A 62,868-nucleotide genomic window follows, 5' to 3' on the forward strand; every position below is an offset into this window, starting at 1 on the left:
CACGGATCTAAATTGGGTATGCATGTCTTTGTACTCCAAAGTACCAAGCCGCAAACCATTCCTAAATTTGGTGATTTTGGGGACATTTCCAAAAATGACTTCAAAATTTCGACCCTGCAGCATCGTATTACCCACATACTTTTAGGTATCAAGACAAATCACCCCAAATATGAAAGCCTGGGGTCCTCTGAACAGTTTGATGCCCAATATGTATAGGTGTACCCAAGCACGTGGCGTATAGGGGCCCCAAAACGAAGACCCCCATATGGTCTGTCATTTCAGGTACTGCAAAATCAACACATTTACATTGTTTTGAGGGGGGAAAATGTAGAAAAAAGTAAGTTCACCCCAGAAAACCATATATTTTCGGAAAGTACACATTCCCACGGATCTAAATTGGGTATGCATGTCTTTGTACTCCAAAGTACCAAGCCGCAAACCATTCCTAAATTTGGTGATTTTGGGGACATTTCCAAAAATGACTTCAAAATTTCGACCCTGCAGCATTGTATTACCCACATACTTTTAGGTATCAAGACAAATCACCCCAAATATGAAAGCCTGGGGTCCTCTGAACAGTTTGATGCCCAATATGTATATGTGTACCCAAGCACGTGGCGTATAGGGGCCCCAAAACAAAGACCCCCATATGGTCTGTCATTTCAGGTACTGCAAAATCAACACATTTACATTGTTTTGGGGGGGGCAAAGGTAGAAAAAAGTGCGTTCACCCCATAAAACCATATATTTTTGGAAAGTACACATTCCTGCGAATCCAAATTGGGTATGCATGTCTTTGTACTCCAAAGTACCAAGTCGCAAGCCTTTCCTAAATTTGGCGATAAAAGCAACTGTTTTTACATTTCTGAAAATCGCCTAAAAATATTGCAATTGGCCGCATTTATCTCACCCAATTTCTTACATACAATTGTAAAACACCATAAATATTGATGCCAAGGGTCTACTGAACAGTTTGATGCCCAATATGCATAGATATACCAAGGCAGCTGGCATGTGCGGACCCCAAATAAAAATAGTGAATATGAGTTTTCTCCGCTGCCCATTCGCCTTCTGTGAACATAGACCCTTGACTTCATATTATTTGCCTCAAGACCCTCCTAACAGCAATGACCCCCCAAAACCATACATTTTTGGAAAGTACACATTCTGCCGATTCCAACAAAGATAACGACGTCTTTCTACACGAAACTACCAAACTGCAAAGCTTTTCTAAACATATAGGTTTTTACAACATTTCTGAAAATCGCCTAAAAATGTTGCAGTTTGCCGCATTTATCGGACACAATGTTTTACGTACAAAGAAAAATCTCTCTAAATATGGACGTCAGAGGTCTAATAAATAGTTTGATGCCCAATATGTATAGATTTACCAAAGTATGTGTTGTGTATGGACCCCAAATGAAAAACGTAACTATGAATTTTCACGCTAGCCAACTAAGCTGCAGAAAAGAGAACCCTAACTGTACGTTATGTGCCGTAAGACCCCCAAACTGTAAAAAGACCCCCAGAAACCCATATATTTTTGGAAAGCACATATTTTGGCGGATCAAACTAAGTAAAATCTATCTTTCTATACCAAAGCACCAAACAGCAAAACGATACTAAAGATACATAGGGAACAATAATGCAGGGATAAAATTGCAATAAAACCACAAAAATAGCGTAAATCAATGAAATAACAAAATAATTGTTCTGACAGCGTAATTAGTGGCCGAAATCGATTATCCAATAGTCACGCTGCCAAAATAACACGTTTTTAGGCAAAAAAAACAAAAGATAACAGTATAATGAATTCGTAAAAAAAAAAAAAAACACCTGTTTGTGTATACATATTTGTGCACTAATAAAAGTTATCTGAGTGTGCAAATACATGTAAATAAGTGTAAATAAGTGTAAATAACTGTACAAAAGGGACCAAGTGTGCTAAAATTAAAAAAAAAAAATTTAAAAAAATTCCAATCTTTACTAAAATGCATAAATGTACTGTAAGTATGTGTAGGTGCAGGTAAGTGTGTAAAAAAACGTGCACTTACCGTTTTTGGAGCAGGAGAATCGCTGTCTTCTTTGGAGGAGTCCTGGCAGCGTGTCTGCAGAGTTGCTGCGCAGCAGGAAGTGCGTGGGCGGCTCTGCAGGCAGGAAGAAGGTGAGTGTAGTAGCAGACGCTCCATGCGATGCGTCTGCTACTTTGAAGTCGGATCTGCGACAATCGAGTCGCAGATCCGACTTGACAGCCCCCCAGCCTCGTTGCCTAGGGGGCTGTCTTCTCTCCCCACTCTCTGCGGAGGCGGCAAAAGCCGCCGAAGCAGAGAGAGCGCTCAGCTGCTAAAGAACGTACAATGTACGTTCTTGGCAGCCTGAGCATTTGCCTGCCAGCACGTACGCCGTACGTGCTTGGCAGGCAAAGGGTTAAGGGGAGATATGCTAACTATGTATAAATATATAAGGGGATCATATAATAATCTCTCTAATGCTTTATTTACCAGTTGGTCTTTCCAGCTGACACGAGGTCACCCATTCCGATTAGAAGAAAGGAGGTTCCACCTAAATATACAAAAGGGGTTTTTTACAGTGAGAGCTGTGAAGATGTGGAATTCTCTCCCTGAATCAGTGGTACAGGCTGATACATTAGATAGCTTTAAGAAGGGGTTGGATGGCTTTTTAGCAAGTGAGGGAATACAGGGTTATGGGTGATAGCTCATAGTACAAGTTGATCCAGTGACTAGTCTGATTGCCATTTTGGAGTCAGGAAGAAATTTTTTCCCCCTCTGAGGCAAATTGGAGAGGTGTTTTTTTGCCTTCCTCTGGATAAACAAGCAGTTAGGCAGATTAAAAAAAAAAAGGTTGAACTTGATGGACGTGTGTCTTTTTTTCAACCTTACTTACTATGTTACTATGTAAAGGGTTTTCTAGTTGTATCTGGAGTATAGGGGAGTGCCAAAGTCTGTTCAAAATATTACAATATACAGGAGTATAGTACCATTGAAACACATACTGTAAGTGCTCCCTCCATCCTGGAACTTTGTGGTGGTCTCGGTAACTCCCAGGAGCAAGGGGTCTACTTGGTGAATTTTTATCTGTAAATAAAGACATGGATGTTCTTAAATCAAACACTCCACGCATGTCTTGTCTGCTACCGCCTAACACATCTAACAGGCCTACTAACTTTATCTCAAGTTTTCTAAGCCATCTGCCTTGGCCTTTATGATTGATTATGTGTAATATATGGCTCATGGTAATACTTTCATACAAATTAAGACTTTGATAGAAATATAACACAAAGAACTGTTATCAATGGTGACTCATAGTAATACTGATAGAAATATAACAAAGAACTGTTCAACCGCTGAACCCAATATGGTATACAAGACAGCTTTATAACCCTGTATAATGAGGCTTTGTATGAGGGAAACTATTGAACCCAATTAGTCGATGACCTAATACTTGTATTTGTTCCTAATATGTTTGTGACTTCTGGAAGATCTCATGGGGCTTTCCTTTAGGAAAGAAAATGGTCTAAAGTGCTACTAGTTGACTAGATAAGATCTATGCTTCGGATGTGCTTGTTGGGAGTCTGGCCAGATCCTGATGAGCACATGGGAAGCAAGATCTGTTATTAACCAAGTGGTTTAATGTATGAGCTCATTGTTTTTGAGCATATAAAAACTGGGGGTCTCCATTCAGCTGAGATCTCTCCTGTGGGGTAATGTGCATACTGCCCAAGACCTTGAGGATTGTTTTAGGCTTAAATCTGTTGACTACAGTATATCGGGATCTCCCAGTCTTGGATGCAGAGAATGGAAATGCTTTGCTCATTTGCTCACTCGGTAATGTATATCTTTTTCATTTATCTGTTATAAAACCTTTGCTTAGGTAGGTGTTGTGTGTTAATTGTTTCCAAGAGACTCTACCTCTAGACTACAACCTCTAGTAAAACACTGTCATGGATATGGAATGGTTAATACTAAGATTTTGACTCACCTTTCATCTTTTGCTGTGCAATCCCAAATCTTTTGGACATCATAACTCCCTGGGAGGTAACAAAACATTATGGGGTAAATTTACTAAGAAGCGAAAATTCGCCAGTGACGGCTTTGTAGCCATCGCAACACTTTGCCAGGCGAAAATTCGCTCAGACAGCGCTACTTTACTAAAATGCCAAGTTGCGTCCAGGGTGCCAAACACTGTCGAATTTTCTCTAGCATTACTTCAGCAATGCAAGCAAATCCTAGCGCACCTTCGTCAGCGGTCTTTGCTCAGGCTAATTTGCATATGGCGGGAAATTTAAAGTTGAATGGACGTATATGGTTAGGGGCATATTTATCAAGGGTCGAATTTCGAATTGAAAAATCGGTGAAATTCAAATTCAAAAAGAACAGCTCAAATTAAGTCAAAGTTTATTTTTTTTTTTTTGGTCGAATAGGTCCGTTGTTCGGCCGAATCGAAGGAATAGCGCATTTGATCGAATTCGATTCAAAGTACCCACAAAAATCTTTTCCCATTCGTGTTTTTATAGTTCGCATTTTTAAATTAATTTCATGACATTCATGGTTTTAGTATAAGTTGCCATGTCATGTAAATTCGATTGGGGTTATTTAATAAAAAAATGTAATATCTTAAACTCGCACAAATTTTACCGACTAGAAAACTTGAATAGAATTTGAATCAAATTTGACTAAGCTCAATTTGAGTTTTTTGTCCAAAAAAAAACTCAAATGTCAGGAAGGCTACTAACGTTCAAATTGGTCCCATTGACATATATGAACTTGGCAAGTTTAGGTTTGAATTTTCAATTCCACCCTTAGGGGCATATTTATGAAGGGTCGAATTTTGAATTGAAAAAACTTAGAAATTCGAATTCAAAAATACCAACCGAAATTAAGTCGAAGTTTTTTTTTGGGTCGAATAGGTCAGTTTTCGATCGAATGGGTCCGTATTCTCCCACAAAAAATCTTCGATTTTTCAAAGTCCACCAATTGACTCCAAGTAGGTTCTAGGAAGTCCCCCATTGGCTAAAACAGCAATTCAGCAGGTTTTAGATGGCAAATGGTCGAAGTCGAATATTTAAAGAGACAGTACATAATAAATTTTGATAATCAAATTTTTTTCAAATTCAAACCGAATTTGGACTATTCCCTAGTCGTAGTACACAAAAATAGCTTGAAATTCGAATTTTTGGAATTAGAAAAATTCACCTCAACCTTAAATCTGTTCCATATGTTAGAAAATGTATGGGGAAACCCGGTTACCCAAAAAAAAATTTGCAGGCTATCACTGCTATTGCACTTTGCCTGGTCTGAGCTGGCGATGGCAAGTCTGGCGAAAGATGTAACGTTCAGTAAAATCCACATCTTGATGAATTTGCGGAGTAACGTCCATTCGCCAGAGTGAAAATTCACCTGGCGATAGAGTGCAAATGACTGCTATGGTCTGTCTATTTCTCTAGCGAAGTTACGCCTGCTTCCGTTAGTAAATCGGCAAAGTGCCTAAAAACAGTAACGCTGGCGAATCGTCACCAGCTGTCACTTTGCCCTTTAGTAAATCTGCCCCAATGATTTGCTTCCTGCCTTCTCTGAACAGTGCTCACAGGTGCATCCGCATTTTAAACAATTGTCATATGGAAATACTGAATATCATGATTTTGAACAACCCCTGACATCAGAGTGTACTGGCATTGCCATTAATTTCAATGGGGCACAAGTGTTTTGGCTATCCACATGCTGAGCTGTAAATCTCGAGTGATAAAACATGCAGAATGGTTACACGTGTCAGAAGAGTAGTGCAATGCGAAGTAAGCAAGTAAGAGATGCATCAAGACTGAAAACAGAAACCCATGATTCCATTAGGTTTAAAGCAGAAACTATTTTTTAATATAATTATATGTACAAAAACACACATATATAAAATTAACAGATCTTGTAACCTGATACAAATGATCCATTTGTGTATTATACAAGTTTAATTGCTTAATAAAATCTGTGAAATCAATAAAACTTGTGCATATTGATTTTTTTTTTTTAAACAAAGAAGTTACATAAGGTCATATATTTATTTATTTATAGACATGATTAAGACAGAATATATTGATTCTTCCAGATAATAGAAATGCTTAAAGTAGTCTCTTTATGTACATTTGATATACAGATAAGACATAGTTGGCCTACAACCATATATAGTTATGGCTGATAAAACCTGCTGGTGGCTAAATACACTAGACTTGACCTATTCAGGTTCCAATTTAGGATCCTTAAAATGACTATTGGGAAGGGAGACATGACACCTGCTGCTGAAATGGTAATACTTACAACGTATCATGCCACTAGCTGACAGAGAAGAAACATTAACTCTGTAGCAGGTGGAAAGCAGAAGCAAAAATACTAATATTTAAATTGTTATGCAAATATGAAATATAACCAAAGACCCAAATATGTTGCTGCATCCACACACTAAAAGTGTTTTATTTGCTGCATCACCATCAAAGGATACACTAGGCTTAATTCTCAGCTCATCTTAAAAAAATATAATGTTCGTCCTATCCATAATAAAGAGGGAGGCTCTGCCAGCTATTCCTTTAGCTCTTCTGCCCACATTACCTATTAAGACCAGACACTGCTGTTTATTAAGTTTTGCTATTGATTGAACAAGCATTTGTAGTTCTTGTCACCTGACCTGCGTAGTGCAATAAAGCTTCTGGAAAGGAGTACAGATACTTTGGATTCCTCGGTTACTGCCGTTTCAAAAAATTCTTGGTGCTAAAAGCAAGAATGCCACAACTTTGACCTTTCAGCTGCACAATGGCAACCCCCACCAGCTTTTGAGTAATGACTGGTGTTTTGGTTTGACAGCAGCCAGAATTTTGACATTTCCTTCTTAAAATTTATATATTTTCATAATTTGCACTTCTACACCAATTCACAGCATTACAAAAGCACTAAATGTACATTTGGTGGGATGCAAGGGTGTCCATGAAAGGGCGTACTATATTATCTGTAGAAAAGTAGAAGATCAAACCAAAGGTGATAGAAATCGGTAGGGCAGGGAGAGCTTTCTTGAAAACTGCCAGCAACAACAGCGTCAGACATAAACCCTGTTAACATGAACAAAGGAAGGTTAGATGTATCACATTCTCTTTAGACAGCGATCCAATCAACTATTTTATTTAAAAATAAGGAAAAATTAACAGCCAGATTCCAATTCTTAGCAGGCAAAAACAATTCAGACTCACCCCCTTCTCCACTTGTTAAAGGGATACTGTCATGGGAAAAAAAAATTTTTTCCAAAATGAATCAGTTAATAGTGCTGCTCCAGCAGAATTCTGCACGGAAATCCATTTCTCAAAAGAGCAAACAGATTTTTTTATATTCAATTTTGAAATCTGACACGGGGCTAGACATTTTGTCAATTTCCCAGCTGCCCCTGGAAATGTGACTTGTGCCTGCACTTCAGGAGAGAAATGCTTTCTGGCAGGCTGCTGTTTTTCCTTCTCAATGTAACTGAATGTGTCCCAGTGGGACATGGGTTTTTACTACTGAGTGTTGTTCTTAGATCTACCAGGCAGCTGTTATCTTGTGTTAGGGAGCTGCTATCTGGTTACCTTCCCATTGTTCTGTTGTTAGGCTGCTGGGGGGGAAAAGGGAGGGGGTGATATCACTCCAACTTGCAGTACAGCAGTAAAGAGTGATTGAAGTTTATCAGAGCACAAGTCACATGACATGGGGCAGCTGGGAAATTGACAAAATGTCTAGCCCCATGTCAGATTTCAAAATTGAATATAAAAAAATCTGTTTGCTCTTTTGAGAAATGGATTTCAGTGCAGAATTCTGCTGGAGCAGCACTATTAACTGATTCATTTTGAATTTTTTTTTTTCCCATGACAGTATCCCTATAAGTAATCAGGCAGACTGTAGAGGATTCAGTGTGCCTATGCAAATGCAGAGCTCCTCTTGTTTCAGTACATCAGAAGCAAAAAAGAAAAAATTTTAGAGCTCATAGCCATAGCCGAAACTTTTTAAGAATTTATACCAAAGCAGCCACCTGTGTTTTTTGTGGATCAATAAACAGTGGTTTTATATTATGAGGCAGTGTGCTCTACAATTTTTTTCTTTTTTGCTTCAGATTCAAATTCGCAAGAAATGAGCGGATTTGTGATGCACCAAAACCATTTGGTTGCATTCAGCTCTGACCAAACAACTTCACATTTTTAGGTCATCTGTGCTTTGCCCTTGCATACGATCTTAAAGGGGTGGTTCACATTAAAGTTAACTTTTAGAATATTATAGAATGGCTAATTCTAAGCAACCTTTCATTTGGTCTTCATTGTTTTTATAGTGTTTTAATTATTTGCCTTCTTCTTCTGACTCTTCCCAGTTTTCAAATGGGGGTCACTGACCCCATCTAAAAAACAAATCTGTAAAGCTACAAAAGTATTGTTATGGCTACTTTTTATTACTAATTTTTCAATGCATGGTTGCTTGGATAATTTGGATCCTAGCAAACAGATAGCAAAGTGTTGAATGAGCTGCTGAATAAAAAGCTTAATGCGTCGAAAATCACAAATAATAAATAATAACCAACTGCAAACTCAGAATATCACTCACTACATCATACTAAAAGTTAACGTATAGGTGAACAACCCCTTTAATGACCAGGCTTGAACTGGGCAAGGAGCACAACAATAGCGTGTGTATAGGAAGCTTCTAAAGGTAAAACAAAAACTTGTGAAATGTTGTTTGTAATAACAAGGGAGCCTCAATGGATACCTAGGACCTTATTGGGTATCTAGGGCTCCACCATGGCTATATAACAGGGCCGGAACTAGGGGTAGGCAGAGTAGCACGTGCCTAGGGCGCAAAGGTGGAGGGGCGCCAGGCACGTACTTACTGCTACCCGTAGTCCGGTCCCTTCTCTGCCGAATGCCCACTTGTTCCAATCGCGCGTGCGCAGAAGTGTCGTTTCGCATATACGCAGAAGCGTCTTTATGTGCAGAAGCGTCTTTTCGCGCATGCGCAGAAGCACGCAACCAGCCGGCGCAGCAGCTGGGCAGGCTGCCTAGGGCCCGGCTCTGCTATATAACCTGTAGGCTGCAGATTGTAAGATATTGTGCAAAAGTGATTGATGAAGTCACGTAACTAGTCTTTTCCTTAACTAGTCATTTGCAGTGCAGGCGTGGTCACACAACTGCAGACTCGTTTATTTATCTATGAAAAACTGCCATCTTATAAAGTAGACGTATTGGGCCAGATTCAATTCAGTGAAAAAAAGTTTTCATGGTTTATCACGTGAAAACGTATAGACTCAACTCAAGGAGAAAAAAACTTTTCCTAATTCAGTTCCAGTTCTTTCCCATAGAGTTTTCATGTGATTAACCTTTTTCTGACTGAACTGGATCTGGCCCATTGTGTAAAAAAACAAGAATGTACCAGTACATTAAGGGGATTTTGTGATACTCACCGTTAAATCCTTTTCTCTTCAGAAGTCTGTGGGACACAGGGACCTTGGGGTATAGCTTCCACCACCAGGAGGCAGGACACTAGAGTAGAATCTGACTCCACCCCTCTCATGCTATACCCCCAATCATACTGGAGGACTAACAGTTTTGTATAACCAAGATAAGACTTGTAACATGAATATAACTATGTACAAAAAACTGGTTTTTAATGGCTGTGCGGAGTTCAGATGGCCCGTTTCCAGGGCGGGAAGCCCTGTGTCCCACAGACTTCTGAAGAGAAAAGGATTTAACGGTGAGTATCACAAAATCCCCTTTTCTCTTGCAGGTGTCTGTGGGACACAGGGACCTTGGGGACATACCAAAGCTGTCCCAATGTAGGGCGGGAGGAAACGAGGCCACTGTTGTTTAGATGACTGCGGCCTGCAGAACCTTCCTGCCAAAAAGAGCCCCAGATGCCGCAAAGACCTCGAATTTGTAGAATTTTGTGAATGCGTGTAAGGACGCCCAAGTGGCTGCTTTGCAGACCTGTTCTGCTGAGGCTCTGTTCCTGAAAGCCCAAGAAGTACTGATACCTCTTGTAGAATGTGCTCTGAGATTCACCGGAGGACTTTTTCCCTTAGCCACATAAGCTCTGCGAATGGCCTCTCGAATCCATCTAGAGATAGTAGTCTTGGACGCTGGGGAACCTTTGTGGGCCCCTGACAGTAACACAAATAAGGACGAAGATTTGCGGATGTCCTTGGTACGGTCCAAGTAGAATTTCAATGCCCGTACGGGATCAAGGGCGTGAAGTGCAACTTCCTTCGGTGACTTGGGGCGTGGACAAAAGATGGAATGGTAATGTCCTGATTGATGTGGAACTCCGAAATCACTTTAGGTAAGAATGAAGGAGTAGTACGGAGAACCGCTCTATCCGAGTGAAAAATGAGGAAGGGCGATTGGCATGACAGTGCGCTCAGTTCTGACACTCTGCGAGCGGATGAAATGGCAATAAGAAAAACCACTTTCCAGGTTAACCATGTCAGGGGAATCGTCGCCAGGGGTTCAAATGGAGGACCTTGAAGTGCTCGTAGTACCAAATTGAGGTCCCATGGAGGGATAGGTTCCCGGTATGGTGGGGCCATGTGTATGGCACCCTGTAGGAAAGTACGGACATCCGGAAGATTTGCGATTTTCCTTTGAAAAAGGATGGAGAGAGCCGAGACTTGTGATTTAAGCGATCCTGGAGATAGCCCTTTATCCAGACCCGTCTGAAGAAATTGCAACAGCCGAGGTACTGTAAAAATTGTGAAGGAAAGTTTTTGTTGAGCACACCAATCTCTATAGCAGCGCCATACCCGGTGATATGTCTTTGATGAAACAGGTTTTCTTGCAGCAATCATGGTGCGAATCACGTTGTCCGAGAACCCTTTCTTTTTGAGGATTAGTGTTTCAACAGCCATGCCGTCAAATTCAGCATCCCTGGGTTGGGATGCCGAATTGGCCCTTGTCGTAGGATATCTGGACGAGGGGGAAGAGACCACCAGTTGTCTCCCGCTAGCTGCGTTAGTTCTGAGAACCACGCTCTTCGAGGCCAGCGTGGTGCTATGAGAATCACCGTGCATCTTTCTCTTTGAACCTTTCGTATCACTCGTGGAAGAAGGGCAAGTGGAGGAAACACATATGCGAGTCGAAATCTCCATGGTGTGGTCAGTGCGTCGACTGCTAGAGCTAGAGGATCTCTGTACCTCGCTATGAATTGTTGAACTTGTCTGTTGGATCGAGACGCCATCAAATCGACGTCTGGCACGCCCCACTTCTTGGTAATGGTTGAGAAAACTTCTGCGTGGAGTGACCATTCGCCCGGATCTAGGGTCTGACGACTGAGGTAATCGGCCTGCCAATTGTCCAACCCTGGAATGTAAACCGCTGATAGGCGAGTGTTGTTCTTCTCTGCCCACGTCAGAATGCGCCCTGCTTCCTGCAGGGCTTGGCGACTGCGAGTGCCCCCTTGATGGTTGAGATAAGCCACTGTGGTGGCATTGTCGGACTGTACCCGAAGATCCTGGTTCAGCAGCCGTGATTGCCAGTGTAGCAATGCTAGGCGTACTGCCCTTAGCTCTAGGATATTGATGTGTAGAAGAGTTTCTGGCTTCGACCAAACACCTTGAGTAGTCTGATCCTGAAATACTGCACCCCAGCCCTTCAGGCTGGCATCCGTGGTGAGAATTTTCCATTGCGGATCCACTAGAGACCGACCTTGAGAGAGATTGTGATGATTCAACCACCACGCTAGGGATACTCTTGTTTTCGGTAGCAGGAGAATTTTCTGAGAAAGACTGTTGCGTTTCCATTGAGTTAGGATATTCCACTGTAATTCTCTCAGATGGTATTGAGCGAATGGAACTGCCTCCATGGACGCTACCATGGATCCTAGAACTTTCATTGCGAACCGAACCGAGATGTGTTGAGCGCTCAGGAGCTGACGGACCAACTTGTGTATGTTGGTGATCCTGTCTGGCGGGAGGAGTACCCGTTGAAGACTGGTATCGAATATCAGACCCAAGAAGGTGAGACGATTGCTCGGAACCAGGTTGGACTTCTTGTTGTTGATGAGCCAACCGAGTTGGGTCAGAGCAAAAATTGTGTGGGACAATGTCTGTTGGGCTTTCTGTAGAGACGGTGCCTTCAGAAGGATGTCGTCCAGATAAGGTGTAACCGATATGCCCTGAATCCTGAGAGGCGCTACCGCAGCTGACATCACCTTTGTGAACACCCGCGGAGCTGACGTCAGGCCGAATGGAAGGGCAACAAACTGGAAGTGTTGACCTCCGAAGGCAAACCTCAAGAACTTCTGATGTTGATGGAAAATTGGGATATGTAGGTATGCATCCTGGATGTCCAGGGAGGCCAGGAATTCGTTTTGTTTCATCCCTGCTATGACCGAACGAAGAGACTCCATCTTGAAACGTGCCGGTCGGATGAATGTATTGAGTTGTTTCAAGTCCAATACTGGTCGATAGGACCCGTCCTTCTTCGGCACAATGAAAAGGTTGGAGTAGAATCCTTTGAATTTCTCTCCTTTTGGTACTGGAATGATCACCTTCTCTAGTAGTAAGTTGTTGACTACTGTGAGATAGGCTGTTTTCTTTTGAGGTTCTAGTGGGACTCTTGACATGAAAAAACGAGGAGAGGGAAGGGATGAAAATTCCAACCGGTAACCTTGAGATACTATCTTGTGAACCCAGGAGTCTTGTGTATCTTTTAACCAAATGTCCTGAAACATCGACAACCTGCCCCCGACTGGATAGGGAACGGGGGAATGGTTGGGATTGTCATGCTGAGGAAGATTTGTCGTTAGGCTTAGATTGATTGCGCCTGTTTTGCCAGTTGGGCTTGAACTTTCCTTGAAATCTGGCTTTTGAAGAGGAACTGTGTGAGTTAAAGTCTCTTGAGGTAGAACTCTTGTTTGTGCGTGAGGGACGAAAGGAACGACCTCTTTGGAAGGTGGACCTGGGTTTAGCCTGTGGTAGTAGAGTGCTTTTACCACCTGTTGCTTGACTAATGATTTTATCTAGATCTGGACCAAACAGGAGTTTTCCCTTGAAAGGAATGGAAGTTAAGGATTTTTTGGAAGAGAGATCCGCTGTCCATAGCTTGAGCCACAGAGATCTCCTTGCTGCTACTGCAAGTGCTGAGGTACGACCTATGACCTGAGTCGTATCTAATGCGGCCTCCCCAATGTAGTCTGCCGCCTCCTTAATTTGTAAGGCGGTTTCCAACAGTTCGTGTCTGGGCTTGCCTGCTGATATGCCCTCCACTAGTGAATTGGCCCAAGATTGAAGTGCTCTGCTCACCCAAGCTGTTGCGAGAGTGGGTCGAATAGCCTCTCCCGCTGCTGTGAATATGGACCGAAGTAAGCCTTCCAGTTTCTTGTCCATTGAGTCTTTAAAGGAGGCTGCATCCGGTACCGGGAGTGCCGTCTGTTTTGAAAGACGGGAAACCGGAGCGTCGACTGATGGAGGGTTAATCCATTTGTCTGTACTTTCCTTTGGAAAGGGATAAAGTCGTTGAAAACGACGGGTGGCTTGAAATCTCTTTTCGGGATGGTCCCATTCAGTTTGAATAATGTCATCCAATTGTGGATGTGCCGGAAAAATGGATACAGATTTTTTCTGTCTCTTAAAAAGTGATTGAGAGGACTCCATAGTGGAATCCGGTTCTCTTAGATTAAGGCATTTGAGGACCGAAAATATTAAGGTATCTAATGCCTCAGATGAAGACTTGGGTAGTTCTTCCTCCTCCTCTCCCTGTTGTGAATTAACTTCACCCTCACTTAGAGATGGATCCTCATCTAGAGGAGTATTGGGAATGGACTCGCCGTCACTGAGATCCTCTGGGGAGGATGGAGGTGGGCGCTTTTGTGATCTAGCTTTTGGCTCTGTAACATTGTGTTCTAGCTTGTCGAGTAGTTTGTCTAGACAAGCAGCCAATTTTGGTATGCCTGAAGATAGTTGTAAAGCCCAGGCCGGAGGAGTGTCCTGTGTAGGGTTAGGTTGGGTAGTAATGGTGGCTTGAGGAGCCACATCTTGTGGAGGCTCATTTGTCACCGAATCAAGTACTTCTGGAATATCAGTCAGGGACTCAGCAGAAGTAATTGGTAGGCAATTAGTACAGAAGGGTTCTTTCCCCCCTGAAGGTAGGCGTTTGCGGCATTTTGAGCAAGCTAAGTATCTCACTTTAGACACTTGTTTAGATCTGGTAAATAGCCCATCTGAACTGCCCTCCGCCATTGTGGCCAATCAAGTGAATAGGTTTACAATGCCCAATATGCAGTTAACCACACGGAAAGGGGAACCCTTTTCTGCCCCTAGGTCCGTCTCCACAGAGATGCCTTGCTCCCCCTACCCCAGGTCCCCGTGTCTGACCGTAAAAGTAGAGTCCGAAGTCCCCGTGTCTGCACGAGCAGTCTATGTAACCGCTGCCACGAGGAGAAACTGCGCAGAAAGAACGCTCGTCGGCTGACGTCACTCGGTTCTGGCGCGAACAGAAAAAGTCAGAACGAGGCGCCGCAGCACACCATGCGTTCCGCAGTGGAACGCAGCTAAGACCGTGCGTGTATCACAGGATCTTTGTCTGTAGAAAGTAGCAGGGACCTTGGAGCATGCTAATAGGGGAGGCAAGTGGACCGCACCTAATCCCTCCGGTGTCAGTTGGGCTTCAGTAGTATAAGGGAGGAGGTAGCAGGCGCTCAGGAACCCAAGGTATAGAAGAATAACCGGGTTCTGAGCGATAAGACACAATCTGTTAACACTGTTACTCACGGTTATTGTATGTGTCTGGATGTTCCGCGTACACTTAATAGCTGGGTTCTTTTAGAGAAGAAGCCCCTAGTGCTAGTCGGCTTGCTCTCAATGGGAGTCTTACTAGCCTTAGTGTAGCGAGCCCACGGAGGAGGCAACTACTTGGTAATCCCTTCTGTTACAGAAGGTGATACCCCGTTGCCCCAATACCAAGACTAGTGTCTGGTTAATATATTCTTGTGTCGAATTTTCTGAGGAATTTTCTTCCTGACGTGATCCACGTCCTGTCTCCTTGAGGACACTAGAAAAACTGTTAGTCCTCCAGTATGATTGGGGGTATAGCATGAGAGGGGTGGAGTCAGATTCTACTCTAGTGTCCTGCCTCCTGGTGGTGGAAGCTATACCCCAAGGTCCCTGTGTCCCACAGACACCTGCAAGAGAAATACTATTTTAAATATAGAGGAATGTGCTTAAAAAAAATCTCCATCTTCACAGACAGAAATCCGCCAAAATACCACTTTTAATTTTTTAGTGAAAGAAATATCAGTTTAAGACACCTTTGTGAATATGTTGTTAAAACAACAAAAACAAAAGAAAAAATATTTTTAACATTTTCTCCCAAGATTTTTAAAATGGAGCTCAGTGTAACCCTTTCACCCTCCTTCCTCTCTGCATTATTTCCTTCAGTCTCCATCAGCTGTTCAGCCTGAGTATTTCTGCGGGCTGAGAGAAGCAGATCTGCTCTGTGCCCCTGCTCCATTGATCTGAATGTGTCTGGCCTGCGTGTGATCACATAGAGTGGAGCTGAACCTGAGGTCGGCCAAGAAATGTCTCCTTTTGCTCTTGTGAGCAGTATGGAGCACTAATTAGCATATTCATGGGGGTTAGCAGACTATTGTCAGGATATAAAACCTGTTTTCTGTATAACCATAAAAGAATAATAGGTTTATAAAAAAGAAAAACTGTGTATTTTGTAACATTTTATATATATATATATATAAGTAGTTTATTGCCAAAATAAAATAGTTGACAAAAACATGTTTTTACTTATTTTGCTGAAAAAAATTGGGGCAATGTTAGCATTTTGAGTAAATATATATTATAGCTCTTTAAATAAAAGTGAAGTAAAGCAACCCTGGCAAATTTCATTTTTGTACCAGTACATAGCCCACAACCCATACTGCCCAGAACTACAGGGCTGCTCAGCAGTGTTGGCCCCACATTTAGCTGTGTCCCTTCTGTTTCATGTGTCCAGCATCCATCTTGCTGTTCATTGAGCAGGTACAAACACACTGGAAGCTAAACTGGGATCTTGGGCTATTACACATGTTCCTAGGTGAGATAAATAATGGGAATGGGATATGTAATAAAGTGTGTTTTCTACCATATTGACTTTTTAAAGTGACAGGGTATCTCTTCTCCGAAGGCCACAATCATAAGTATGGGGCAGATGTACAGCTGCAAGTCACCTAAGGACAGACTGGCAGGCTTAGTATAAATTCAGAAACAATGTCAGTATAATGACATGTGCGAAAGAGAACATTTGGAAACTGTTCTGTTTAAAATTCACAGAAGTGGAGGTAGAGGTTTGCAACCATTTTGTCTTCACTTTTATTTTATTTAAATATCACCACTTTTGTGAATTCCCCCATTGAAAAAGAAAAAAATCCAACCTTAGGTAATATGTTATAAATGATCCAGTACATTTTAATACCATACAATTTGTCAATTTACTTCATTTTACTTACTATTAAAATGGCCACAAAACAAGCCAATGTGGTATTCCAGTCTCCGCTTGCAGTTGCAGCTGCTTTTCCAACTAGCACACTGTAGAATATGAAGTCTCCAAGACCAAGCTTCACTCCTCCTATACAAATAACAATTCATGCATGTCAAAAATTAAACAATTACAGTCCAACATTGAAAGAGAAACTCCCACCATCATACTCAAAACCCTTACTGTATATATATGATTACAAATTTCAGCCAAATTCCTAACTATATGTAGGCAAATGCTTTAAAATAGCATTGTATGATCCCATGTTATTATCCTCATATTATATCACATTGCTCAGTGAATATGTGGCGCTCTTTGGAAATTAAAGGGTGCAAGTGGATACAACGCTGAAACATTAAACATACTGTGTTATTCCTAAAATACTTAAAGCTGTTATTGCTAAAAAAAAAAAAAATTTAGTTCTACAAAATATTAAAAGACAAGGAAAATGCTAATTTACTAAAAGGTGGCAATATATTCAGCATTTCCCAGCTGATCTTAGCAAGATTACATTCTGAGCCATAATAATAAATATATTCTGAGATCATAATCAGCCCTTGTGTAAGCCCGTTGGGAGAGGACCACATCAGTGTGTCAATGCGTTACCCACCCAACAGGATTTTCAATCCTGAGCCCATATACAGGCTGATAAGCTTCTGACATGGTCAGAAGGGGCCAATTTGTCAGCTTCTCTCTTCCTGTTTACAGCCAGCTTAAAGGAACAGTAACATCAAAAAATTAAATAAAAATAGAATGCAGTTTTGCTCTGCACTGGTAAAACTGTTGTATTTGCTTCAGAAACACTACTATTGTTTATATAAATAAGCTGCTGTGTAGCAATGGGGGCAGCCATTCAAAGGAGAAAAGGCTCTGGTTACACAGCAGATAGGAGATAAGCTCTGTAGAACATAATGGTGTTATTTTTTATCCACTATTTAACCTGTGCCATATAGCCTTTTTTCAATTTCCACCATTGCTACACAGCAGCTTGTTTATATGAACTATAGTAGTGTTTCTGAAGCAAACACAGCATCTTTACCAGTGCAGGGCACCAGTGCATGATATTTTCATTATGCTTTAATTTTTTGGTGTTACTATTCCTTTAAGTCTGGCCAAGGGCCTGGAGTGTACAGGTAAGATGGCAGCACTGCAATAGAAATTCCACTGGTCAATGCATTTTTTGAAACAGTGCTAGGGGAAAAAAATTATATTTTTTTTCTACTGTACCGTGCGGGGACAACATTTCAGTGAATATTTGCTATTCCATTTGCAAGTGGGCCAAAATATTGGTGTTTTCAGTAAAACCTATAAATAACTACCAGTTCAGACGGAGTCAAGAAACACGTGATGCTTTACAGAACAGCATTGTCTTCATAAACAGCACTTATTTAATAAATCTGTTGTGTTGACACATCTCTCAGGGTTTATTGCACCTGGGCCCCACACTCACTATGGTGAGTTCATGAGTCCCATTTGGTTTTGTGCTTTTTCAATAAACGTATGACAACAGATCACATGCTGTTTGCAGGTCTGGCTGAACCTAGGGCAGCATGAATTAAGCCGCATCTTAAGTCCCTACAAAATCTCCAGCTCAGAGCTCCAGACCCTGTAAAAAACACTAGTTTGGATCTTGCACATGCGTGCACTCACACAATCAATAAAGACAGCCTGGCCTAGGGGTCGCACAATTTAGAAATCCGGCCTAGCTTGTCTGTTGTGGGTTGTTTCCTTTTAGATGTACGGCATCTTTGGATTCCTTTCAACCTAGGATTTTCCAGATAAGGGATTCTCCATATGTTGGATCGCCATACCTTAAAGCAGGGGTGTCCAAACTTTTTGCAACGAGGGCTAGATTTGGTGAGGGGAAAATGTGTGGGGGCCGACCATTCAGCCTGACATCTATTCCGAGGTAGCTAGCTTGCGATCAGGATCATTCACTACTGGAGATGGATGCATACACAGCGTTTAGGAAGTGGAAAAGTGGAGTCTGTTTGGACTTATTCTCCGTGCCTCATTTAAACAAGGAATTGCGTAGCCGTAGCAGTAATATTTCGGCACATTAGTGAAATGGTCGTCTATATTGCTGCCTGTGTGCTGAAGGTGTTAGCAATAGACACTGGCACGTAGTGACGCACCACCCTAGCATACGTCTTTAGTTTACTGTACTTAGAAGAAATTCCAGTGGCACACTGAATGCTGAAAAAAGTGTTACGTTTATTCACCCAAATACATACAGACAAGGGCAAGTTTACTGTACTGGCACATCAGTACGTCTATTGTACCTTCAGCCCTAAAGAAGTATGCGAGAGCGGCGCGTCATTACATGCCAGTACATGTCTATTGCTAACACCTTCAGCACACAGGCAGCAGTATAGATCAAGAGGCAGATCATTTCACTAATGTGCCTTAATATTACTGCTATGGCTATGTGATTCATGAATGCACTGTGCTGGTGGGCACATTATTATTAATTTCTTGACGGAGGCTGAGGGCCGGTGTATATTTGAGAATGGGCCGCAATTGACTTTGGACATGCCTGCCTTAAAGTCTACTAAAAAAATATTTAAAGATTAAATAAACCCAATTGGACTGTTTTTTTAATTTTATAAAAATGTAATGCGATGGGATAGCCTTCCAATAATTTTGAGGTTTCTTGTTATTGGGTTTTCAAATAAGATATGCCATATCCGTATTAGGCAGGCACTTGTTGCCTTGTTTCCTAGAATTGTACCTCTAATTTGCTCTTCATACACAATTTTTTTTTTTTTCAAAAAAAAGACAACACCGCAGCTAAAAATCAGGCAGCCTTACTTTCCTCATCTGGATCCTCAGAAGAGAGATTACTTTGTGTTTGAATCCTGGTCTCTGCAGCGTCCTCCACTGTGCTGTTTGCACCTTCAGGTGTGTTTCTGTCTGAAATAACAAAACAAAGAATTTATTTGCAATGATCTGTGTTTTTTTATAATCCTGCAAAACACAGCCAATATAAATGGCTCAGACAGAAGTTTGTCAGACAATTGAATCCTACACCAGCAGTTAGTTCTAGCAGTTATTTATCCATACACATTAAAGGGGTTGTTCACCTTTAAATAAACTTTTGTGATATTCTAAGATAATGTGCAATTAGTTCGTATTTTTGTTTATTTGTGGTTTTTGAGTTATTCAGCAGCTCTCCAGTTTGAAAATTCAGCATTCTGATTGCTAGGATCCAAATTACCATAGCAACTATGCACCGATTTTAATAAGACGCTGGAATATAAATAGGGCCTGAATAGAATAATGAGCAATAACTATAAATTTGTAGCCTTACAGAACATTTGTTTTTATATGTCAGTGACCCCCATTTGAAAGCTGGAAACAATCAAAAGCAGAGGGCAAATAATTAAAAAACTACAAAAAAGAAAAAATTTAAGAAAATTGAAAAATTGTAATTGAAAATTGAAAAGTTGCTTAGAATTAACCATTGTAGAACATACTATAAGCTAACTTAAAACCACCCCTATAAATACAAAACACAAAGCAGAATGAAGAATATAATAATGCTTTACATTTAGTCTATAATGTTTTAACAGATAAATGGAATCCGTCTCTCTACTTAGGGCTTTAAGGAAATGGTCCCACATATTTGCAATGTCTTTTTTTTTTTTTTTTAGCTTTCCCTCTAGCTACAGATCTTATGATTTCAATGGCATACAGTAAGCCTATTTTGATATGCTGTATGCATTGATATGCTTGTGCACTTTAGGGTTCTGAATAAAATGACTGTAGCAATGTAAAAGTTACTGGGACACAAAGCAGGGCTTTTAGCGGCCTCAAACTTTGGTATACCGTATATGTTTACAAAGATATATTAAAATTACTCATCTCTTAGGACCCTACTTGCCCCCCAAGCAGTCGCTCTTCCCCTTATTGTTAGGTCCCCAGAATCAGAGCAAGTTGATCTGTTACCCAAAATGCTCAGGACATGGTGTTTTTCCGATAACAGATCTTTTCCATAATTTGGATGTTCATACCTTAGTTCTATTAGAAAATCATGTGAACATTAAATAAACCCAATAGGGTTGTTTTGCTTCCAATGGGAATTGATTTTATCTTAGTTAGGATCAAGCACAAGGTACTATTTTATTATTACAGAGCAAAAGCCTTTCAGTAATTCTGATCTTTCTGGATAATGGGTTTCCAGATAATGGATCCCATACCTGTACTTTTAATCTTGTTGTGAACAACAATCTTTTTGAGCACAGTAATGGAGAAGCCACAACTCTAACCTTATTAGTCTGGTTAGAGGGAAAGTTTTGCTAAATCTACATGCTTCTTTTTAACTGGAAGTCTTATGGAGAAACATCTGCATTGCAAAAGAATCAAAATCAATGCATCAACCATTGGATAATGAAAAATGACCCTATATTTACCTATATGCTGCACTTGCTGATTCATTCTTCCATCTGCTGTAGCGGAATCTGCCATTCCCACTGTCCACATCATGGCAGCTATTGAATATAATTTACATTTGAAAATGTAGTAGTTGTGATACACAAGGGAAATAAATATATATATATATTCTACGAATCCGCACAACTCAGGGCTTATAAAAAATTTACGTATACTTTTTAGGACACTAACTGACATTTCGACTGCAGCAGCAGTATATTTGTTGTATATATATATATATATATATATATATATGCTACAGCTAAACAACTGTTTCCTAGGAGATGGCATGTAATCAGTTTCTAAATGACTGCAGGTTTTTCATTCCTTTCTCTTATATTATACTCTATTAGCTGGTTTTCTTTTTTGATGTTTAATACATACAAATATACAATTACATTTCTGAGAGAACTCAAGAATTACTTTTTTTACAATTTTTTTTTACTAGTATTTATACTAATAAAAAACAGCAAGAGATTGTTGCTGCACAACTACCACTATCACAAACAAAAAACACTGGAGGGAAGGGACCTATGTACAGCCACATTCTGCAGCCTGTAGGAAGGTGAACCATACACCTTTGCATGACCTGGAAACCATTATATTAATGGTACCCAACATCTACCCATCCCAAGTATGACACCATCAGTTTAATATATTTTATTTAATATTGTATGGCTCCAAATATGCAGTAAATAAGTTTTACAACACTGGTATAAAACATGCAGCCTACTTACAGGAGTATATGAGTGCAGGAAATATGGGCTCATTTCTTTCTTGTGCTGTTTCTACAAGCATCCTCAAAGGACCCTTAGGGCAAAGCACTGCTAGCAGATCTGAAAGAAGAGCCATATATATTTACCAGTGAAAACAAATGATACCACTTTTTAACATATCTGTCCAACCACTACAGCTAAAGCCTGCCAATTCGTTAAATAAAAATGTTAAATAATAAATGATGCCTTTACTATTGCAAATAATATTTTGGGAGGGGGGTATTTCAAGTGATAACCCTGTATATTAGCCCATATGCACAAGTCTGCATTGTTTTATACCCTATCTACTTACACTTACTAACGTTTTTGAGAGCAAGTGCATGGTGATTTACGAGGACAAGATAACTTTAACCATCTTACATAAGAAATACAATCCGTAATTATGAATAAATCGCCTACTTCTACTAATTCTAATTATGTAATTATATTTTAATTGTACAATTATATATAATAATTGTATTAATTAACGGTATAATTGTAAGGTGTTGGTATCCTTCAATATGGCACATCATCACTGTTCTCTGACCCTGTGACATGCTCTTTGTATTTCTATAACTAGTTAGAAGATCTGATCTGAAGATCTGATCCAACTAGGCAATTGTGTTTTGAGTAGAACATTTAAAAAGCCACCCCTGGTAAATGTAACAGTTCAAATTCCGTTTTTTTCTCTATACTAAGAAATGGCTTCTTGATTGCCAAGAGCAACTGCACTCATGCAGCATTGGGGCTGATATGCTATTTTAGAAAATCAGCCCCAGTATTTTAGTCCAAAAAACTGCCTAGGACAGTGTATGGAAAACTGTCCATACTGTAAAATTAAAGAGGATAACCATAACCCCTACATATTATCTTACCATAAACAGAAATGGCTCCAAGTATGACCCATGCTGACCATTCTGGCAGATACTTAATAAAGACAAGAGCCATAAGTGCACTTATCATGATGAGATAAGCTTGCTGGAGCTGAAGGGGACCCTTCCAGTGAATGCAAATCATTCCTACTGCCCCAAAATTCCATATAACCATGAACAAAGTTGGGTAATCCATTGCTATGTTGTATGTCTTGAAAACTTCACTGCATGAAAAGACAAAACAAAGAATATTTTATTTCCGATCAACACTAAATGCACGGTTGATATATACGAACTGAATTGCATTTAAAACACATAGCAACAGCCAAATGCACAAACATATCCTATTGTGTATATTCAGCACCATGGATTGCTTTTTATCACATCTACAGGCTATTACATAACTCAAATCATATATGCCTATGTTAGGATAATGCTAGGGAACTTTCAGTTAGAGGCACATTTATCAACAGTCGAATTTCGAATTCATGTGAGTTTTTTTAAAACTCCTTTAAAATTTGAAAATACTCGAAATTCGGCCGGGGGGTTATTTATAAAAAAAAAATCAAATATCTAACTCGACGAGTTTTTTTCTGAAAAAATCTTGAATGTCAGGAAGGCTAGTAAACATGTCCAAATTGATGCCTGGACCTTGCCCATTGACTTATACATGAACTCGGCAGGTTTTAGAAGGCGAATAGTCTAATTCGAGTTCTGAAAGGGCCAGAGTAGGATAAATCTCAAAATTTGAATTCGAATTAAAACTCGAATCGAGTTTGGAAAATTCACAATTCAAATTTGAGAGTTTTGACCTAAAAAAAAAAATTTGACCCTAAATAAATCTGCCCCTAAATGAATTAATAAAAGTAACAGCAAGGATCCATCTAAGCTGTATTTCCTGAATGCCCTTAAGCAACTTCTTCTAACAGAGAATTTTTTTCCCAAAATATACTTACCTGAGGTATATATATGTAAACATAAAAAGCAGCATTAAAGATGAGAGGATCAACCATCCATGAATAAACTGTAAAATAAGTGTACAATTATTAACACATTGCAATTACCAAAAAAACAAAATCCATGCAGATAATACAGAAAAACAGCACTTTACATTCAGATAGAAAGAACTGACCTGAAAGTGTAATGTGGTAATTTCATTCACCAAATGTATGCATTCTTTTGAGTTTGCACCAAGATCCAACCCCAACATGTGCATGGAGCAGCAGATGATGTGGCTGTCTGGGCATACTGTTGTCAGGGGTGGGCAATAAAAATGCCTTGTGTGACATGGCCCTAAGCACTTGGGGCATAACTATGCTCTGCACCGCACTCTGGATTAAAATCCTAAAGGCAGGCAGCAATGAAAAGTCTCTTCTTTCCAACATGTGCTCACTAGCACTTCCTAAATTGCATGTGCAATTAAAAGCATATGCAAATGAACGGGCTTCTAAAAACTGGGGAGACCTGAAAAGGCCTCACATATGTCAGCTTAGGTCCCTGCCTTCCTTCTCACAAAGTCACCCAAAAATATAAAATTGCATGCATCACAACTGAGCAAGAGTATCTTAAGTGACCAATGCAATGGAATGAGTAGGGGGTGCAGGAACCAAAGTCAAAATAATATCTAAATATTTCTGGCTAAATGTATTTGGTCACCAGTGCTGTGCACATTGCCAAATAAATCATATTGAGTAGTAGAGTAGTATTAGTAAGATACAGGCCCTGAAGCAAAATCTGTTTAAAGATTTTTCCAATTTTGATCAGAAAGGAAAAAAATGCCTTCCTTGAAGAAAAATGCAAACTGAACCAGGCCCCACTATTGGCAGGCCTTATCACACTGTTGCAACCTTTAGCTAGAATATGCTTAACTGTGTAGCACAAGCCCATTGCTGGATTCACGTTCTATATTGTAATAACCCACATTTCTTATGTTACCAAGAGAACTTATGGCATGTTGGTAAAGGTAGTAATAAAATGTATTTATCTGACAATAAGCACAGCAGGTCCCCAGGCTATGCAGCTGTAATATTTGGGAAGCATGCTATTTGCTCTCATGTGTAGACCAGTCTTATGGATAATATAACAGCTCTGTTTTTATGTCTATAACCTTATTATGATTGATTCTGAACAAATAGGGGACAAATGATAAGGATATTAGAAGTCACTGAGGGGTTGTTCTGTGACCATATAAAGGCACAAGGCTGCAGGCCGAGTTATACAGGGAACTCTGAGTATCACTCATGTATTATAAGGGATAATGTACCCTCTACTGTAAATGATAAGGATATCTGTTTATATATATATATATATATATATATATATATATATATATATATATATATATATATATATATATATATATTTTAAAATATGCATGTGTATAAGTTAAACACAAGCACGCATTTATGTGTGGGCTGCTTTGATTTTTTTGCCCGGGCTGCTTTTTACTCCCAGTCCGGCCCTGGTCTCACACACCCCAAAATAGCTTTTAAAGCACTGTTATTAAAGTCTATTAAATAAAAATACTGTTTTTTACAACCTAAATAGAAAATGTTATTAAAATGTAGCCTTTTGAAATTGTAAATTTTATTCAGTCAACATTTACTCTAAAAATAAATATACAGTAAGTATAACGTATCAAAGTGGCTGTGCAAGTTGTGAGTAGAATGTGCTCCATGAACTTGTGATTTAGGGTGAGAGAGGACCTAAATAATGCACCTAAATAACCATGATGGGAAAATTACAGCCAATGCTGAAGCCACTGTTCATAATAAGTATGATACACTTTCAATGAAGATGGAATTACCGCACACCCTACGATCCCAAAATTCTCCACTTGGTGCTCCTTGATCGGGGAATCGGCACCCTCCAGTCAAACGTGTAGGAAAATCACTGGCACACAAGATATGCGTTTAGCAGGGCAATCCCTTGCAATTTTATTTAATGCATGGTGCAACATTTCAGGGACCCTCCCCTTTGTTGAGCATACAAACGTTGCACCATTCATTAAATAAAATTGCAAGGGCTTGCCCTGCTTAACGCATATCTTGTGTGCCAGTGATATCGCTACACTTTTAATGGTCAACATGCCAAAATGTCAAATTATCACTCATTTTATTGTCTTTTCTTTTAGGGAGCAAAATAATGTATTATAATGCAATGCATTTTAATTAGGGATGCACCGAATCCAGGATTCGGTTCGGTATTCCTTCTGCCCGGCCAAACCGAATCCGAATACTAATTTGCATATGCAAATTATGGGAGGGAAATCACGTGACTTTTTGTCACAAAACAAGGAAGTAAAAAATTTAGTTTTTTTGCCTTCCCATCCCTAATTTGCATATGCAGATTAGGATTCAGATTCTATTCGGCTTAATACAAAATAGTGGATTCGGGGCATTCCTAATTTTAATAGATTAAGTCTAAGGTGGCCTTCACAGAAGAGAAGGGAAAAAGAAAAGCATATGACTTAAAATCACAGATACAAGCAAGTGCACTAGGTATCCCTTCTCACCTTATAACAGCGATATTTATAAAGAAGCACAAGGAATATGGTCATCACAAGTATAACACTGATCATTATAAGAGTATTAAGCACAGAGTTTAAGAGTCTCTCGCCAACCGATGTGGTATCTTCAGAAAATGGCGTGTAGATTCTAAAATGTAAAATGTAAGACAAGTTGAATCAGTAACAAATAGATTTTTCAAAAAAAAAATCCAAATTAGGATGGAATAGGAATATGCAAACAAAGGCTACATTGGGAAGTGGTACTAGATATCGGATTACACTTATTAAATAATGAAACAATTAAATTTAGAATCATCATTTCATATCCATTTATGTAATTATGCCAGTTCTAATGCATTGCTTGGCTACAATTTCATTCTAGTACCAAATATATTCTAATTGTAACTCACACCCCTTTGTGATATCAAATGCAAAACAGCTAATGATATATATTAAAGGGGTTGTTCACCTTTGTGTTAACATTTAGTATTATTCCAATTCCTGCAAACGGATTGCTAGGGTACACTTTACCATAGCAACCATGTATTTATTTGAATAAGAAACTGGAATATGAATAGGAGATGCCTGAATAGAAAGATGAGTAATAAAAAGTAGCAATAACAATACATTTGTAGCCTTACAGAGCATTTGTTTTAGATGGGGTCAGTGACCCCCATTTTAAAGCTGGAAAGAGTCAGAAGAAGAAGGCAAATAATTCAAAAACTATAAAAAAATAAAAATAATGAAGACCATTTGAAACGTTGCTTAGAACTGGCCATTCCATAGCATATTAAAAATTAACTTACAGTTGAACCACCCTTTTAAATAAATACAGGCATGGAGAGCAAAGTCTAATCTTAGAATCCCCTCTTATGCGCTAATTTAATAATCTGCTTGCTGACTATGTGTGAACAGTAAAGGAAGCCACATATGGATGATTTGTTTATGGTCTAGTGTATACATTACACACTCAGATTAACAGTTGATTGACTAAGTGCATGTAGTGAAATAATGTATAAAATACCTATTGAAGCATTGCCATCATTGTGGCATTTATTGTGAACTATTAGTTACAAATACAAATAGCTACCTAGACATTAAACCCTCACACAAAAAGTGGCAAAATTGAAAGTACTGGTTCTAGGCAACAACCTGTTGCTGAATGTAACAATTCATGACAATTACTTCAAAAGTGCCAACAGAAGATCAACATTAGTTAGTGGAAATCAAGAAAGTACAGTATAATTATAAGTTGAAAGTGCTTATTTTTTAATTCTAGGCTTGGATGCAAGATTTTCTTTCATAAAAAAAAGGTAATGCCAAACAGAGCCTCATGTTGGCTGTCAGTCCACATAGGGGCTACCAAAGGCAAGTTACAGCCCTAATTTAGCACCCCCAGGAACTTTTTGCATACTTGTTGCTCTCAAACTTTTTTTTATATTGTTTGAATGTGACTCAGGTGGAATAAAGGTTGGGGTCCCTTGGGTTACAAAGAAAAGAGAAGGATTCAAAATATACACAATGCAACAATAAATATTATACTTACAGCTGTCCATCTTTCTCTGTGTAGAAGCTGACAGATTTTATTGTAGCAACAACCACCACCATGCACAGAGTGACTGGGACAAAGAGCATAATAACATGTCTAGCACCATATTTAAGAGTCAACTCTTCTTCCTCATTTTCCACTGTAGTTTCACTGTTATATGCATCTGCACCAGATGTTCTGCCATTAGGTACATCTTCATTATTCTGTGTACTATCTGGTTGTCTTTCCTGTTGAGTATACAGTCACATATTAGACACAGAAACAAATCACAAGTCAATTAAAAAAATTAAAAAAAAGAAGTGATCAGTTAGCAAAAAACATTGATAGCTAATTATACGAAGATCAGTAAAAATGTAGTTTCAATTAAAGGTTTTATTTTTGTTCTGTTGGTTTCAGATCGTTAATCAGAAATAAAGACTTTTTCCAATTACTTTCTTTTTCAACCTTCTAAAGCAGCTATGGGAGAGGGGGTTGCCGACTCTCTAAACTGTTCTAAATTAATAAATTTAATAGATACATTTCTTATCTTTATTCCTGCTGAGCTTTTTGAATCACTGAGTTTCATTAAAGGCAGCTGTTAGAATTGATCCGATAGTTGCTAATACTCCAAAAGTGCTGCTGAAAAATGTATCAACTAAATGTTGCAAAACTGTAACAGTTTAGAGTCTGCACCTGAATTACTGAGCTGCCAGACTCAAATACAGACAGGAATATTAAAGGGGAACTCCGGCTTCCAACCAAAATTTGATAAAGAGGCCTGCATAACACAGAAACCCCTAAGATATCCATCACAGTCAGGGCAGCCATCAGGGGGGGACAGGGGGGAGAGTTGTAGGGGGCCCCGAGGGTAAGGGGGGCCCGGCCACACAACACTTACTTGATTAGCTGGGCCCCCCCATCTTTTGAGAGCTGCTGACTTTGGGAAGGCATGGACGTTTAAGGGGCCCTGACCACCAATTTTCTCATAATGTGGGGGGCCTGGCCACCAATTTTTTTTTCTCATGTGGGGTCCAAGCCACCAATATTTTTTAATGGGGGGCCCTGGCTACAAATGTTTTTTTATGGGGGGCCCTGACCAATAATATCTTTTTATTTTTTATTAACATGTGGGAACCCTAGCCACCAATATTTTTTTTTTTTTTACTGTGTTGTGTGGGGCAGACCTATGGGGTGGGGAGGGCTGACCTGTAGGTGGGGCTTGCGGTGGGTGCAGCCCAGGGGGCCCAGGAAATTTTGTGGTATGGGGCCCTGCGATTACTGATGGCGGTCCTGATCACAGTTACCTGTTTCTTCAAAAAGTATGAATAAATGCCATTTTCTATGCTGAAATGCAGCTGTTTAACAGTTCTTCTCTTTCTGCATCATTTGAAATCCTGGCAGGGAAGGAGGGACTAAAACACTGATGTTACAAATTGTAACAACTACTCCACAGCTTGCAGGAACTACATAACCAAAAATGCAATGCACTGTGATGTTCTTTTCCTTATTGTGTGCAGGGAATTATGGGTTTTGGAGGATGCAGGCTGTTGATACAAAGTAACAGTAGTCAGCCAGCTCAGCAAAGTAGTTAGAGAGATCAGCAGGAGAGTAGGAGGCTATGCTAAGGGAACTGTCAGAAATCATTAAAAATCGTGAAAAGTTATACAGACACTGAAAAATTATTATTCAAAATATTGATGTACATAAAAAGTTAGCTATAGTGCATATTGATCATTTGTCACTGATAGAGCTGCTTTTGTAAGTAATTGTTATTTGAAGTTCCTAACCCTAACTGATTTGCCAACCTGACTGTCCCTTCTCAGCATGTCAGAAAGAGTTTCTAATGCGAACAGACTGCTGAAGCTCAAATATGGCAGCACCTTCACAGAGGAACACGGGGATTAGATGGGTAATGTAAAAGCATCTGTAAATACTTTTATGGCAAAATTATAGATAGCATGCGAAAGATGTTAAAAAAATTTAATTTCTGATGTCAATAATGTTTTTGTGGAGTTCCCCTTTAAAGGAAAACTATACCCCCAAAATTAATATTTGAGCAACAGATAGCATATATAAAATAAGTGGCATATTAAAGAATTTTATCAAACTGGAATATATATTTAAGTAAATATTGCCCTTTTACATCTCTTGCCTTGAACCACCATATCATGATGGTCAGTGTGCTGCCTCAGAGATCACCTGACCAGAAATACTACAACTCTAACTGTAACTGGAAGAGGGGTGGAAGCAAAAGACAGTCTGTTAATTGGCTCATGTGACCTAACATGTAAAGTGGTGCGAAAAACTATTTGCCCCCTTCCTGATTTCTTATTCTTTTGCATGTTTGTCACACTTAAATGTTTCTGCTCATCAAAAACCGTTAACTATTAGTCAAAGATAACATAATTGAACACAAAATGCAGTTTTTAAATGAAGGTTTACGTTATTAAGGGAGAAAAAAACTCCAAATCTACATGGGCCTGTGTGAAAAAGTGATTGCCCCCCTTGTTAAAAAATAACTTAACTGTGGTTTATCACACCTGAGTTCAATTTCAAAGGTTATAAAGCCATTTCTAAAGCTTTGGGACTCCAGCGAACCACAGTGAGAGCCATTATCCACAAATGGCAAAAACATGGAACAGTGGTGAACCTTCCCAGGAGTGGCCGGCCGACCAAAATTACCCCAAGAGCGCAGAGACAACTCATCCGAGAGGCCACAAAAGACCCCAGGACAACATCTAAAGAACTGCAGGCCTCACTTGCCTCAATTAAGGTCAGTGTTCACGACTCCACCATAAGAAAGAGACTGGGCAAAAACAGCCTGCATGGCAGATTTCCAAGGCGCAAACCACTTTTAAGCAAAAAGAACATTAAGGCTCGTCTCAATTTTGCTAAAAAACATCTCAATGATTGCCAAGACTTTTGGGAAAATAGCTTGTGGACCGACGAGACAAAAGTTGAACTTTTTGGAAGGTGCGCGTCCCGTTACATCTGGCGTAAAAGTAACACAGCATTTCAGAAAAAGAACATCATACCAACAGTAAAATATGGTGGTGATAGTGTGATGGTCTGGGGTTGTTTTGCTGCTTCAGGACCTGGAGGACTTGCTGTGATAGATGGAACCATGAATTCTACTGTCTACCAAAAAATCCTGAAGGAGAATGTCCGGCCATCTGTTCGTCAACTCAAGCTGAAGCGATCTTGGGTGCTGCAGCAGGACAATGACCCAAAACACACCAGCAAATCCACCTCTGAATGGCTGAAGAAAAACAAAATGAAGACTTTGGAGTGGCCTAGTCAAAGTCCTGACCTGAATCCTATTGAGATGTTGTGGCATGACCTTAAAAAGGCAGTTCATGCTAGAAAACCCTCAAATAAAGCTGAATTAAAACAATTCTGCAAAGATGAGTGGGCCAAAATTCCTCCAGAGCGCTGTAAAAGACTCGTTCCAAGTTATCGCAAATGCTTGATTGCAGTTATTGCTGCTAAGGGTGGCCCAACCAGTTATTAGGTTCAGGGGGCAATTACTTTTTCACACAGGTTTGGATTTCTTTTCTCCCTAAATAATAAAAACCCTCATTTAAAACTGCATTTTGTGTTTACTTGTGTTATCTTTGACTAATAGTTAAATGTGTTTGATGATCAGAAACATTTTGTGTGACAAACATGCAAAAGAATAAGAAATCAGGAAGGGGGCAAATAGTTTTTCACACCACTGTATAGTTTGTTTGGCATGTTTGTGTGCACAGTGAATCATACAATCCCAGGGGATGGCCCTTATTTTTTAAAATGGCAATTTTCTATTTAGGATTACCCAGTGGCACATACTACTAAAATAAAGTATATTAAAATGTAAATGTTTTTTTTACATGAAGCAGGGTTTTTACATATGAGCTGTTTTGTGCAATATATTGTTATAGAGACCTATATTGTTTGAGGGGTATAGTCCTCCTTTAAACTTAAATTTTGTAAAAGCGGTAAAAAATAAAAGATGGGAAGTAAATTGCAAAAAGTCTTTATTTCTGGTAAACAATCTGAAAACAATTGCACGAAAAAATTGTTTGGAAGGTGAACAACCCCTTTAAAGGAACAGTTCAGTGTAAAAATAAAAACTGGATAAATGGCTGTGCAAAATAAAAAAAATGTTTCAAATGTAATTAGTTAGCCAAAAATGTAATTTACAAAGACTGGAGTGACTGAATGTCTAACATAATAGCCAGAACCCAACTTATTGCTTTTCAGCTCTCTAACTGAGTTAGTCAGCGACTTGAAGGGGGGCCACATGGGACATAACTGTTCAGTGAATTTGCAATTGATCCTCAGCGTGCAGCTCAGATTCAAAAGCAACAGTTATAAACCATGTGCCCCCCCTCAAGTCACTGATTGGTTGCTACCTGGTTACCAATCAGTGGAAACCAAGAGAGCTGCAAAGCAGGAAGTAGTGTTCTGCCTATTTTTTTTATTTTGTGCAGCCTATCTATTTACCCAGTTTTTATTTTTATACTGAACAATTCCTTTAATCCCTTTGGTTTTGTTTGCACTGTTATTGTCTCACTGTTGTGTAACATATGCTGTCTATTGGGCTGCCTATCCATTATACACACAGGTTTCTGTAACAGATTCTTTAGAATACATCTGCCCCCTGGCTTTTTAGTTAAATAGACCGTGTCTAACTAGGACACAGCCTCGGTGAAATGTAATTACCCTATTTTGTGCAAACATATCTATATTCCCATTTATGAAAATAAGTATTTCCCACAGGGGCATGTTTGGTATAGTCCACTCATTTATTAATCTAATATATCCTCACTGCTAAAAGCTTTGAATGCTGTAAAATGCACAGGCATATCAAGAGCATGTGATTGTGTCACAAACAAAAACACTGAGGCAATATATAAGAATTTAAGTATAGTGTAAAAATGTTAATTTCACTTTGAATACATAAGTTCGAGCAACCAGTGATTCCTTGACATGCACTTTGTGTTTGAAGCAGCATGCAAAATACAAATTAAAGTGTCACGCATTGTCTTAATTACCCTGTGATAAGAAGTTTCCAGCCCTTCTGAGGCTTGGACCCCATCTTGGTATGATGGTAGAGGGGGACTCTCTGATGTGATCAAAGATGTTCTCTCATTGCATTCCTCATCTTCGCTGTCTGAGAGTTTTATCATATCCTTAATGTGAGATACACCTAGTGACACAAGAGTTTACATGATGTTATTTAAATTCTTTTGTTTTAACTGGTCACATTGTGGCAACTGGCAAGACCATTGGGAATAATCTGCTGCAGAATATAGATAGCATATCAGAACTAATAAGTACATTTATTATCATCCTTTACTTATTTAGCACTGAAGTATTTTGGATCACTTTACAGAAATCATATCATTCCCCTTGTTCTTTACCCCAGAGGAGTTTACAATTGAATGTCCCCATCACATTTACACAATCAATTTTCAGGAGCTAATTAACCTGCCTAGATGTTTTTGGCCTGTCTGTGGGAGAAAACCAGAGTACCCCGAAGAAACCTACACAAAGGGAAAGTATAAAAACTCCTTGCACATAGTGCCCTGGTTGGAATCAACCCCAGAAACAACATTATCCACTCTCTTGCCTATTATTAGCATTGCCATTTAAAATTAAGATAGATATTTAAACAAAAAGATTTGAAAGCAAGTAAGTAATAACGAGTACCCCCAACCCACAGTAATGACTAGCAGTAAACATCCCATTCATGAAGAACACTGGCCATGGTGGGTGGATTGCTTGATTCAACATTACCCAAGAAGGCCCCGCTTCCGTAAGATATAGATATGGTCCCCTAAGGCTTCCGTATGCTCGGCAATCAGCTGATGGTTGAGTTCCAACTAACGATTCCGCCTCTGGTGACGTCACTTCAAAGCCTCGGTCGGAAAACTGTCTGGTTCCCTATTTCTTTACGTTTCTAAATTTCTAGAGATTTGCAAAGATTATCCCTAACCTTGCACCTTTCTGTCCTGCCTCTAGCAGTGAATTGCTGAAGGGAGCAGGGAGTGACTAACCCCTGCAAACTCATGGGGTTAGTGGTATCCTGGGAGAGCTGCAAGTGATTTTAGTGGTAGGGAGGGGGGCTTGGAACCTGAGGGGTTAAAAAGCAGTCTGAGTGACTATGCTTGCCTTTGTGTCACATGACAGAGCATGGCAGCGAGGAGGAGACTTTTCTTCAGTGAGGACTTTGGAGTGGCTGCAAAAGGAGGCAGGATAGGAAGAGCTCAGACAATACCTCAATTCGTAGCCCGAGTCTCTGACACGCCTTCTAAGGAGGTAGCGTGCTGGCAGCATGCAGAGCATGGTTGCCAGGTTGGTGTTTTTCCACCCAAATTGGGCTACTAATTTAAGCCCAGATGGGTTTTGAACATACATACTAGCCAAGATACAGATTTGGGATACTTTTTGGGCCTTTGGCTAGTTTGTACTTTGGAAACCAGCTAAAGTTGTTTCTTGCCCTAATGTGCTAAGCCTGTGTTTCCTACTGTATGTTGGGTTATGTAGTTTTTAATGTAGTTTTAGGATCTGGCCACACGGGCAGATTCGGGGAGATTAGTTGCCAGGGGACAAATCTCTTTTTCGCGGCGACTAATCTCCCCGATTTGCCTTCCGCCGGCCAAAATGTAAATCGCCTGGGGGCAGACGCACGGAACGCTTTGTTTTCCGAAGTCGCCCGTAATTAGCTAACTTTGGAAAACAAAGTGTTCCATGTTCCTGCCCCCAGGCGATTTACATTTTAGCCAGGGGAAGGCAGATCGGGGATATTAGTCGCCTGGTGACGAATCTCCCTGAATCTTCCCGGGTGGCCAAACCCTTAAAGTTTTACCAACTGACAAGTTTATTGTAAGACTACAATACCCAGCATGCAACGGGACTGACTTTGAAGTCGGGAGTTACCAGATTGTAAGCTCTGTACCCCAGTCTCCTGTCACTCTAAAGCTTTCTCGCATTTTCCGGTGACTTTCCTCCATTTCAGACAATTTTGGGGCAAAAATCTGCTGGCCACCAAAATGTCTAGAGGTTGACCTGTTTCACCAATATATATTGAAATTGTATATGTATTAGGGCCTTATGTGGCCCCTATACCTCCTGGGCCCCCCTCTGTAGTTACACCCCTGGTGAAGGGCAAATCGGTCCCATTTTGCTTCATGGAGATATTCAAAAAATACATCATTTTATATTCATTTTTTTTTTTTTTTACACTTTTTTTTCCCTGCACATATTGGGCTATTTTTTGGCTACTTTTAAAGTGCCTCTTGGCTAGTTTTGGGCTGGTTTTGTAGCTGAGTTTGGCAGGTTTATAAAATTAACCTGGCAACCCTGATACAGAGGGAGGGGGGAGAGGAGAGCAGTGGTTGCTAGGCTCTCTGTCAATGTAATTAAATGCAAAGTGAAGCCTTCTGAAATCAGAAGGTATTTACTTGTCTCATGCCATACAAACAGCACTGCCTAGATACCAAAAATTTGAGTTTAAATTCACCCATAAGGCATGTGTTTGTCATGCCAAAACTACAATGGCATAATTAGAAGCTTGGTAGAGGCCCATTCATCTAGGGGACATAGCATTACATTACAGTGAAACATCAGTTTTACATAACATGATTTTAGGTTTTCCCTTATTTTACATATTTTTTTTCCCACCAATATAATATGCATATAACATTTTCCCAATTTTACTGTATATGGATATTGCATGTCTCTTAAAAAATATATGGATTTCTGGCAATATAAACGTAGGTTAAGCCAATTAAGGTGGCAAATCCTGCACCACCCTCCCCCAACGCAAAATTATGGGTCATCTGCAAAATGCGTCACATGTGTCATGGGTAACCCCCCCCAGGTCACTGTACAGACGAAGCAGACACAGGACCCACAAGGCCATGCAGATAATCTGCAATTTGTCTTCATTTTGTAGTTTTTTTTTAATTCACTTTATGTTTAGTAGGAATTTCAGTTATATAGTTGCTAGGTTCCAGTTTATCCTAGCAACAAGGCAATGATTTGCATGAGATACTGGAATATGAATAGGAGAAGGCCTAATAGAAAGATAAATAATAGAAAGTCAAAGTAACAATTAGGTGCTTTTTTTTTAGGATTTAGCGCAAATGCTTAATTAAATCGATTAAATCCTTCGAATCGAACGAAAAAAAGCTTAGAAAGCTTATGGGGAAGGTCCCCATAGGCTAACATTGGTGCTCGGTAGGTTTTAGGTGGCGAAGTAGGTAGTCAAAGTTTTTTTTAAAGAGACAGTACTTCGACTATCGAATGGTCGAATAGTCAAACGTTTTTTAGTTTGAATCTTTTGATTCAAAGTCATAGTCGATGGTCGAAGTAGTCAAAAAAAAAAACTTCGAAATTCGAAGTATTTTTCATTCTAATCCTTCACTCGAGCTTAGTAAATGTGCCCTTAACTGTAGTCTCACAGAGTAATAGTTTAGCTGCCAGGATCAGAGACTCCCATTTGCAAGCTGGAAAGGGCAGAACAAAGTAAAAATGAAGTTGCTAAGAACAGGATTATATAGCCTTCAAAATGTTAAAGGAGAAGGAAAGTCTTCTTCTACTAGGGGGTGCAAATGTTAGGCACCCCCAAGTGATTGTACTTTTCCTTCTCGCTGGAAGAATCCCGGGCTGGTGCAGTTTTCTCCTGATAGCAGCACCGGCCCCGGGGTTCTTCCAGCGAGTACCACAGCAATTCTCTTCTGGCTTCTTCTTTCTTCAAATTTCTCTGGGCAGATGCATGTGCAGAAGAACCAAAAAGCTGACTTTTAAGTTCGGCTTTTCGCTCTAATGCGCGTGCGCAGTCGTAAGTAGAAAGAAGGAGCCAGAAGAGGATCGCTCTGTGGTGCTCGCTGGAAGAGCCCTGGGCCGGTGCAGTTTTCTGCTGATAGGAGCACCAGCCTGGGGTTTCAGGTAAGTAAATACTGCCCATTTAGGTGCCAACCAGCGTCCCATGTTGCCATTTAGTTTGTATACACAACTGGTAATTAGACTAGAAATTTTGAACCTTTTTATTGCATTTGCCCAATAACCCATTTAGGTCCTCTCAAAATTCTGTGTGGCCTTCAGTTAACATGCCCAACTGGGCCATTCCATTCTGTCACAATGATTGATTCCACACAAGGACAGTAACGGTGATTAGAAAATTTCTGTCGGCTGCCGATATCTCTGCGTGTATTGCCGATCTGACGATCTTCAGTGGGAGACTGTCACTAGATTTTGTCGGACATAACTTTCGTACGATTGCTGTCAGGGGCAGAACATCGGCTGATCTGTTCTTTTACTACTTTATTTGATCTGTATGGTTAGTGGCAGGTCGGGAGATGGGGTTCGATAAGTCCGATCGTTCCAGGATTCTATGGCCAGCTTTACTTTTACAGAATTCGTATTTTCTTTTACTGGCTGAATGAAAAACAGATACAGTCAGTTCAGGGAACAGTATGTGTGACTGGCTGAACAGAATCAGGGGTGGAGCGGAGAAGTGCACAGTTAGGGATTGTCTGCAAATTCCCAAGACATTGGGTGACTTGAAAGAAACCCGGACGGCAGTGAATTGCTCATTGAAAAGGAGGACAAAGACGACGTCTAAACCCAGTCACACACTGTACACAATAGGCGGCTCCAACATCAAGATGTCCAACCGGGCGCAGTGCAGGGAGGCGAGTCATGCTGGGAGCTGGTACACCGCCTCAGGTACTTTGGGGTGTAGAGATGAAGGAACCCATCACGATGGCAAATTTGTGGTAGCAAACAAAGAGGAACAAGACGTCATCTTGAGCTACCTGCATGTCATTATGGAGATAATACGTCCAGGAAATCTAAAGACCTTATTCCATTCTCATTGTTTCATATACCTGTTTCCTGTGTAATGAAATTACAGGACAGCTTCTTTGTCTCCCAATTGATGTCTTTGAGGGAGGGGGTATGTACAGATTGGAAGTGGTGGTAGTGGGTAAAGGTGGCCATACTTTGTGAGCTGGCCTGCCCATCCCAATCTGTATCTGTGTACTATGGGCTTCAATTGGTTTAGGGATGGTAAGTCTGAAACATGTTTTCAGTTGGCCATAGGGTTACCACCTGACCGGTATAATGATGCTTGATGCCAATGTTATTAATAGGGATAACAGCAAAAATATAGAAAGGCCGGTATTTTTTTCCAGAAAAGGTGGCAACCCTAGTTGACCAGTGCAAGAATGCATCAAGAGCATTGAGCCACAGCTTGTCTTTACTTGCTGCTTAATCTTTTGTGTGCTTGCACTATCAATTAGAATATAGAATGGCAGCTGTACTGTGTGTGCGTGTGTGTGGCCCCTTGTACACTCAGCCAAGGACTAGACCTGACTACATGTACCATAACCACTGAAATAATGTAACATAGTCAGTAAAGATGTGCTGGTTGACAAATAATAGACATGCATCTGGCCTAAACCACCTGGACCCAACCCATGCCATCATCATTTATATACTTGACCACAATAATGAGGGGGCGTCATGGGGCAGGCGTGCAATAAAAAGCTGGCAGATGACCCAAGGAGTAATGCCAAATCTGCAGTAGAATGCAGTACCATGAGTTTAACACCAGCTTGTGCAGCAGTTACTAGCCAGCCCTCCAATACACCTATTTCAGAAATTATTTGCGGATGCCCATTTCATCACAGTGCATGAAAGGCATTGTGGGAAGTGAAAATCTTGACTGAGGCAGAGCTCACTACTGCTACATTGTTTAAGCAGACAAGCAGTGCAGACAGTAGTAAAGGAGAAACAGACACAGTTTTCAATAGCAACCACTTTATACCACTAAGAGTCTGTGGTCAAGGTATGTTTTTGGAGTGCAGGAAGTAACCCTAAGTGGAAAAAAAAACAGACAGGGAAAATGTTCAAAGAACTAAATTACCAGCGCCCCACACCCATGCAGCCTGACACAAAAACAATCTCCCGCAATATGGGCAATGGACTGGTACAAAATTGGAATTTTTTTTTTACAAAAAATGTGTTTTCTGGCTTTTCGCAGGCCCCCCTTTTCACACCCCTTCCCAAAAGACAGGGGGTCTATTACTTGTAGTGTTAATACATTTTTCAAACTCCATACTTATTTACTAACAATTACATTTCTTTTTTTCTTCTTCACTAATCTCTACAAAAAACTTGAATACAATAAAAGCTGTTGAGGTCCCATAGAAGTCAGTGGGAGCTGCACTGATCTTATTGGACCATTTTTAATCAATCCAGACTTTTAGTGGTCTTCATTTTTTTTTTGCTAGTAATTATATGAAAAGCTTGCATTTTAGAGGTTTTTGGATCCAGAGGACTTTTTGTTGCACTGTTCATTTTTATTTGGTCACAGGGGTGGAAATAGGAGTAGGCAGAAGAGGCATGTGCCTAGAGCACACTGGTGGGGGGAAGCTAGATACATACCTCTTTTGCCTGCCTACCCCTAGTTGCACGACAGTATCAGTTGGCAACTTTTGTTGTAGGATAAAAAAAAGTTTGAAGTCATTTTAATGAGCAGTAAATATTTAATTGATTTTGACACTTTCCTTTGTTTTAGTTAAACTTTTTAGTTTAACTTTTAGTTTAGCTTACATGTCTGAAAAACATTTATCCGTGGTAGCCTAGAGTGTCGGATCTGGAAAGATTTCAAGAGCTCCATAAACAGTACTCTGAATAAACAGGTGTGATGCAACATGGTAGTTCTCAAACACAAATATTTTACATACCTAAGTAAGGTCCTAAGTAAGGTGATGGATTTTCCATATTACCAATAACCGACTTGCATTAAAAGTTTTATTACTGTCATATACTAAGCTCCATGCACAAGTTAAATATAAAAGTCACTGAACATCTCAAGGCTTATTTTTCTATTTTTATATAATATTCTAACACGGAACAATCCTTCATACATTGTTCTATATAATAAACAAACCGTTTTATCACCCCACATTCTTACAGTGTCAAGTAGTTGTATAAATTTAGGACCAGTCAGGGGAATGATTTCAGTAGGGTGATGGATGGAACAAATAATTTAAGTAAAATTTTTACAAATAGGCCTTTACAGAAATCTATACAGAAAGTATTTCTAGTAAGTAGTCTATAAATTAAAAAAGTACTGTGAAATATAAGCGAACCTCCATGCATGAATGCCCATTTCAGAAGCTACACAAGGCCACAAGAAATGCTACAATGACTACCAAGTAATTTAGCTTTACCAGCACAAAGGTACCAACAATAAGTATTTTTTTGATCCCATCACTGCAAATCATTCTCCAAGTTCCACAGCTACAGAATCACATAACAAATATCATGGAAATTCTTTAGGCTCATCAGTTGTTCAAATGTCTACCACAATGATGGGCTATCCATGTAGAGTCCATACCTGTCCCCATTTCCCTGATTACAGCATTTGTACTGGAAAGTCCCTATTTTCTCTGCTCTGAACAGCCAGAAAAAGAAACAAAGTTTCTCACTTAATTGGCTTTTAGCAGAGAGCACAGAACAGCTAACAGATGCAAATAAGATACTTTGTAACAATTTTGAGACCAAAAAAAAACCAGTTTAGATAAGGAGAATTATTTTCAAACTTTCATAACCTGCCAAATTTTGTAAAATGAACATGGTAATTAGGGGGTGTGGCCACAGAAAGGGTGTGGTCAACAAATTTTGTTGCGCTACATGCGGAAAAAAAATTTGTCCCTCTTTTTACTTCCAAAATGTTGGGAGGTATGCTATGGGTACCCCCTTTTATTGGTTTCAGTCAGGATACTGGCAGAGGACAGAAAGGGATTAGGGAAAGGGATTCTGGTGAAATCTGTCTATTCTTCATCTAGTTGTACTGTGGCTCAGGCAGGACAGCCAGAGAATTGATATAGCTGGTATAAGAAATCTTGGTTCTGGCTTTAAGGTGGTGTAGGTAACAAGGCTGTTTGTTTACAGCAGCAAATGTTCATCCTAACTCATCCCCCTTGCTCACAACTCCCAATGATATACATGAGTTTACTGTCCTTCCTGCTGCAAACATTTTGGTTTTCCCATAATTATTTTTTTTGTCAGCATTGAATATACAACGTACGAGTACCATACTAGACACAAACTGAGAAATTAACATTGAACGAGTTGGTTTTTCTATAACTTTAGGTAGGTTCATTTCCAGAGAATCTGGTCCAATAGAGGGATGTCCTTTTTGACCCTGTGACTTGTATTGTACTCTGCATGTACACATTCTAGAACTAGAGTATATTGTGGTGTCTCCGGTATTGATGTTTAGGTTGTCAGACTGATATATTGCTAACACTAGCACTTTTTGCTCATTGTATATTTGCATATTGTGTGACATTCACTGCTTGTCATAACTTTGCACACTGTTTGCCACTGCATTGCAGTATCTTATAGAAGGATGCATTTGAAAGCTGTAATATTATTTAATGGAGAACAATGCATTATTTAGGAACTGTTCAGTGAAGAAATATTTAGTAAAGGAAAGGAAGAGAGAACACAATCCTCCTCTGCTTGCGCTGAAAGGGGTTGTTCACCTTTGAGTTAACTTTTAGTATGGTGTGTAGAGAGTGGTATTCTGAAACAATTTGCACTTAGTTTTCATTTTTTATCATTTGTGTTTTTTGAGTTATTTATTCTTTTAAGCAACAGCCCTCCAGTACTATTTAAGCCATCTGGTTGCTAGGGTCCAAATGACCCTAGCAACTGTGCTTTGATTTAAATTAGAGACTGGAATATGAATAGGGGAGGACCTGAATAGAAAGAAGAGTAATAAAAAGAGCAATAATAGAACATGTGTAGCTTTACAGAGCATTTGTTTTTAGATGGGATGAGTGACCCCCATTCGAAAACTGGAAAGAATCAGAAGAAAACAGCAAATAATTAATAAAATAAGGATCAATTGAAAAGTTCCTTAGAATTGTCCATTCTATAACATACTGAAAGGTGAACCACCCCTTTAAATTCTTGACAGGAACACATCTTTTCCTGTCTGCCATACAGAAGTGACTCCTTACACAGGAAGAGAGTAGCCAATGGTAACGGACGTTACAGAAAGGTTCAAGGGGAAGAGCGAACGCGATTGGCTGAAAGGCAGTCGAGGCGAGCAGATGTCTAATGTTAGGGACCGTCTACAATTTCTTGCATTTTCAGGGTTTTATATTATTTTTCTTGTTACAAAAAACCCGACCATCGTCTGGATGAATAAATACTGAACAGGATAAATCCTGAGGCAGTGTGGAGAGGGCAAAGGCAATGATTGGCTAAATAGCTTTAGGGACGGGGAGAGAGGGGACGAGTTAGGGATCGTCTGCAAATTATCAGACATTTAGCGACTTTGAAAGAAATCCGGCCTGATCGTGAATCAGAGACTGAAAAACAGCACAAAGCCGACGTCTGGTACCTCCAACCCAGTCACACAATTAACAACATAGGCGGCTCCAGCAGCAAGATGTCTAACCGAGCGCTGTGCAGGGAGGCGAGTCACGCTGGGAGCTGGTACACCTCCTCAGGTACTTTGGGGTGCAGAAGTGGGGGTGCTGCTCACAAACATGGCAAAGTAGTTGAAGGAACCGTGAACAGAAAGGGGTAGGTATAGTGAACAAATAAGGGGACGGGTGGTCGCTTGTAAAATGGTTATCATTGCCTTTAATCATTTGTTACACATATTATTAGATGGAACGGTAACAACACAGATCAAGCCAAGGTGTGGCCTGACAGGCAATGAAGTACAAGCTGCAGGGCGATGGGTTGCACTTCCATATTAAGGATTTGTGGAATGAGCAGATCTGTGTAGTGTGTTGGGACAATGCTCACTGGGGGGTTGTTAGGGGCCCATACCATGTGGGGAAGGCTTTTAAGTCAATTTAGAATATTTACCCATGAGGCTGAAGTAAATAAAAAAATCTGTGGTGATTCAAAAGTATTTTCATTTGTACTGACACTGCGTAGATGGGCCTGTCTGTAAGGGTCAGGCCACACTGGGCGTTTTGGGGAGATTTGGTCGCCTGGCAACTAATGGCCTCGTTTTTGCGGCGACCAATCTCCCCAAATGCCTTCCCTCACTCTGTGCCGGCTAAAATGAAAAAAAACGCCAGCGCTAATCACATGCGGCGATTCGTTTTCCGAAGTTGCCTCACTTCGGAAAACGAATCGCCGCGTGTGATTAGCGCCATCGTTTTTTTCATTTTAGCCAGCGCAAAAACGAGGCCATTAGTTGCCAGGCGACCAAATCTCCCCAAAATGCCCAGTGTGGCATGACCCTTAGGGTTAAAAGTGATAGAATTATAATAAGGCCACTGTGTCTTTGTCCGATGTTTCTCATCCAGAAGTCCACAGTGGTTTGGTTGGTTTTATAGTCCTATTGTTTTTAAAGGGAGATGTCAAGGTTGTCTGAATATTGACATCTAACCGACAGACTATTGGATTACGAATTCTGAGATACAGTATTGATGAGCCTTGCTATATTTGCATTGGATGAAGCTGTTTTAAGGGTTACACCAATTATTGAAGAAGATGGATATTGGGAGTGAAAATGGTTTTGATAATCTGATGGCGGAGCTAGGTTACTTTTCTAAAGGATCATAATGGTTTGGTTGAAAATCATAAACCTGATCTATTCATTTATATACTGTTAATCCTTATACTTCAGATTGGTGCTGCAAGCTCAGGAACTCGCGCGCCATTGTGTAATTCTAGGTTTAAGATTATTTTGCAGCTTTACCGTACAGACATATTTAATGTGCAGGCCTTTTCAGAAAAGAATATGGCCTAAGCCTGTGGACACACAGGCAGTAGGCTCTGGCTGTTGTCAGCCTGTGTATTTTTTGCCGGCTGAGAGAAGCAGATCTGCTCAGTGCCCCTGCTCCATTGATTAGAATTTGATCAGCCTGTATACAGTCACACACACAGTGGAGCTAGGGTTGCCACCCGGCCGGTATTTTACCGGCCTAGCCGGTAAAACACCTGCCAAGGCCGGGGCCAGTGTTACAAATTTACCGGCAATGTAGTTGCCGGTAATTTGTAATACCCTTAAGAAAAGCTCTTGGCCTTCAGTGGAAAAGTTTCTTCATCTTCTGGGCATCTCACGACATGGCCCACCCCTTTTTGCGACATGATCCTTGGCTCCGCCTTTTTTTGCGGCACATTCCTCTGCCCCACCCCTTTTTGCGTCACAACCCGCCCCTTTAGTTCCTGCCCCCACCACTGGCCAGTAAGTTATTATTTTTTTTTAAAAGGTGGCAACCCTAAGTGGAGCTGAAGCTGAGGTGAGTATTTGGGCTGATCAGATTCAAATCAATGGAGCAAAGGCATTGAGCAGATCTGATTCTCTCAGCCTGCAAAAAATATGCAGGCTGACAATAGAGTCAACAGCCTGTGTCCATAGCCTTATTGTTTTTGACTCTCTGTGTGATGTCCGATCACACCAGCTAGTTTTTAAAAGGGATTATAAACACAATAGGATCCCTGTGGAGGTGGAAAAGCACTTCAGACCAGTCTGTCAGGGAGCTAAGGGCAAGGTTATATGGGGCATTTTTTATGTTGCATTTTTGAAAACATGGAGTCGAGTGTAAATTCACCAGTGAAACCACATGCGCATGGTAATGTGCGTTTTTAGCCTGTAGTTTTCTTTTCCCAACATGCATATCTGGTTTTTCTCGTTCCCCACAATTCTGCACGACAGTATTTTATTAAACTTTTGTAAAAAAAAAAGTCAAGTGGAAATATGGCTGTTCCTTGGTGTATTTGCGTTTCTGCTGAAAAATGCAAATATTGTTGTCTCGCGGCCGATGTTGGCTCGCAAATACCAAGTGTTTATCCCATTATTTTCAGTAGGACTTCATTTTGTGCGTATTTACTCTCAACCATGCATTTTAAAAAAAAACGCAACATAAAAACACCCTAAAGGCTGTTAACCAAGACCTTTGGTGAAATAAACAAAGGTTGAACAAATTTAAATGGATATATTAATATTTCCCTAAGGCAAATTCACAGAAGAAATAACAAATGTATAGTGAGCCTTTATATTTTCACACTGTTGGGTGTGTTTTCTTACAGGACTTAGTATAGGGTGTCTTTAGTTCTACAATGCTATTGTAGTGTACAATTTTTCCCTTTTCAGTCCTGACCATTAACGGACATATGTGTTAAGCCGTGTAAATCGAAATTTACCAAAAAAAAAAAAAAGGGTAAAAATGTGTCAAATAAATGGTGAATTTATCAAGGTGTGTGTATGTATTATCCTGCTGTTTTTCACACAGCATAATAAATATGCCCCTTAGTATTTTATTCCACCTCTGGAAATCTTCAATTTTTTTTTTTCTTTTAGTTTCATAGTAGGTGCATTAGGTTGGCACAAATGGAATGCCAATAATCAAAAGAAATGTAAATACACCACTGTGCCTTATAAAGGGAAATAGCAAATGTAACAATTTCACTAAAATACTTTTGAATTGGCTCTTTGTTTTCCAAAGTTGCGTCCCAAGGAAATTTTAGGCGACTTCAGAAAACAAAGCACTCCCTTCAGTGAGTTACTGATAAGAAAGCATTTTGTTGGAGATTTGTCACCTGCGTTAACACATCTTAAAACACATGCCACAAATCTTCCTGTATGTCATTAGCCTTAAAGGAGAAGCAAAGGCTTTGTGCACTTGGGGGTGCCAAATGTTAGGCACCCCCAAGTGATTGTATTGACTTACGTGAAACCCCGGGCCGGTGCTCCTGTGAGCAGAAAACTGTACTGGCCCGGGTTTATACCAGCGAGCACCACGGAGCGATCCTCTTCCGGCTTCTTCTTGCTTCAAATTTCCCGAGCAGACGTATGCGCAGTAGAACGAAATAGCCGACTTTTTAGTTAAAGTTTGCCTTTACATTCTACTGCGCATGTGCAGCCGACTTTTTAGTTAAAGTTTGCCTTTTCATGCTACTGCGCATGTGCAGCCGCGCGAAGGAAGAGTAAGACAGAAGTGGATCACTCCGTGGTGCTCACTGGTATAACCCCCCGGGCCGGTACAGTTTTCTGCTGATAGGAGCACCTGTCCAGGGTTTCAGGTAAGTCAATACAATCACTTGGGGGTGCCTAACATTTGGCACCCCCAAGTGCATGAAGACTTTCCTTTTCCTTTAAGGGCCAGTGCAGCAGAACAAATAACCTATGTTGTTGGCGGCATTTTGATCTTCTCTTCTTAAAACGGCCAATTAAAACACCTGGAATCACCTCAGGTCAGTTCCTACTGACTAAACTGAGAAGCACATAAGTAACCCATCGATTGCATTTTTTTGACTAAATTTGCCTGTTTTTATGCAGTTGTCATCTGTTAATAGTTATTTGCAGTGTTTTTTGTTGCCCTGATCACTAAACCTTTATATGCAATAGAGCTTAAGTAAAAGCCTTCACTACCACTGGCTATATTTAGGATAAATATTTTAAAGGAGCTATAACACTAGTTATTCTGCGGAATGCTTTACCATACCTGAGTAAACGGCTCTAGACCCTCTCTGTTTAGGATAGCAGTTGCCATATTCAATTGGTGTGACATCACTTCCTGCCTGAGTTTCCCTGCTCAGTCATAGATTTGAGCTCAGATTACAGCAGAGAGGTGAGGAGGGAGGGGGAGAGGAGCAAACTGAGCATGCTCAAGCCCTGCCCTGGAGGTTTATGCTGAAAACAGGAAGTCTGATACAGAAGCCCATGTCTACACAATAGAATGAAAGAAATGCAGTGTTTCTTTTGACAGAGGGCTCAGAGCAGCATTACTTTGAGGGTTTACTGGTGTACTATAGACCTTTCTGATAAAGCTTACTTAATTTTAGCCTTTCCTTCTCCTTTAAAGGGTGGTTTACCTTTAAGTTAACCTTCAGTATATTACAGAATAGCCATTTCTAAGCAACCTTTCAATTGGCCTTTATTATTTATTTTTTATAGTTTTAAATTATTTGCTTTTTTCTTCTGCCTCTTTCCAGCTTTCAAATGAGGGTCACTGACCCCTTCTAAAAACCGAATGCTCTGTAAAGCTATAGATTTTTTAATAGCTTCTTTTTTATTACTGATCTTTCTATTCAGGCCCTCTCCTATTTATATCCCAGTCTCTAATTCAAATCCACACATGTTTGCTACTCAAAAACCCACAAATATGAAAAAATTAAACCTAATTGCAAATTGTCTCAGAATAGCACTGTCTACATCAGGAGCATCAGGAGCATATATCTCCTCAGACAGCCAACCTAAAATAAAATATATATATTTTTTTACTTATCTATGATATAAATAGTTTTTTTTTTAATTAATTAAGCTGACAAGCTGTTATTTTAGGAAATTTGGAAAGTCACAATGTCGTTTTTATAAGTCAATTAGAATGCAGCTAACTGCAGAGCAACTAGACATCTGGCTGTCATTCAGGAATCTGCTTTGGTCAACACCAGATTTTAAGTATCCTGCAGATTAGAGGAAAGAATGTACAGTGTGTGGCTGGTATATTTTGTTTTGTAGGGCTTTTTTTTGCACTTTGCAGATTGTGGACTTTGCCACCTCCCCTTGCTAATAGAGTGCTGTGTTATTCCCCCCCCCCCCATCTCCTATCTCCCATCTTAAATATCATTCAGAGGCAAAAGGTATGGAGCAGCAGAAGACACAGTTGCATCTTATGACCTTAGTGCTACACATGCACCCAGGGGCAAAAAAATAACCCCTTGCATTTGCAAAATAAATAATGGTTATGTATTGAAGGAGAAGGAAAGTCCTTACCCACTTGGGGTGCCAAATGTTAGGCACCCTAAAGTGAATGTATTTACTTACCGAAACCTCCAAATTTTTTCGGATTTGTCGCCGAAAACCAGGAAATCGTCAGATTATTGAACAAAAAGCCAGGGCAGATCAGGAACTGGGCAGGTCTGAGTTGGAGTACTTTTTTATTCAGAAGTTTAACACCATCGGGGTTTAATAAATTACTGAAAATTCAGGTTTTTTATCTAAGAAGAAACAGTGGTTTTCCCCTTTAAAAGTCTGACCAGAAAAATTCAGACTTTAATGAATAAACCCCAAAATAGTAGTGGTAGTGTGCAATATTCATAGCCTTTGTTATATTGTTTTATTTGGGATTTGTTGCAGGATCCCAGCTGAGTGCACAACTAGACGGCTGGCTATCACAAGCACAAACCTCAAAGAGACCTGCAAGAGCCATCATTGCCCCGTAAGTTTTAAAACTGGTTAACTATTTTCCACTTACCGTATATACTCGAGTATAAGCCGACCGAGTATAAGCCGAGGTACCTAATTTTACCTAGGAAAACTGGGAAAACGTATTGACTCTAGTATAAGCCTAGACACAACTACAGCCCTGTCTCCCAGCAGCGCACATTCCGCCAAAGCGACCCCCCCTGCGATCAACCGGAATTCTTTGCAAAGTTGATGGTGACAAGAGAATTGCCAAACGGATTACTGTGTGCATTGTCCCACTGTCCCACTACCATGTGCAGAGGGTGCTGTGTGATATTGCCATCACTGTTAATCTTTCGTATAACCAATAGAGGGTGCTGTGTGATATTGCCATCACTGTTAATCCTTCATATAACCAACAGAGGGTGCTGTGTGATATTGCAGTCACTGTTATTCTTTCATATAACCAACAGAGGGCGCTGTGTGATATTGCAGTTACTGTTATTCTTTCATATAACCAACAGAGGGCGCTGTGTGATATTGCAATCACTGTTATTCTTTCATATAACCAACAGAGGGCGCTGTGTGATATTGCAGTCACTGTTATTCTTTCATATAACCAACAGAGGGCGCTGTGTGATATTGCAGTCACTGTTATTCTTTCATATAACCAACAGATGGCGCTGTGTGATATTGCAGTCACTGTTATTCTTTCATATAACCAACAGAGGGCGCTGTGTGATATTGCAGTCACTGTTATTCTTTCATATAACCAACAGAGGGCGCACTGTTATTCTTTCATATAACCAACAGAGGGTGCTGTGTGATATTGCAGTCACTGTTATTCTTTCATATAACCAACAGATGGCGCTGTGTGATATTGCAGTCAGTTATTATTTCATATAAATAACAGAGGGCGCACTGTTATTCTTTGATATAACCAACAGAGGGCGCTGTGTGATATTGCAGTCTCCCCCCAAGTGAACTGTTGGTATAGGAATGATTAAAAGTGACTGCAATCTCAGCTACTGCCCGCTAACCCGAGTATAAGCCGAGGTAGACTTTTTCAGCACATTTTGGATGCTGAAAAACTCGGTTTATACTTGAGTATATACGGTACTGCATTTTAAAGATCCCTTTAACCATTAAAGGGGTGGTTCAAATTTAAGTTACATACCTCCCAACATTTTGGAAATAAAAAGAGTGACAAAAAAGTTGGCAACATTTTTGGATCATGCCCATTTTTGTGGCCACACCCCCCCCCCCCAATTACCATGTTCATATTACAAAATTTGGCAGGTTATGAAAGTTTGAACATATTTCTGTGGTTTGTTTCAGTTATTACAGTTTTGCTAATGAAGGTGAATTGCTAATGAGTCTAACTTCTCCCAAGGGACCTGTTATCTTAAATTGTTACAATTATTTATTTGCTTATCTTGAAATTTTTACAAAGCATCTTATCAGCTGCTGTGGCTGTTCTGGGCTCTCTGCCAAAAGCCAATTAAGTTAGAAACATTGTTTCTTTTTCTGCCTGTTCAGTGCAGAGAAAAAACTGACTTTTCAGTTCAAATGAGGGACTGCAGGTTGAGCTGTCAAAAGAGGGACTGTCCCTCTAAAAACGGGACAGTTGGGAGGTATTAAGTTAAATTGTAGTATGTTATAAAATGGCCAATTCTAGGCTACTTTTTTTCTACTTTTTATTACTCATCTTTCTATTCAGGACTCTCCTAGTCATGCCTCAGTCTCTTATTCAAATCAATGCATGGTTGCTGGGGTAATGTGGACCCTAGCAACCAGATTGCTGAAATTGCAAACTGGAGAGCTGATGAATAAAAAACTAACTCAAAAACCATAGTTAATAAAAAATGAAAACCAATTGCAAATTGTCTTGGAATATCACTGTTGTAATATGGTGAGTATTGAGCATTACGCGATGACAGGGTTAACAGCTGGAGGTCAGTGACATCTGTAGGGCTACAGGTATCATCTAGCACATTGCTCCATCTGCACATTATATTTTTATTTACAACAGACTTGATGAATCTACATATTTTATTGTTAATCCACATTAGGTTTATATGACTGCAGCGGCCCCACTTTTGGTTTAGTTGTTTAATCCTGTTTCATTATACTAGTTTTTCATGATTATTTTAAAATAACTGCAATAACCAATGAAACTGTTCAGAAGAAAAATATCCATCATAGTATATTATGTTTTAGTTGTTTTATTGGATATGGTGCATCATTTTATAAATGTGTTATTTGTTTAATTGCAGTCATGCAGGATACACTTATTGCGGGTCATGTGCTGCTCATGCCTATAAACAAGTAGACCCTTCAGTCACGTAAGTATTATACCTTTCTACCCTAAGATAGAATCTATCCTGCCTTGGAATATTTTCACGTGTTCTAGAATGTCATTAATAAACTAGCAATTAGTTGTTTTATTAGAATCAAGGTAACACTGGTTATTTGATTAGGGCTATGGTACATGTGGCATCTGTAAAATCCTGAAAAAAATATTCTATAATATCCTGAAAAACCTATGGGTGGAATTAATAATGATTACATTTCCATACAAATCTAAAAGATAAAAAAAAATATATTCAAAGCACTGCTCTAGAAAAATAAACATGTAACACCATAACCTTCAATAGAACAGAAAACACAAAAAACAAAAAGCGCACCGGTAGTATTCAGCGTCTTGGCAGATTTGCGTATTGCACAGTAGGAATAATGCACGTCTTAGACACAGAACATGGCCTGCTGTGTTTTTAACTTCAAGCTAATTCTATTTAGTGCCCAATTCCATCTGTCCACAGGAAAGTTATTGCTGGTTTCTTCAGTTGCGTGTATCTTACTGATCCAAATTTGCTGAGCAAATTATACAAACTTGCAAGGGTCAACTGATGATGGAATGATCTCCTCATTGTAAATATAGATATATAGGGGCAGATTTATCAAAGTGTGAGATTAGAACTCACCACAATAAAACTCTCCTATGTTCTATTTATAACTATGGGATTTTTAAAATCATATTTATAAAATGGTGAACTCCATTGACAAAAACGATTCTAAAAATCCCATATGAATGAATAGAGCATAGGTGACTTTTATTGTGGTGAGTTCTAGGGATGCACCGAATCCACTATTTTGGATTCGCCCGAACCCCCGAATCCTTTGTGAAAAGATTCGGCTGAATACCGAACCGAATCTGAATCCTAATTTGCATATGTAATGCAAATTAGGAGTGGGAAGGGTAAAACATTTTTTACTTCCTGGTTTTGTGACAAAAAGTCACGTAATTTCCCTCCCCGCCCCTAATTTGCATATGCAAATTCGGATTCTGTACATCTGGGCTGAAGGATTTAGCCGAATCCTGGATTCGGTGCATCCCTAGTGAGTTCTAATCTCACACTTTGATAAATCTGCCACATAAAGTAGTCCAAGGAACGCACACCACTTACAACTACAAAACCTGGGAGGTAGTACAATTAAAACACAGAGGGCTAAGGACAGTACTTACAGGACATAATATATCTATCTATATATATATATATATATATATATATATATATATATATATATATATATATATATATATATATATATATATATATATATATATATATATATATATATATATGATCTGTTATCCAGAATGCTTAGGACCTGGGGTATTCTGGGTAAGGGCTATATCCCTAATTAAATCTCCATACCTTAAATTTGGTAAAACTCTTAAAAACATTAAATAATTCTAATAGTATTGTTTTTCTACCAATATGGATTCCTGCAGCTTAGTTTGGATCAGTTACAAGGTATGGTTTCATTTTTACTGAAAAAAAAGTCTCTTATGAAATTAGATCCGTTATCCAGAAACCCATTATCCAGAAAGCTGCAAATTATGGAATGGCCATCTCCCATAGACTCCATTTCATTCAAATAATTCAATTTTTTTTATAAATGAATTCCTTTTACTCTGTAATAATAACATAATACCTTGTACTTGATCCAAACTAAGATATAATTAATCCTTATTGGAAGCAAACCCTATTGGGATTTTTTATTGTTTACATGATTTTATAGTAGACTTAAGGTATGAAGATCCAAATTTATCCGGAAAACGCCAAGGCCCACGCATTCTGGATAATAGGTCCTATACCTGTATTTGCTTAAAATGGAGTCTGTGGGAGATGACCTCTTTGTAATTATGAGCTTTCTAGATAATGGGTTTCCAGATAATGGATCCTATACCTGTAATATAAATTTTTAATGGGAATTCAAATGGCACAAACTGCAATACCTTTTCTAAAGGAAGAGACACCCAATGTTATTTTCAAGCAGGTGTTTTATTGACAGAAGAGTTTTCCACAAGCAGGACATGTTTCAAATCACACAACATAGTATAATAAACAAGATTAATTCTTCTGACCCCAGAATAGAATTGTTCCACCTGCTTTTGAAGCTGCTTCAGTTACTATTATGACAACTTAATCCAGACAAATTACAAATAGTTCAGGTGCACTGGCTCATTTCCTGGTACCTATTTCTGGGCAGAGAGCACATTAATTTCCCCATCCCTTTTACACAGGGGGTGATTTATTAATCCCAGCACCTGGTTTTTGCCGCTTTAATGAACACAAACCATGTTTTTCCCAAATTTTCTCTGTCTCATAGAGCATTCTGGGAGAGAGAGATACTTTCTTTATATGTAAGGTGTTTCACACTGTAATATCCATGTTTTTAAAGTTTTTTGTCTTTCTATTTTACCTTCTGTTTGGGGCTTTTTTTCAACTGTTTCTGTGCTCCTTTCCCGCAGCATATTTAACAACCAAAACAAAAAAAGCCCAAAAAAAACCAATCCCATTTCTTTAAAGCACTATTGGATTTGGCCAGGAATTCTAGGGGGCAAATTTACTAAAGGGTGAAGTGACTAACGCTGGCAAAAATTTGCGTGATGTCATTTTGGGACTTCGCTAACGGGCGCTGGCGTAACTTCGCTAGTAAAGGAGATAGACTCTAGCGCTACTTCGCACTCTAACGCCAAGCGAATTTTCTCTCTGGCGAATGGACGTATCTATGCAAATTCACTAAGATGCGGATTTTAATAAACGTTACCTCTTGCGTCAAACTTGCCTTCGCCACCTCAGACCAGGTGAAGTGCAATAGAGTAGATAGGAGTTCCTCAAAAAACGGTGGCGACTTTTCAGTTTTTCAGGGTGATTGGTTGCAAAAGATCTTACATTTTTTTTAGGGTACCCTGCTTCCCCTCTACATTTCCTTACATATGGCACATAAACTATACACTGGGCTCATGTGTAGGGCAATATAACAACTCTATTTTATTTTATTAATGTTCCCTGGGCTTGTGTAATGTATTTGCTGCAACATATACGTCCATTGAAATTTAACTTTCCGCCGTATGCAAAGTAGCCAACGCTAGCGCAACTTCGCTTTGCTTGCCGAATTAACGCTAGTGAAACTTCCCCATCGTTTGGTACCCTGGACGCAACTTTGCATTTTAGTGAATTAGCGTTGTCCTGGCAAATTTTCACCTGGCGAAGTGTGGCGATGTGAGCGAAGCTGTCGCTGGTGAATTTGCTCCTAGGTGTCGTGTTCAAAGTATGTCATGTCCTCCTTTTTCACTGTTCTTGAATCTTAATGGGGGGGGGGGGTTTGTAAGGTGTTTTTATATTATTTAATAAATCTCTTTTCTTTGCTTATACAGGAGACGGGTCTTCATTCTTGGACCCTCCCACCATGTGGCTCTTTCTAGATGTGCACTTTCCACTGTGGATATATATAGAACACCATTATATGACCTTCATATTGATCAAAAGGGTATGTCTGAATGTTAATAATTGTAAAAGAAAATGATATACACATACAAATAGTGTGTAACACAATCTGTAATCCAAATTGTGTGAATGTTTTTTTTTTTTTTTCCGTACATGGGAAACATTTAATGAAGAAATGTAGCATGGGTAATTGTCCTGATTTTTGAGATGTTAACTTATAGAAGTATTTGTTTGGATTATTGGTATTCTACTTTAGATTTTTGTTGCTATACTTCATTACAGGTTCCTCTTTCAATGCAAATATATTGTAGGATGTCCCAGCTTCGTATAAGGTGTCTTTGTATCTTTCCAGTATACGGAGAATTGTGGAAGACAGGAATGTTTGAACGAATGTCTCTACAAACAGATGAAGATGAGCACAGCATTGAAATGCATTTACCTTACATTGCTAAAACAATGGAAAGGTATAATATAGTATTTCACATAGTATGGTTATTGCAAAGCATCACTGATATGAATACATTCCGTACATTTTTCTACTAAACCCTGTATGTCTTTACCAGAACACCTTATTTTTATCTTCAGTTTGGCTTTATAATACTCTGGGGAAATTACCTCTCTTGCTTATGGATAGCCTTAATTTACGTGCAGCTTGTAATCTTAAATAAATCTTCTAAGACAGATTTTAACATTTTAGGTCTCGTTGTACATTTATATCTTTTAGTACAATAAATTTATTTTATTCATTGTTCCCATTTCTTTTCCCTCAAGCCATAAGGATGATGTAACCATTGTTCCTGTGTTGGTCGGAGCACTAAGTGAATCAAAGGAACAAGAATTTGGGAAACTTTTTAGCAAATATTTAGCAGATCCTACTAACCTATTTGTAATCTCATCAGATTTCTGCCACTGGGGTGAGTAAAACCACAAGAATTTAAATTTTTAGGAGAATAAAATCCAGTCCCCCCCTATCAGACACACTACACTTTATTGGCAAAAGTGTCCGTGCCACATCATTTAGTATCCTCGTTTATTAGTTCACTGACTGAGCATGCAGGAACATGTGCAGTTGAACTGAAACCTAACCTAGATTCAACTGTGTATGTCCAGCTGGTGCCACCCTACAGAAGGGGATCCAAAGTGGCATCTGATTCAGGCTTGTCAATACGAACCCGATGTACCTCCCTAATGCAGGCCTCCTGAATGGTTGCGAGTTCCATTCCCACCTCTAAAAAATTGGTGTCAAAGCAGCTCTGGTTGGTTTTGTTCAATGGACTTCCTTTCCATTTCTCTCCAGAGTTGTGTTCAACCAACTCTGGAGAGAGATGGAAAGGAAGTCCATTGTTCAGCTTCCGTTTGGCTGCCCCTTTTTCTTAAAGCGGTTGCCCGAAAAGCTACCCAGCTATCTACTTCAGGCCAGCGGTTCCCCATCTAGCACCTTGCCCTTACCTTATCTTTGCATCAACTTGGTTTGCCTAGCATCAGCCTGAAGTTGACCTTGGCAAATTGCTTAATTGTCAAGCCCACAGTGCTACTTTGGATTTTATAGCAAATACAAAGATAAGGACACTTTTGACAGTAACGGGTAGGGGGGTTGGGGTTTTGTTTTCTTTTAAGTAATTCAATTAATACATTGCTCTACAATTAAGCTCTGACTTTGCTGAGACTGTGACAAACATTTGGATGATTATGGATATCCTATAAGTGTGTATGTTTTCAGTGAAAAAGTTTTGTATTTAAATAAGTGCAGTTACAGCTGTACGGCTATATCCATCCATAGAGGAGTCGGCACTCTCGATACTTAGTTCAAATGTGCCTGGGTGCAGTGTCCAAAATCTAGAATATCTATAACACAGAGAAGGCCCGCACTCTCAGGACTTAAATAAAAATGTTTTATTGAATGCCGCCGAAACGTTACATTCAATAAAAATTTAAATTTAAGTCCTGAGAGTGCAGACCTTCTTGTGTGATATTGATACACACACACACACACGCAGCGCACACCAGATTTTAAAATCACTTATTTATTTTCAAAATATTACTGTGTGGATCGAATGAGTTTAAAGCTAACATCTCAACTAATGGAAAGAATATGATTTTGCCCCGAGATAATCACCATATATTTTTCTCTCCAGGACAGCGATTCCGTTACACATATTATGATGAATCTCAAGGAGAAATCTATAGGTCAATTGAGAATCTAGATAAGATGGTAAGTATTTTTTCTTTCCAAAATTCTGATTCCAATATTGCAATGAACATGTAGCACTACATTTTCTCCAGTCTCTTTAGTGCCTCTCCTTGTTTTACCAATAGGCTTCTCCTTGTTCATTGAGGAAGGGGTGCAGCTCATAGGCTTCCCCTAACTGGCCTGCCATGTGCCCACTGTGCTGCTATGGGCATTAAATGAGGCCCATAGTGTTTATTTTATCCATCTGTGGTAGCAGTACTTCATAAGTGGGACTAACTGACAGAACATGTGTTGCTATAATTGAAATGAATCAGGTTAAAAAGTAAATCCACCTTCTGCATTGCCTTTCCTCTGAGGCATAAGAAGTAAAAAGGAATTCTTTGAAAGCACTGGACAACAGCACAAGACTTAATCATTCCCTGTTTTAAGGTGGCCATACAATGGGTATTCCCGATCGATATCTGGCCACGATATAGATTGGGAAGTTTTAATTTTTCCGGCCCTAGGGCCTGAATGGTAAGATTACCACAATATAGCCCTTCCGTTGGTGGGCATATCGGTGAAAGATCCGCTTGTTTGGCGATGTCGCATGACGAGAGGATCTCTTCATGTATGGCCAGTTTAAGAGGCAGATTTATCAAGAGTCGAATTTCGAGTTCATGGGAGTTTCTTAAAACTCCCATGAACTCAAAATTCAACCAATCAAAATGTATTTAAAAAAAAAAAATCGGATTTTTCAAAGTCCGGTGAGTACTACGGACCTTGGATGGAATCAAATTCGATTACAGTTTTTCAAATGAGGGGTGGGCATGTCCTAACAGTCCCTGCCAGAAGCACAGTAGGAGGAGGACAGTCAATCACAGCCCTGCAGTCACACTATCACAGACAGGCTTCAGTTCCCTATCAGGTCTTGCTAGTGGCTGATTGGTTCCTGTCCTACAGCACAGTGTGCTGAGAGCTGCTGGATCCACTGCACAGCCTGGGAATTCAGGGAGCAGGAAGTTTTTTTTCTTAAAGGGGACCTGTCACCCAAAAAAATTATTAAAAAATCCTATTTTATCATGTTAGTCAAGCAAAATGAACTTTAATTACACTGTATAAATTATCTGAATATTGTTTGCATCAGTCTGAGAATTCATAATTATTGCAAGGAGGAAGGAGCCATTTTGCGGACACTGTTATTAAGGTAAGCCTTGCATCATCTCAGAATCTTGTTTGTGCCCTGGCTACACAATTAAATGGTTAAGAGAAATGGGGGAATGTGGGGAGAGCAGTGACATCTAGGAAGTGCTGAATGGAAAGTGAAAGTAATTGCTTACCCCGCCTCTATGCCTAAAGCATAGAGGAGGAGCAGGCAATATTTGATTTACAGCTGAGATTTTTAAATGTTTTTACAACAGCTATGAATGCTTTAATTAAAAAAAAGAATTTGGATTTCATGTTTAATTTGTAGAGGACTTTTATTACACAGCTTTTTATGTCTGGGTGACAGGTCCACTTTAAATTTCATTTATGTATGATACCTAATGCTAAATAACTAACCACAACTATATTGTCCAGTGAGAAATGGAACATGTAACTTTTTTTATATGTCTGATTGTTTGCTGTTTTGCAGGGTATGAGCATTATAGAGCAATTAGATCCTACATATTTTAGCAATTACTTGAAGAAATACCATAACACTATATGTGGCAGACACCCCATTGGGGTTTTATTAAGCGTAAGTATTTTATTTGTACTTTGACACATTTTATTTGTACCTCACAGTCTGATTTACTCTTTATTTAAATATGAAGCCAAAACCTTAGAAAGCCTGGGCAAAGTCTGGTTTATGGCACTTGTAGCATTTCAAAGCTCAACATTGTATTCTGCAGTTGTCCAGTCTGATATTGAATGTTATCTGGTTGTTTGGGGCCCATTTTCCCTGTCAGTTATTGTATTGAATGTATGACTGAATGATGTATTAATTGAAAGACAAATAGTACAGGTATGGGACCTGTTATTCAGAATGCTCGGGACCTGGGGCTTTCCGGATTATGGATCTTTTTTTCTGTAATTTGGATCTTCATACCTTCATGCTCTGTGCTGCTGTCACTTACTGAGCTTAGGGACCAACACAATACAAAGTACTTTTAGAATATAAATTTCACAATATAAGGCTGATTAGTAATTTAATACAGATAATTACTACATGGCAGCACAGAAACCAGTGCAACTAACATCAGAATTCAATAATCAGCCTTGTAGCATCATCTTATATTACAGGCCAACCTCATTTTCTGCTTGATAATTTGTCATGGAGAGCAACCAAGGGGTTTCTCTCCAACCCCTTGGATGTTGCTCCTAGTGGCCTTAAAGCAAGTGCTTATTTTTGAATTCTTGCCTTAAAGGAGAACTAAACTCTTAATTTAAAAAAAACCCTAACCTACATAGACCCCCCTCCCTGCTCCTCCCCAGCCTAGCAGTTACTCTGGTAAATGCCCCTAACTCTTTACTTACCCCTCGGTGCAGATTTATGGGAACGGAGTTCATGGGAGCCATCTTCTTCACTTCTTCAGGAGGAGAGCGGCATATTGGCGTATGCGCAGTTGGAGCAATCTTCTGTTTTGCGACAACTGCACATTCGCAGTCACAGAAATTGCCGAAGCGCTGAAAGAAGACCCGAAGATTACAGAAGAGAAGAAGATGGCGCCTGTGAACGCCAATGCCCTGAATCTGCACGAGGGGTTAATAAAGAGGGGTAACAGCTAGGCTGGGGGGAGCAGGGAATGGGGGTCTATGTAGGGTAGGGGGGAAGGTTTTTTTTTAAGGGTTTAGTTCTTCTTTAAAAGCAAGTTTTAGTTGCATAAAAACCATGTCTACTGCCAAACAGAGCCTCCTGTAGGCTGCAAGTTCACATAGGAGCTGCCAATACCCAATCACAGCTATTATTTGGCACCCTAGGGACTTTTTGCATGCTTATGTTGCTCTCCAACATTATTTTACACTTGAATGTGGCTCATGGGTAAAAAAGGTTGGGGACCCCTGTTGTAGACCATTGCTGCTATTGAGAAGCTGAAGCTTTAGGCTGGTGCAATAAGTTCTGTATATAACAAATGGCCAAGTTTATTTTTTGGGTTTAGTTTTCCTTTAAAGCCACTGAAAATCTTTATCAATGGAAGAAAATGTGTTGGGTAGAGATCCCTTTTAAAATAAAATGCATAGTTACTGAACTGATATTATACAGATAACGTAGCAGGAAGTTTATCATATTTCTGTTCCAGTATAAAGAGGGCTGGTATAAACATTCAATAAGAAAATTGTTCACTGGCTGTTTAATTTTTTGCACATTGGTCTTGTTTTTTTGCAGGCTGCAACAGAACTTCAAAAGAATGGAGTCAACATGAGCTTCTCATTCTTAAATTATGCTCAGTCTAGCCAGTGTCGCAGCTGGCAGGACAGTTCAGTGAGTTATGCTGCTGGAGCTCTAGTGGTGCATTGAGCCACGAAGTCTCAGGGATGCCACCTTAAAACACAAAGCTGACACAAACCTTTTCTTTCTGTCCATGGGGTCATAGCCGATTATTGGCCTAGTGATGACCTGTTCCTTGGGTTTAGTGGAACCTCGATCCAACTGAAATCCTATCCCTTCTTTTTTTTTGTAGGTGTAGTCCTATCTTCATTTCTGACTCCATTTAAAAAGGAATGCTTTCTTGGCAATGGTAACAGAAGTCAAGTTGTGTCAAAGTATCTGTAACATCGAACTGTAATAAAGAAAAGTGGTGGCAGACAACACAAAAATGCTAGTTACGTGGAATAAGTTAGCCTTTACCATAACCTAAATTTGCACTCTTTGCAGATATGTGCACATATACTCCGCTTTCATAATAGTTTTGCAAGTTGTAAAACAAAATAAAAATTTAAAAAAACAACAAAAAAGTATATTACAAAAAAAGGGTGGATGCTTTTTAATAAGAAATGCATTTCTAACTTATCCTTTATCCTGTATTAGAATATAATACAATTCCTGTATAATCTGTTATTACCGATGTTGTAAAACAAAATACCTTCTATTTTAGTTGCTAATAAAGGGCTACACAACCAACTACAAAGTTTGTGTTCTTCCATTAATATTTTAATGAAATGTTATAATATTTATCAGATTTGGTAGTTGACGCAATTACAGTGCAATTTACCTTTAGCTGTAACTAGGGATGCACTGAATCCACTATTTTGGATTCGGCCGAACCCCAAATGCTTTGCGAAAGATTTGTCCGAATACCGAACTGAATCTAAATCCTATTTTGCATATGCAAATTATCCTTCTGCCAGGCCAAACTGAATTTGCATATGCAAATTAGGGGTGGGAAGGGGAAAACATTTTTTACTTCCTTGTTTTGTGACAAAAAGTCACGCAATTTCCCTCCCTGCCCCTAATTTGCATATGCAAATTCAGTTTGGCCTGGCAGAAGGATTGAAGCATCTTTTTACGTTGATACAGTTAAAGACATCTCACTTTGCTAAAAGTATGAGCTCTTATTGTTAAGTAACACTTATGATTACCCAGAGAAATTTCTGTATTGGCAGGCAATATTACCATATAAATTGTTTTTCGCTTCCAGAAAGATCAGTTCCAATTTAGTGCCATTGTAGTTTTACTGTTTTTTGCTCAACTTTGTATTTTACCATTAATACGGGTATGGGGTACCTTTACAGGAAACCATTACAGGTATGGGGCCTGTTATCCAGAATACTCAGGACCTGGGGCTTTCCAGATAATGGATCTTTCCATTATTTAGATCTTCATACCTTAAGTCTACTGGAAAATTATGTAAACATTAAATAGCCCAATAGGCTGATTTTGCTTCCAATAAGGATTCATTCGATCTTAGTTGGAACCATGTACAAGGTGCAGTTTTTGCATAATATAAAACAGAGAAAAAGGAAATTATTTTTAGAAATTGAGTCTATGGGACACAGCCTTTCCATAATTCGGAGCTTTCTGGATAACAGGTTTCCGGATAACGGATCCCATACCTGTATCTAGAAAGCTCCAAATCATGGGAAGGCCACCTCTCATAGAGTCTATTTTTATGGACAAATCAACCAAAATGTACTGGTAGTGCCAACGTGTTAGGCACCCTCCCCCACAGTAAATATAATCACTTACCGTACCTTAAACCCTTGGCCGGTGCTCCTGTTTGCTGAGAAGTGCACAAGCCTGGGGTACTGTCCTTTTTATGTAGATGAAAAAATTCCAGGATACGCCTACCCAGCACACATGCACAGCAGAGGAATGCACCAAGCAGTACCATAGGTAAAACTCCTAACTTGTGTGGGTTAAGAAATCTTCTCTGAGCAGCCGATTTGAAAACTTCAACTTGCCTCCCTTTTGAGGCAAGCCACACAGCGTGAAAACACTACAGCTGTGTTTGTTGCAGGAATTGTTTATTATTTATTTGTTTATTGTGATACATTTTGGAAGCCAAAACTGAACTATCAGTCCACACTGATTCACACTGTATTGTAGTGGAAAAACTTGTCAGGTGACACTATTTCCTGGAAAATAGTTTTCACAATACTATTGCCTCACAAGGGCTGATGCCAGAATTTGTCAGGTGACTTAGATAAAGGCTATGGGGGGCTGCCTTGTGCAGTATTTTTGGTTAAGGATCACCCCCCTCCCCAGCAGCACATCAGCAGAACAATGGGAAGGTAACCAATTAACAGCTGCCTAGTAGCACTCAACAGTAAAAATCCATGTCCCATTGAGCCACCTTTAAAATCTTTGGAGGGGACTGGCATGCACAGCAACCCCCATACCAGCCCCTTCCACATATGATTTGGGGAGGGAATTGCTTTACATGTACTCAATCTGTTATCCAGAGAGCTTTGAATTATGGGAAGGCTGTCTCACATAGATTAAATTTTTATCCAAATAATTCCCATTTTTAAAAATGATTTCCTCTTTCTCTGTAATAATAAAACAATATCTTGTACCAATGTCTAATTAATGCTTTTTGGAGCAAAGCAAGTCTTTTGGGCTTATTTAATGCTTAAATGTTTAGAACAAGTCAGGTATGAAGCTACAAATGAAGGAAAGATCCGTTATCCGGAAAATGGGCTGTCAAAAAGTTTTAGCTATACATTTCGGTGATGGCTGACCACAAGCCTTTCAATCGGCTGAAGAGAACACCTTGGGATAATGGGCACTTACTAAGGTTGAGCCTGAGCCTTCAGAATTATAAATTCACAATCCACAACTGACAATGCACACTGCATTAATATGGGTATGCTAGGAAAAAAGGATCATTAAGTCTATCTGAAGTCAGATCTGAAGTTGGTTTTTTATGATGGGTCAAGTAACACTTGTGGGTTCATATAACTGTTAGGGAAAGGGAATCTCCCTTCTCCACATCAATAGCGCTGTCCAGGCAAGACACGTGTCTCTCCCCCCTTTATTGTAGCTTTGGGTCCTCTGTACATGAAATTTACCTGCAGGAATGCAGGTCAGCTGACCAAAGGGCTCACTCCTTAGCCTGTATGTGCACATGAGAGGTGACAAAGGGGCAAATTCACTAACCTGCGGAGTTGCGCTAGTGCAGGCTTCGCCACACTTCGCCATTCTTTGCCAGGCAAAGTTTCACCAGGGCGCCGCTAATTCACTAAAATCCGAAGTTGCGCTCGTGGGCAAATTCACTAAAGTGTGAAGCCGCTAACGCTATCGCAAATTCACCAGCGTGAATTACTTCGCCGATTTACGGGTGCTGGTGTAAATTCACTAGCGAAGTGGAACTACTCTAGCGCTACTTCGCACCCTTATGCCAGGCGAAGTTGCGCTATGTCGAAGGGACGTAACTACGCTAATTCACTAACTTGCGCATTTTACTGAACGTTACCTCTTGCGCCAGACTTGCCTTCGCCACCTCAGACCAGGCGAAGTGCAATGGAGTAGATAGGGATTGCTTCAAAAAAAGTTGAAATTTTTTCTAAGTCCCAAAAACCGCTGGCGTCTTTTCCTTTTATAAGGGTGATAGGCTGAAAAAGATCGTAATTTTTTTGGGGGTACCCTCCTTCCCCCCTACATTTCCTAACATATGGCACCTAAACTATA

The 62,868-nt window shown here is 39.6% G+C and overlaps 2 protein-coding genes across 5 annotated transcripts; one reads left to right on the plus strand and one right to left on the minus strand.

Moving 5' to 3' along the window:
* Nucleotides 1-5,865: 5,865 nt before the first annotated feature.
* psen2.S (presenilin 2 S homeolog) lies at nt 5,866-33,826 on the minus strand. Of its 2 annotated transcripts, none has more exons than XM_018264254.2 (11): nt 33,325-33,826; nt 32,656-32,810; nt 27,638-27,867; nt 26,098-26,239; nt 23,540-23,607; nt 22,587-22,807; nt 21,694-21,792; nt 20,938-21,015; nt 19,337-19,438; nt 16,497-16,615; nt 5,866-7,105 (listed from the first exon to the last, which is right to left on the minus strand). In XM_018264254.2, exons 1-11 carry the CDS (start codon nt 33,395-33,397, stop codon nt 6,950-6,952), a joined length of 1,443 nt encoding a protein of 480 aa, XP_018119743.1. In that variant the 5' UTR covers nt 33,398-33,826; the 3' UTR covers nt 5,866-6,949. The 2 variants fall into 2 exon arrangements, with proteins under 2 accessions (XP_018119743.1, NP_001081211.1); NM_001087742.1 differs by having other exon boundaries at nt 33,401-33,495.
* A 3,273-nt stretch (nt 33,827-37,099) lies between these two features.
* Nucleotides 37,100-59,859, plus strand: memo1.S (mediator of cell motility 1 S homeolog). Of its 3 annotated transcripts, none has more exons than XM_041564443.1 (9): nt 37,100-37,336; nt 47,739-47,820; nt 50,063-50,131; nt 53,515-53,627; nt 53,937-54,048; nt 54,356-54,498; nt 55,720-55,796; nt 57,391-57,495; nt 59,125-59,859. In XM_041564443.1, the coding sequence occupies exons 1-9, from the start codon at nt 37,276-37,278 to the stop codon at nt 59,254-59,256; spliced, it is 894 nt and encodes a 297-aa protein (XP_041420377.1). In that variant the 5' UTR covers nt 37,100-37,275; the 3' UTR covers nt 59,257-59,859. The 3 variants fall into 3 exon arrangements, with proteins under 3 accessions (XP_041420377.1, XP_018120734.1, XP_041420378.1); XM_018265245.2 differs by lacking the exon at nt 37,100-37,336 and adding an exon at nt 41,662-42,144; XM_041564444.1 differs by lacking the exon at nt 37,100-37,336 and adding an exon at nt 42,170-42,220 and having other exon boundaries at nt 53,867-54,048.
* Nucleotides 59,860-62,868: the final 3,009 nt, after the last annotated feature.

This window comes from Xenopus laevis, chromosome 5S (genome assembly GCF_017654675.1).
Source record: "Xenopus laevis strain J_2021 chromosome 5S, Xenopus_laevis_v10.1, whole genome shotgun sequence".
NCBI lineage: Eukaryota > Metazoa > Chordata > Amphibia > Anura > Pipidae > Xenopus > Xenopus laevis.

Bases quoted from the DNA above. Each gene is read 5' to 3' on its own strand.
- psen2.S (XM_018264254.2), bottom strand. From the start codon at position 33,397: ATGTTGAATCAAGCAATCCACCCACCATGGCCAGTGTTCTTCATGAAT. The intron at 26,240-27,637 runs GTAAGTATAATA...TTTACATTTTAG, and splicing joins ACAGAGAAAGATGGACAGCT to AATCTACACGCCATTTTCTG. The intron at 16,616-19,336 runs GTAAGGCTGCCT...TTATTTGTATAG, and splicing joins TGAGGATCCAGATGAGGAAA to GAGGAGTGAAGCTTGGTCTT.
- memo1.S (XM_041564443.1), top strand. From the start codon at position 37,276: ATGTCCAACCGGGCGCAGTGCAGGGAGGCGAGTCATGCTGGGAGCTGG. The intron at 37,337-47,738 runs GTACTTTGGGGT...GATTTGTTGCAG, and splicing joins GAGCTGGTACACCGCCTCAG to GATCCCAGCTGAGTGCACAA. The intron at 50,132-53,514 runs GTAAGTATTATA...TTGCTTATACAG, and splicing joins CAAGTAGACCCTTCAGTCAC to GAGACGGGTCTTCATTCTTG.